Raw genomic sequence first — 72,089 nt, forward strand, 5'->3', positions numbered from 1 at the left:
CAAAGTTGAGAGACACCCTTCTGTGAAGTAGACAATGTGAACGCAGCTCTACACTTCATCTTCAACACTGAATATGCTTCAAAGTTGAGAGACACCCTGACATTTACTGAAAACTGTTTAATGTATTATAATGCCAAAACCAATATGCCACCCACAATGGCCAATTTTATTTTTATTAAATTAATGTATATGTATATAAATGCATGATATTTATTGTTGTTTATTTATGTGTTTGTTTGTAATACATATTTATGGATGATTTTTGTTTATTTATTTGTGGTTGTTGGTTTGTTTGTAATACATATTTATGTATTAAACAGTTTATGGACAATCATGGTGTTCTGTCTTTATAGTGAAATTGGATTAGTAATGTATAATAATAATAATACCAACAACAACAATAATACTAATGTTATTGCTATCTAGAAAAATGTTAAAAAAGGAACTGATGAGGGTCATTAATGCACCTTTAAGTGAAGGTTCCATTTAGAACCTTTTCAAATGCACCACAGTTGCAATGCCCAGGAACCTCAAAAGGTTCATTTTTGAACCTTTTCGTCTAAGAGTGTAGCGTTTACTGCACTTCGTTATTCTTCTAATGATTCAGTCGTTTTGCACATTAATTCCGTGTTGAGGAAAGTCAGCATTTATAGAATTCAATTTACATATTAGGCCTAGGCCTATATTTTTTTTTTTAAGTGATTTATTTATTGATCTTTATTTTAATTCTTACATTTAAAGAAATTTGATAAGCATGCAATATTAAATTGGTATTCATTTCTTTTAAACAACCATTATTTGTTTCCAGAATTCCATTATTTCAATTCTTCCTCCTCTTGCAGCATACATGTGTGGGCAATTGCGAAGGTCACAGCATATGGGTCACAGTTGGCGGCAGGACGGCGGTCCTCAAAGTAACCACATTTGTTCTTAGCCACCCGATAGGGGATACGAATGCTGGCCCCACGGTTAGCAACACCTGCTGAGAAATCATGGATGCTGGAGAACACCTGACAACCTACGAGTCGTCGCTTGTTGTCCTCGCCGCCGTTTGGGTCATAAACACGAATATGCTCTGCGTGACGCTTTCTCAGTTTCTCGATGGCTTTATCAATGTGCCTGATGTAGAGAGGAGGAGGATGCAGGTCAGATGACATGGCAAAACACAGCAACATAACTTCCTCTCTTTGACTAGTGTGTGTATGCAATTCAGTACATACTCAATTCCTCCTTGTCTCTCATTTGCACTGTGCTCACATTGATGTGGCAACCGGCTCCGTTCCAGTCTCCTGTCATGGGTTTTGGATCCAGAGTGGCCACCACTCCAAAATCTTCACACACCCTGTATAGCAGGAAACGTGCCATCCATAGATGATCTCCCATCTCAATTCCTTCACATGGACCCACCTGGAACTCCCACTGCAGAGAGAGCAAACTATCCAGACTGGCCTTTTTTTTTTACTTTTACCAATGGTACAATAATGTACTATTTGTATGGTCACTAATAACCCAATTAAGTAGAAAAGTGAATATTGGTTCACAAAAAATTACCTAATGATATCATAGTTACCTGAGAGGGCATGGCCTCTGGGTTAGTACCACTGATTTTGATGCCAGCATACAGACAGGCTTTATAATGACACTCCACAATGTCTCTGCCAAAGGCTCTGTCAGCACCAACACATTGGTAATATGGGCCTGAAAGAAGAAAGACACAAAATTAAATTTTTGGTTAAAAAATTGTTGTACTGAAATCTGACTCTCCGGACAAAATCACACTCCCCTTTACATGCAACACAGTTGAACGCAGCACTTGCAGTTAAACCTTCAGCGGTTTATTATTAGCCTTTTAGTGATCTTTTTTTCCACAGTTGGCACCAAGAACGAACATAGAAATGTTGTCTGATTAACAAGCAGCTAACGGATACAAAAACGCCGACTGGAGAAGGTCGTCAACGGAATTAAACCGCAATTCCAAAGTAAAAGTGCAACTTTTACACTGAAATTATTAACTGCGCCAACTTTATCATCTCGCAATGCTCTTCCCATAAAACCTGCTTTTCATTGTCAATTAAATATTTATTTAATCACATTTAGTTTGTTAATCTGGGATGAATTTAGTTCTCGTAAAACAGCTAATATTTATTAGCAATATTTAGGGTATTATTATTATTATCACGCAATATTGATTGTACGATCAGTATTTATTATTTGACAGTGCCTTTGCATTTGTGTACTGGTCTGTGTCTCATTTCACTGTTTTTTGTTGTGTTTTCTGCATTAATGTTTTTCTATCGTATTAGTCCTTTTATGTTCTAGTAAATTTTGTCTAATCTCCTTTTACTTTATGTTTAATTATGTTTGTTTTGTTGCCCCTTTGTCCTGGAAGAACGTTGTTTGATTTCACTGTGTACTGTACAAACTGTTTATGGTTGAAATGATTATTAAAACTACTTTGACCAAATTACCATGCAGTATGACTCCACTCTTTTTTGATAGATGATTGACACAGTTTTTACATAATTTTTTTTTTTTTTTTAATGTTACCCACAGCTTCACATAAACTTCACTAAACCTTACGCTCTTAAAAATAAAGGTTCTTTGCGATGCTATAGAAGAACCTTTTTGTCTAAATGGTTCCATAAAGAACCTTTAACATCTGAAGAACCTTTCTGTTTCACAAAAGGTTCTTTGTGATAAAATAAGGCTCTTCAGATTATAAAAAAGGTTAGAAAAAGATTGTTCTTTAAAGAACCTTTGACTGAATGGTTCTTTGTGGAACAAAAATTGGTTCTTCTATAGGCATTTCTTGCTACTTCCAGGTAATGTTTCTTCCACACTTTGGTCATCTAGAAAAAAAGTTTTTATGATGACACTAATGTAGGCTGCATAGTCTATGTTGTAAGTTAACATTGGTAATATTTTCATAAATAATTTGTTTTTGAATTTTTGGTTACAGCATATTATTCTGGAACCCTTTGCCTGATCTTTTATAAGCTCGAAAGAGGGCTCTGGAAACAAAACACAGAACTTCTTACAACATTCTGTCTGACAGTAGAACATGGTTTTACACTTTGCATGCAACTTTTTTTAGAACGGGTTGGCTACATATCAGTAGATATCAGTACATATCAGTAGCCATTAGTCATTATACAAAATCACACTCCCCCCGCCAAACCTGTCCTGTTGAAGTGACCCGCTGTAAAGGTGCTTCAGCTAAGTACTGAGATAAAGGTATGAATACTTATGCAATGTACTTATTTCAGTTTTGTTCTTTTTAATACATTTATGAAGTTGTGACAGTTCTGTTTTTTTGCTTTGTCATTATGGTGTATGGAGTGTAGATTGAAAAAAAAAAGTAATTCAAAGCAGTTTAACATAAGGCTGCAACATAAAAAACTTAAAAAAAAATGAAGGGGTATAAATATTTTTTATAGGCACTGTATATATATATATATATATATATATATATATATATATATATATATATATATATATATATATATATATATCTAATCAAGACTCATTCTTCCTCAAATCTGGCGAAGATTTTGTACTTTGCTTTATCAACCATTTCTGTGCAGAACACCTCATAATCTTTTTTTTTTTTTCGAAATACAAAAGTGAACCGTTCTACTTGAGAACTTTCTGCCCACACAGCTAATCCTTTTCAATTTCTGTTACCACACCAGTCTGCGGCAGTCCTGGTGTCTCTCAAAAAATGTTTTCCTGCTTAAAAATCCTTTTCAATTTCTGTTACCACACCAGTCTGCGGCAGTCCTGGTGTCTCTCAAAAAATGTTTTCCTGCTGTGAAAAGAAGAAAGTCAAAATGTTTGGTGTATATACTAATGTTACAATAAAGGTCTCAAACTTGTAGATCATTACAGGCCCTGCGACCTGCCGCTGCCAGGATTTGCGGTTGCTCTCTCTCAGGGAGAAGGTGAGATCTACAGGGAACAATCAAAGCGGTGCAAATATGTGCAAGTGTTTGTTCGTCCGTTTGACTAGAAGCGTCTCTGCTGATCAAAAAAGACACCAAAGTAGGTGCGAGAGCGATTCGAAATCATAAGGAGCCGTCTGGTCTTTATAGCTCTCACGATTGTCACACAATGATCGACCTGCACAGTGCAAACAGCCAAAACCTGGATATTTTAGGCAACATTAAAATTCTTGCCGGGACGTGTCCCATATGAACCAAGAGTAGAGTAGAGTAGAGTAACCAAAAACTGTACTCAAGTAAAAGTAAAAGTACTTATAGAAATATTTACTCAAGTAAAAGTAAAAGTACTAGTCTGTGGTGCGTTTCCCAAAACCATAGTTGCTAACTAAGTTAGCAACTTTGTTGGTTGCAATGCAATTTCCCATTGCCAACCAACTAAGTTGCTAACAGGTTAGCAACTATGGTTTTGGGAAATGCACCACTGGATAGTTAGGCTACCTGAGTAAGAGTAAAAAAGTATCTGAAATAAACTACTCAAGTAGTTAGTTACTAGTTACTTTGGGTCATATACTGAATTATCTAGAGTCTATTTTTATTTAGATATATAGATAAAATGTATGTTGTGTGTGTGTGTGTGTGTGTGTGTGTGTGTGTGTGTGTGTGTGGGTGAGTGTATTTCATCAGCCTTTACTCCAGTCTTCAGTGTCACATAATCCTTCAGAAATCATTCCAATATGTTGATCTACTATCAATGATGTTCTTTTTATCTTTCTATTCATCAAAGAATCCTAAACAAAATGTCACAGGTTACAAAAAATATTAAGCAGCAAAACTGTTTCCAGCACTGGTAATAAATCAGTATATTAGAATTATTTTTTGAAGGATCATGACTCTGAAAACTGGAGTAACAGCTGATGAAAAAACTGATTTGCTTCACTGAATTAAATTATATTTTAAAGTATGTATTATATATGTATAAAGCAGACAAAGAGAAGAGTGAAAACTTCTCACATGACGGCTAAGTTACCGAACATCTGAAAATAACGAACCAAATGCACATTGACAGATCTTCTTCTGTCTGTTCTGAAAAATGTAAACAAATGTATATTTCTGCAAGCATAAATATTGTGGAAATATGAATATTAATTGTGTCTAGGCAAAGGCATTCCTCCTGGAACAGAGCTAACACGGGTTTGGCGGGTATTTATTTCATACTCTGTGTCATCTTATTTAATGTAAAAATAATATATTTTTTTAATGTATAAGCAGGGGAGTCATGCACTCATTATTTTTTGAGGGGGCACGAGTTGGGGTTGGGGGGGGGTCATGTGACACACATATTGGCTAATTATTATTAAGCATTATTTATTTTTCATTTTTATTAGAAACATTCCCAGACGCATGAACTATATGATGAAATATATCGATACTCACCTTTATAGATTATGTTAGATCATATGCGATGGTCAAAGCAGCCTAATAATGTAATCTATTAACTATGCATAAAAACCTGTCTGTTTACTTAAGTAACCGATATGGATGTCATGCCATAACATTTTTAATACGACTGACTTTATATTAAATGTGAATTTAACATTGAAAGTTAATGTGATATAAAAACGGCTAGCCTACTAATCTTTCAGAAAGAGAGCAAATAACATTTACATTATCAAAGAACATTTTCACTGAGAGTCTAGAGTTCAATCACTCTCAAAACTCCCATTAAAATCACTGAAACTGTAAACACTGTGAAATCAATATCTTATTTGTAGATTCGTACACACAATCTGCACTTTGTTGTTTCTGACGAGAGAATTCGCCAGAAAAGAGGTATTCAGCCAGCAAGAGTGAAGGAAGCACCGGCATTTTAGTGATTACTCACCCGAACACCTCTGATTGGCCATTGCATTCATAAGCTCACCAGAATCTTGTGTGATTGGTTATAATGCGCAGTGCTGTAAAAACGAGTCTGTCTTATGGCTCAGCGCCAGCCAGCGAACACAGATCTGAATTTAGCAGCTGATGATACTCGCTGAATGTTCTCACGCAGGTGTGATTATCAAATATAGAAATTATTCATCGGCTATTTTTTGTCTTCTGGAAGCTGCATTCAACTTGGCTCCCCTCTTTTATAAGTTACACGTACAACAAACTATTGTCATAGTGTTATCGTGTACTGTAATCGAATGTAGCCTGAACCGTAGACAGCACACGCGGTGTTCATCTAATAAAGATCTTAATCACTAGCAAACAATAGCATTTGCAGATTTGCTTTCAATTGACTGCAGATCCAGAGCCAAGTCTTCAACGCTCTTGATGTTCTTAAACTTTCTGTTACAACTCTGAGTGAACCGCTTCAGACGCTCAGAGCGCGCGGCAGGGAACTGAACGAATCATTCAAATTGATTCACGAACCAATTTACTGGTTTGCCAACTGGTTTGATCAAGCCTTTGAACAGAATTGACTCAAAAGAATGAATCATTCGTGAATGGGCATCGCTCATTGCCCAGAGAAAAGTAGACGGCGCATTTGGAATAAACTGAAGCACATAAAAATAAAATAACAATAAGATAAACTAACAAAATAACCAACTAAAACAATAACGACGTAAAATTACAGACCCCCCCCCCCACCACCACCCAAATTTACTTAAGTAAGAGTAAAAGTACCCATCTTTAAATATACTCCAAAAGTATTAGTTACCCAAAAAAATGTACTCAAGTAAATGTAACGAAGTAAATGTAACTCATTACCTCTGTCTTTTAGAATGCAATATCATTGTCCACATATGTAGCCTACAGAGGACATTGTGTATTACTGTTTACTCTTTCGCACCCAAGACTGTGGATGTAACAACTGATGGTAACATTTAGATAACCTTGTGGCTTGGGAAAGCCAAGTCTGGGCCAGCCAAAAGGGTGTCCATCCACTCCTAGGAGAGTATATTCTTGCTCCATTCCAAACCAAGGGTGAAGCTCTTTGACCTTCTCCATGATTTTGTTACAGCTGTTACGGTGGTTAGATTCTAAGAGAAAATGTTTAGATAAGGATTTGGGTAAGTATGAGCAGTTTTTACAATGTTTACATATTTACCTTTACATATATTTACATTTATGCATACATACATCATGCTCTACCAGCTGAGCAACATTAACATTGGTGCAGAACATAAAGAACCCAATGTGAGTTTTATATACATTTTACCATCATTTCAGCCTTTCATACCTGCAGGCTCCCGGGTGTTCTTGAGCACCTCACAAAGGACCAGTTTGTTAGGGTCCAAAAGAAAGGGGTCCCTGAACATGCAGACAGGAGCCAGTAGCATCTCAGTGCTGAATCCTCCAGTTTGCCCAGTGATATCCCATTCAGGTATATCTACCAAAAAAAAAAAAAAAAAAAAAGGGATAAGTATAAAGCATAATAAACACAAGAAAACCGAAAACATATATTATGAAGAAATTTCTGTAGTACCATCTATGGTTTTTGGTGCAAAGTCCATGGTGCGAGTCTTGTAGCACAAGTCCATTCCACAATAAGCGATCCAGACGTAAGTAACTTGACAGAACTCTCCCTGGGGAAGATTGAGGTATCTCTCCCGCAAGAACTTGTTAAGACGTGAGCTGTCAGATACGTAAGACATACTGGAGCAGATAGGATGCAACAAAACCAAACAAAAATATTAATGGTATTACTTCTGTGGATGCCTTTTTCTCTCTCTGATTTTCCCAGGCTACACTGAGACTGGAGTAACAGCTGAAGAGATCCACATCAATCATATCTACTGTCACCTGAAGGAGGTCCTCTGGGTTGCAACTGCCAATAAAACTCATTCAAATGTTCAAACTCTATTTGAAACTAAAGAAGAAATAGTGAATAACCTGTTTTAGTGTGAATTATCTCTGTAAATCTGATCTTAGGTCAATAGTTTTCACATACTTTTTTTTTTTCACAAATGTGAGGTTGGGGCAGGTTTTTATTCATGCATTTCTGTTGAACAGTGCATCCTGGTGCCATCACAAATAGAACAATGTGTCCCTTAATGAAGGAGAGGGGGTCAGTATCAAATGTGGCAGTGAGTATCTTGTGTGGCCACCAGCTGCTTTAAGTATTAATGCATCTAATTCTCATGGACTACACCAGATTTGCCAGTTGCTATGAGCATGCCCACCCATTGCATCACCATACCTTCAGCACTAAAAACCAGACATAATTCATCAAAGCCAATCTGATTGGATAACAGGATAACTTTTGTTGCCCTTATGCATAGATGAGCCTGTCTGTGGCTACGCAGCCCTATACACAGCAGAGTGTGTTTCAATGGGTTACACATTTCTCCCATAACCATCATTAAATTTTGTGTGAATGTGCCACAGAAGAACTTCTGTTGGCTTGGACCAGACAGAATAACTTTTGTTGCCCTTATGCATAGATGAGCCTTGGGCACCCAACACCCCATTGCCAACCCACAAGCCTTGCTATTTCAGAGATACTCTGACGCAGTCACCTTGCCATAACAATTTGGCCCTTGTCAAAGTTGCTTAGATCTTTATTGCTACCCATTTCTCCTGCATCCAACACATTGATTATAAGAACTGACTGTTTGCTTACTACCTACCTATAAGATGATCAATGATATTTGCTTCACCTGTGACTGGTCATAATGTTTTGCCTCATCATATATGTGTGTGAATGTCTACATGTGCAAAATTTGTACACGTACACATACACACACACATATATACTGTGTGTACACACACACACACACACACACACACATATAAACAGTATTGAATTTATCTGTAAATAATTATATATATATATATACATTTATGCAAAATAAAAAAATTAAATCCATCTGTAAAAAACATGCTTAAAAATCAAAAAGTGAAAGCCTTCAGGTGTACTATCGTTATTAATGCTTAAAAAAAAAGTGAAAAGCATTTTTTTTGACACTACCGTACAAAAGTTTGGGGTCATTAAGAATTTTTTTTTATTTTCTTTTTTAAAAAATTAAAAAAATAATGTTACAAAAGATGTTTCACCAAATCAGCATATTACAATTATTTCTGAACTAAAGACTAAGACTCCATACTGGAATAATGGCAGCTGGAAATTCAGCTTCGCCATCACAAGATTAAATTAAATTCATAAAAAATGTTAAAATGATTTTTTTTTTAATTGCAATAATATTGCCAACATTTTCTTGCTTTTACTGTATTTTTAAATTAATGCATTATATTTTTTAAATAGCTTTTTTAGTTTTCACAAATAAATGGATTAAATTAATGCAGTCTTTGTGAGGATAAGAAACATCATCAACCTCATCAATCTTGAGCAGCACAGATATATTTGTAGTAAGAGCCAAAAATACATTGTATGGGTCAAAAATCATTAGGATATTAAATAAGATTATGTTCTGTGAAGATATTTTGTAAGTTTCCTACCATAAATATAAGATTTTCAAATAGTTTAATTTTTTTGCACCCTCAGATTCCAGATTTTCAAATAGTTGTATCTCAGCAAAATATTTTCCTATTTTCTAAACAAATAATAGTTTCCAAAAGTGTGTTATTCAGTTTCATGGGTATCTTCCTCCTCTTGCAGCATACATGTGCGGGCCATTGCGCAGGTCACAGCATATGGGTCACAGTTGGCAGAAGGACGACGGTCCTCAAAGTAACCGCATTTTTCCTGTCCCACCTGACGAGGAATACGGATGCTGGCCCCACGGTTAGCAACACCCGCTGAGAAATCATGGATGCTGGAGGTCTCGTGGCGACCCGTGAGGCGACGTTTGTTATCTTCTCCACCATGTGGGTCGTAAACACAAATATGATCTGCATGGCGCTTGCTCAGTTTCTCAATAGCTTTCTCAATGTGCCTGATGCAGAGAAAAGAATCATGGAAGTCAGATAACATGACCTAACACAGTTCGCTCCAAGGATGACTAAAATGGTAATCGAATGGAAGTTCACATCACAACTTTAATGATAACAACACAGAGGAATAATATCATTGGAATCACTATAAGAACAATTTATTTCCATCTCATGGACGATAAAATCAGTCAATCAGAGCCAATCAGACAATCAAGTCATCCTGCTTTTAAGAGCTTGAGCACTAAAACTGCAGCATGTGCTTATAATAAACAGATCGTTGTCATGCGCTGGTGTGGAAGCAAATATAATTATCATTCTTAGTGTGAATGGACTTTAACACAACTCTGTTTGTTTTTTAGGTGTCTTTAGTCTTTCTGTGACTTATGAGTGTGTGTATAACTCAGTACATACTCAATTCCTCCTTGTTCTCTCATTTGCACTGTGCTCACATTGATGTGGCAACCGGCTCCGTTCCAGTCTCCTGTCATGGGTTTTGGATCCAGAGTGGCCACCACTCCAAAATCTTCACACACCCTGTATAGCAGGAAACGTGCCATCCATAGATGATCTCCCATCTCAATTCCTTCACATGGACCCACCTGGAACTCCCACTGCAGAGAGAGCAAACTATCCAGACTGGCCATCCAGAACATGATACTTAGTAACTATAATTTAACAGTAGTTACCTGAGAGGGCATGACCTCTGCGTTAGTGCCACTGATTTTGATGCCAGCATACAGACAGGCTTTATAATGACACTCCACAACGTCTCTGCCAAAAGCTCTGTCAGCACCAACACTGCAATAATACGGACCTGACAGAAAAGAGACACAACATAAAAAACATTGCCATCTTTTAAATATTAAGATGTCACAGATGGCACTTTATTTGTACAATCAGACATGTAAAAATTCTAAAAATAAAAATGTCCAAGTTTTTCCCCCCATACAATTAAATTGAATGGTGACCTTGAGAGTTGGGAGATTTTTGATCTCTTTGAATTCTTCCATATGGCAGTATCATCTATCAATGTACCACTGGAATAAAGGTGCTGTAAGTGATTGTTTTCTTATATTCCACTGCTCTTCAACCACACATCTCACCAAAATCCTAAGCCCTGTCAGCCAACCAAAACATGCATTTTTTTTTTTTTTACAAACAGAAAGTGTTTTCCTTATTGAACATGGCCTGCTTCCAGATTCTTCTTCGGTGTTTACAAAGAACTGGTGTGGTTTCTCATTGCACAGATTTTAGGGTTATCTGCCAGGTAGGAGGGATATTTTACAATATGTCTGGCATTCAAAAATCCTTTTCAGCAGCTTGATACAGGATTTAACCTTGTGGTTTGGGGAATCCAAGCCTGGGCCAGCCATAAGGGTGTCCATCTACTCCAAAAAGAGTATATTCCTGCTCCATGCCAAACCAGGGGTGAAGGTCTTTGACCTTCTCCATGACCTTGTTACAGCAGTTACGGTGGTTTGATTCTAAACGAAAAAAATTTGTTCATGAGTTCTACACAAAATTAATTTGTATTATTGCTACGAGAAATTTTGGAACTCAAATGAATCGCTGTGCATTTTAACTGTACAAAATTTGGTGATTATAGAACTCTAGCAAAAAAGGTTTGTAGTTTCATCTTTTATTTTTCCAACTTTACATAATTTTTTTATAGTGGATAAACTCTACCTGCAGGTTCTCGGGTGTGCTTGAGCACCTCACATAGCACCAGTTTGTTCGGGTCCAAGAGGAATGGGTCCCTGAACATGCAGACAGGAATCAGTAGCATGTCACTGTTGTGTCCTTTAGACTGACCCGTGCTTGAGCCATCAAAATTCCATTCTGGTAGGTCTGTTAAAGAACAACAAGAACAAAAACAAAATAAGAAAAAATAAAACGTTCAAGATGAAAGTGAAACCAGTCAACACTTTGCTACCAGCTACGCTCTTTGGCTCTGAATCCATGGTTCGAGTCTTGTTACGCAGACCCTCTCCAGAGCCATCGATCCAGACGTAAGTGACCTGACAGAAGTTCCCCTGGGGCAGACTGAGATACTGCTGCCGCAGGGCCTTGTTGAGACTAGAGCTGTCTGATACATAAGACATACTGAATCAGATGTACAGTAACCAATGAACCTGGAGAGATAAAACAAGACAAAAACTTTGTGTTAAGGTAGTGCATTTAAAAAAAAGATGATCTTTTTGTATGATAAATAACAGCATGTTACTTGTTTAATAAAATAGCATGACAATTCATTTGAAAGAAATTACATCTGATTGTTATGCATTCCTCAAAATGAAAGTAAAGAGACAAGTCATAAATATTCTACTGTGTACTGATATTATGATATCATAAGATAATTTATTATTATTATTAAAATATTTTAAATAATTGTTACATTTTCATTGATTGCAATAGATAGCAAGCAACAAACAAAATGTCAGTGCTCATTAATGTACCATATTAATCGTACAAATCAAAGATGACTTACTCAGAGATGTATATTTTACTCCACTTCAAATGAAGACTGAAACCCTGTACACTGAAACAGGCAAATTTAAGGCAGCCTGTCATTGAGGTTATGTTGTATAGAGGTGTGACGTAGATAATATGGATGACCCCCCACCCTCCAGTGAGATGCATCACTTTGTTATAGTCTAATGTCTCTTCATACAATATTAGAGACTTGAGGATGACCAGTGCGTTCACTGACAAATAAACCAGCTCAACAGTTTTCTCACCTCAGCTCCCCTGAACACACAATTACACACTAGGCTTATTGAGAGTTTTTTTTTTCCACTGCAAAGAGACATCAGCACAAATAAAGCACTGAGGACCAGAAGTTTTTACAGTCCAATTAGCCTCTGATGTGCCATTAACAAACCTGCTGAAATGGTCATTGCTGTAAATAACCTGATTATTAAAGCTGATTAAATAAACACATACAGTCTTTTGCAAAAATGTAGATGAAGCAAAAACAGCCTCTATTATTTAAAAGGAAACTGCTCGTTTGCATCTTAGTACATAGAAGCACTAATTTTTATAGGCCACTAAAATGCTGTAGGGAAAACATCCTACAAACAAGCAAAACTGGCATAAGCAACATGTTGAAGATATTTGCAGATAAAAATAAAAACAAACCAAAACAAGTCAAACTAAATAGAAAGTCTAGTATCAGCTACAATCTTTGTCTCAGGATCAATGGTTCGAGCCTTTTCACACAGACCTTAGTTTTAGATATAAGAATAAGATATAAATAATTCTGCACTTCAAAAACAGTATTTTTTTGTTTGTTTGTTTGTTTGTTTTTTACTCAGTATTTTTGTCATGTTTTCCAGTGGAAATATCAAAAATAAATAAATTAAAAAATTAAACCAAGACACATTTACTTCAAAACAAAACCATCAAAATAAGTGATTTTATGCTTAAAAAATAATAATAAAGAAAACTGTGAGTGGGGAAAGAAAATGAATTCAAAGGGAAAACAGAATTATTTTTTCTAACCCCACTGATGGATATTTTTTCTTGCGAAATTCACTTCATTTTGATACATGTTTCAGAAAATAAGACTACAAAAAATATCTTAAGTTATTTTGCCTCTTAAGAAAATGTATCTTAATTTAAGAGTGTTATCTATACTGGAAAACAAGACAAAAAAAAAAAAAAAACGAAACACTTTTAGGATTAATTGGAGCAGCAATTGCAAGCCAACACCCAACTTGTGTTTGAATAGAAGCCATGTTCCAACATTCAATGGAAAAGCACCGTATCCAAACTTGTATCCAAAAGCAGAAGCTATGGTTTTAAGTTAAAAAGGTCTTAATGGTGGATTTGTTTTTGACAAAAATATGCAGCTTTTCACTTAAAAAAAAAACATTAATTGATGGAGCCGTGTGGATTATTGTGACGTTTCAGCTGTTTTGTACTCTGACGGCACCCCATTCACTGCAGAGGATCCATTGGTGAGCAAGTGATGTTCGATGAAGTAACAAACTTAATTTGTAAATTTCATTTTTGCATGAAGTATTCCTCAAACCTCATTGATGAGACTGATCAAAAATCAATATTTGAAAATGTTAAGTGGTTCGACATTGAAACATGAAAGTGCTTGCTAAGCACTATAATTCCCAAACCTACTGATACTGACACCTCAAAATATCACTACATTATAGTTGATGCTGAAATGCATATTTAATGAATCTCAATACACAGTCGGGTACAAAGGTTTTAGTGTGAACTTCCATCTACACTTGACTTATTACATCCAGAATTTGCAATTCATTTACAAAAATGTAATAAGGGCAGAAACAGCAAAATGAACAAGAAATATTCAAAGTGTGTTTCGGAAAACCCATTTAGCAGATGATTTTTATCAAAAGTGATATAATGTAGATTAATTGCTGCAATCTGGGATTAATTTCCATACTCAAGTGCACAGTGTCATTACATTGTAAATGTGATCAGAGATCTCAAATCACCTCTGCTTGCATGGGACTGAACTATACGTTTGGCAAAAACAACTCATATTAATCACACACAATATATTCAGTTTAGGTAAAAACAGCAGCTTTCAAATCACTAAGAAAAAACGTAGTTCTACAAACATACTTCAAGAATTAAATCACTCATGAATTAAAATTCTGATTTTCCAAACCTGTGACTTTTTTCTCAAAGCTATCACATGACTTCCGAAGACTTGGATCACTTTTATGGTGCTGTTTGTGTCCATTCTGAAGCATTGTAACTGCAGCGGAAAAAAAAATCACAGGAAGTATAGTTTTTAAAAGTTTTCATACATTTGCAACGACGATGAGGGTGAGTAAATAATGGCAGAATTTCAATTTCTAGGTGAACTATAGCTAAAAATGAACCTCTAAAGATGTCCACAATTACAGTGAATAGGAAAACTGTAAACTTTGAGCATCAAAGTTGAAATGATATAATCATGAACTGGCAGTGAACGGTCAGCATAGCTTCAGTGATTGATCACAGTGCAGGAAGGATGATTAAGAACCACATTTATGGATCGTAAGTCAACAGCTGCCCTCGTGTCACGCTTTCCTGACAATACGTCCAGTCTTCTTCAAGTCTCGTCTCCCCTGTCCGCACCGGCTGGCTACTGACTCTCCATGTTCCATGACAGACACGGGAACTGTGGTAAAAATAAAGAGGAAGATGGTACAGTTATTATTTCACAGACACATGCAAAATAATAATTTTTTGTAGAGTGTTGTACTGGAAAAATAAGAGATGGATTTCCCAGAAAAGTGAACCCTTTAAATACTATTAAGGAATAATTAAAGTTGCTTCAGTCATATTAAATATAATTACTTTACATGTTAGCAGAAGAATATTTAGATTACATTACAGAACATTTTAAGGCATAACGTTACAGAATAACTCTGTACGTTTGTGAGTGTCCCAAGAATGAGGTTGGTCAGAAAAAATAGTTAATATTTTTAGCGAGGTACATCTTACCTGGAGCACCACATTAGGCGTTTGTTAGGTTTGGCTGCTTGTCTCCTGTACTGCATCAATCCACACACAAGCTCGTGAGCTATTATGACGTAAAGTAAGAATATGAGCACACCAGGGTCCATCCTGCCGGTAAGTGAAAGTGTTCGCTATTTGTAGGGGTTTCTTTGCACAGCAATGCAGGCTGCACGGATAGATAATCGAATCACTAGTCACAGCATTACTGTCACTGCAGCTCTGTCACGCGCCTCAAAAAAACAATTCGCGATATTTTGCTCCTCTCCATTGGTTTTTATTATCCTTTAATTCTGTACACAGCAAAGCTTTATATATTTTACTGGTGACGTAGCGTGAGGATTTTATCCTGCTGAAGCTTTTCGACAGACGGATTGGGAGGATGTTGCCGTGGAGACGCCGTTTGCTAAGAGACGCCGTGATTCGGTTTCGGTTTAGCGTCTGTCTTCATTCCGCGATAAGGGCGGATCTATCTATCTATCTATCTATCTATCTATCTATCTATCTATCTTGTACAATTAGTTTATTTACACTTTAAGATATTATTTGACAGAACGTTTAAGTTGCATAATATTCCTGAGACACTTTTATGAGATACCTTTTAAAGAATTTTCAATTTAATGTGACATTTTTCGTATGCAGAATGGGAATACAATATTCATTTTAATTTATGGGACAGCACTAATGGACACTTAAAGACCTCCACAAAAAAAAAAAAAAAAAAAAAAAAAAAAAAAAATGTAGTGCATTCTTTTGGAACCTCTGTTATTCTGTAATAGAGAGAATCCGTTAAATTGAAAGACCATCCACTAGATCTTTCTCAGTGATGGAGAACCCAAAGCAGTTCTCCTGCTGTGATGTCGACTGTTTTGCTGAAAGGCTGCCAGTTGGTGGCGCAGTCACCACAATAACTGCTGTATTTTCATTCAGTTCCAGGGCCGGCCCGTGGAATAAGCGACATAAGCAGTTGCCTGTGGCGCAAAATGACTGGGGCGCAACAGGAAAGTTAGGCTATTTGTTTTTTTAATTCATTTTTTGGTCCTCTTGTGACCATCGTGCGCTCCTACACCCATATATTAAGCAACATAATTTCTGACAGTTAACATAATTTTAGTACCGATCGATCATCAAACTGATTAAAATAATGTTAGAATAAAATAAAATTGACATCAACGAAAAATCATAAGATCTGACAACATGTCATGTTGGACTAATTTAAACACTTTCTGCGTCATGACGCAGCCTAATTATAATACATCATCAAATACGCATGGCTACGCTTGGGCGCACCCAGTTAAAATAGTTTTTGCCATTTATGTGCTCTTAAAGTATCATTTCTAAAAATGAGTGGAAAAAGAAAATTATCAGGGGCACAAGGCAGGAAGCGAGCAAAGAATATAGAGATAAATATCAATATAGAGATAGAAATCACTGGTTAAGGAAGGACTGTATTAGCCAGTGATGTTTATGTAGTATTTTGAAATAGCCTTTTTAGAATATCTTAGCTGGAAACACTAACACTGTGGGACGTTTTTGCTTGAGTTAACTGCTTATTTAATTTTACTTTATTTTCTTTAAATATAAGCTTCTGTAATGTTGTTTTAAGATCAGTTACATTACTGCTTGCTTTTAATTCACCAAAAAGTGTCTAAATGACTTTTGAAAAAGACCATGACTAGGACTATAATCTAGCATTCATAAAATTAAATAATTAAGTTTAAGTATGCCATTTTCCACTGTAATGAATGCACAAAATTGAAATGAAAGGTATGGGAATGCTATTCATTTGTACTGGCAAACATGTACAAATGAGTTACAAATTTCAACAAATTTAGTCTTTTATTTTGTTGCCTTTGTTGTCTGTAGACTACTTTAGGCATTTCATATTGTACTTTAGGAATAGCCTAGTTGTGGGAGTAGCTCATGTCTGGTCACTTCAGTAGGCTATTTTAACAGATTCCTACACAAATACCTACAAGGCGCTTCAACATCTCCATTTATTTATTATCACAATTTATTTACTACTTATTTATGTAGTTATGTAGTTACTTATTTATGTTATGTTACATTATAGTAAAGTTTTGAAAAATCTGCATTTTCAGAATTTTTTTAGTTGGGGCCGGAAATCTAAAATCTCGCCTGGGCCAGCCCTGTCCATGCGTTCCTGTCAACAAGCAAACACACAAAAGGATATTTAAATATTATGGAGTAGTTTAGATTACTAGAGATAACAGTAAACCCTTATGTCTTTCTTTCACCTGTGGAACACAAATTGTGAAATTTTGAAGACTATACTGGTTGTTCTTTTCCATTCAATTGCAATAAATGGCGACTACAGCTTTCGAACTTCAGAAATGATGCTATATGACTTCTTAAAGGGATACTTCACCCCCAGAATGAAAATTTTGGCATTAATCACTTACCCCCATGTCATTCTAAACTCTTTAAAAAGCTTTGTCATCTTCGGAACACAATTTAATATATTTTGGATGAAAACCGGGAGGCTTGTGACTTGTCCCAACTGCCAAGTAAGTTTACACTGTCAAGGTCCAGAAAGTTGAAAGACATCGTCAGAATAGTCCATCTGCCATCAGTGGTTCAACCGTAACATTATGAAGCGATGAGAATACTTTTTAAAAAAACAAAAATAACAACTTTATTCAACAACAGTCTCCTCTGTGTCTCTTCATATCACTGTATGCCGCCACCATGCTGCGATGCTCTTCTGTATCAGCCGCGCCACAAGGATGTGCTGTTTTGCTTTCAAATCAAAGCTAAATACACGTAGAGAAACAGCGCATCATTGTGGCACGGCTGATACAGAAGAGCATGTTGTTACTTTCAATCTAATATAAATCATCTTTGCTAAATAAAACTGATAATTTCTCTCTCTCATTTTCTTTCTTATGAACTAAATAAATGAAATAAACAATAATAAATAAAATTATTTAATAAAAACTATAACAACCCTGTTGTGCTCCTGTAGCTCAAGTGGTTAGAGCATTGCATTACAAGCGCAAGGTTGGGGGTTCAATTCCCCGGGAACACATGATAGGTAAAAATTGATAGCCTGAATGCACTGTTAGTCGCTTTGGATAAAAGTGTCTGCTGAATGCATACATTTAATTTAATTTAATTGAAACATTATTTAGAGAGTAAAAAAATAAAAACTATAACAACCCTGCTCAGACTGGCCCGCACATACCTGCCACAGTATTAGTTGTGTGTTCTCTACCAGGTCATTTTAGAGGCTCAAAAAGTGATATATTCATCTGACTGGTCCTTGTCCATTTCAAGGATGATAATGTTCTTAGGTCCCATCCACAAAGGCCATTTTCAAAGTCACAGCTCTTGTTCTGCTCTGTATACAGTAAAGACACACCAACAGAACAAAAACATCAGTGATTATGACTCCAGACCAGCGATGCAACACAGGAATCAAATGCACTGAAGACTAAATGAATGAAAAGTCTCATTATTAACACATCACTGATTGCTCTTGCTAGTCTTTCACCACAGTTCTCTTCATCCCTTCCATAACAACAGTCATCCGTGCCGTCACACACTTTAATATCCTCCACACATCCCTCCCGCTTACATGTCACAAAACCAGGACCGCATGTTCCACTTTCAGGTGGAACTAAAACAAAAAGAGAGAATCAACACATCTTATTATCATTAAAACTGTGATCCATCTAATGCATTGATCCCTGAAGCACCATGCACATTCAAAATGAGGCAAAGTGGAATTTGAAATGCCACCCCCCAAAAATTAATTGTACCTTTGATAATTAAGTTGCACATATCCATGTAAAAAAAGAAAGAAATGAGAAGGGAGCAAGGATTGGTGTCCCCTAATGAAAAATAAAAAGAAATAGTTGAATGATGCTTTTTTCCAGTTTTCTTTACCTGGCAGGGTACAATCTAGGAATTCCATCTGATCGATGGATACATACCCCCGCTTCTCTTTACTGAGTCTCAAATGATGCTGGATAATGAAAGGGCCTAAGATACAGCCCAGGTAGATAGTGGCCTCCCTCCAGCCATAGACGCTGGAGCTTTGTCTGGTCTTCAGGTTAACTGATATATTTTTGATGCAGTTTTGAACATGTCAGTATGTGTGTGAACTTGATTCCCAGATGAAGCATCTGAGCCGAAGGCGACAGGTAGGAGAGGAATGTTTTATTGTAGGGGACACAAGCACAGTGGTTCTGGGAGTATCAGAAGTCACAGCTGTCACTTCCATGAACCAGCCCGAAGAACACAGAAACATTACAGGAAGAGAAACCTAAAATCACTTCAGTTTTTTTTTTTTTTTTTGCTGGGAGCTTACTACTGCACTAATAATAAAGAAGCTACTTAAGCACAGACATCATACCCTTCAAATGTGTAGGGGGTGGTTCGAGTTCTTAAAATGTTTGAAAAGAAGTCTCTTGGCTGCATTTATTTGATCAAAAATACTGTAAAAACTGTAATATGAACATTTTAAAACATAAACATTTAAAATAACATTTCTATTTTAATATATTTTAAAATGTACTTTATTCCAGTGATGGCAAAGGTGAATTTTCAGCCTCATTACGCCAGTCTTCAGTGTCACATGATCCTTCAGAAATCATTCTAATGCTGATTTGCTGCTCGCACACGCAGCACACAGTCAAAGGTCTCTGTTACACAAATGTCAGATATGAGGCTGCATTCCCAAATACAAGGATGATAATTCATTGAAACAATGCAGAAAAACACTAAGGTAAAATGCCAGAGAATGTATAAACGTATGATATAGTGTAGATGGTTCTGCATTTATGATGGGTTTAGCAGAAAATGGATTGCATTTACAGTAATACCGGTTTAGCAGATATAACTTAATGGAGCTTATTCATAAAAATATTAATAAGATCAATAGAAAAAATTTACAATTTAAAACACAAAAAACAAAAAATAAAAACAAAATAAATAAAAAATATGACTAATGTTCGATAGTACACATATGTCCCAAAGTGGCATTCAATACTTTAAAGCAATTGACCTGAAAACGTTAATGACAAATAAAAGAACAAAAACACCAGCTCTCACCCCTCTGACAGACATTCAGCATGAGACACACAAGGAGAATCCAATCTTTATTTTTGCCACCTGAAGACAGAACAAGATCTCTTCTGCAGCGTACAGTGAGCAAAAGCACCATCCTGCCACATACAAAGTTTTTAACTTCACCTGTGCCCCTCCTTCCTGATTCCACATAGAGATAATACCTGGACTTTACATTTTAACCCCCAGACGTATGTCAGATCCTTCCTTTAAAGCTGCTCAGCCCTTTTAAAAAATATTAAGCAAACTTTATTTTGGCCTCAACACCAGATACTTCACTTGACAATGTTACCATTTAGCTAAAACGAACAGCACATTCTGCTCTTACTAATAGTAGCAAACTGTAAACCATTTCTAAGGTTCGGCTTGCCAGTAAAGCTCGACAGACAAGCAAAGAAATAAGAAATAAAGGCAAAAAAACAAATATAGAAACACATATCAAATATTTTGTCACTAAATGTATTAAAATCAACTAATAAAAAAATAATTTAAATGCAACTAATACAAGAAGACCTCGATTTTAATTTTCAACAACAAGAAACAACAAGAAATACAGTTGTTTTAAATGTTGTAAATTCAAAATGTTAATAACATTCCCCGGATGTCGTTAGGTCGTAATATTCCGAGCCAAGAAAGTCACTGTACATCCTAATGGCATGTTCTATTAAAAATGCTGACAAATGGATGTGAGGTGGATGTTCAAGTTTATCAGGCAAGGTTTACAACCTCTGGATCAGGTCGGAGGGTCCAGATTTATTTTTATGGTGCTTTAAAAATCATTAAATCACAATTTATATTTTAATATTTTGTAGTTAAGCAGAGTAATCTACCTTACCAAGATATTTCCCATATTGTGATATAACTGCATCCAAACATTTCTTCAAACTTAAATAAATAACAAATAAGCGGTTCTGGGAATTTCAAAGAACACTTCTCTTGACTTTATTATCATTTCAGGATGTCAGCGTTGCACTATATAACTTTTTATGGTTTGGACAAAGTACTTAAAGGGATACTCCACCCCAAAATGAAAATTTTGTCATTAATCACTTACCCCCATGTCGTTCCAACCCGTAAAAGCTTTGTTCGTCTTTGGAACACAATTTAAGATATTTTGGATGAAAACCCCGGGAGGCCTGTGACTGTCCCATAGACGGCCAAGTAAATAATAACAGTGTCAAGGTCCATAAAAGGTGTGAAAGTCGTCATCAGAATAGTTCATCTGCCATCAGACGTGCAATCTGGGTTATATGAAGCGAGGGGAACACTTTTTGTAAGCAAAGAAAACAAAAATAACGACTCTCTTCATATCACCGTATGCTGCGTATGCTCTTCTGTATCATCCGTGCCACAAGGATGCGCTGTTTCTATGTGTATTCAGCTTTGATTTGAAAGAAAATGATACAAAAGAGCATACGGTGATATGGAGAGACACAGAGGTGACAAAGGAATTGTTGAATAAAGTCGTTATTTTTGTTTTCTTTGCTTACATAAAGTGTTCATGTCGCTTCATATAAACCAGATTGCACGTCTGATGGCAGATGGAGCATTCTGACGACGTCCTTATTACCTTTTATGGATCCTGACACTGTTATTTACTTGGCAGTCTATGGGACAGTCACAGGCCTCCCGGTTTTCATCCAAAATATCTTAAATTGTGTCCCGAAGATGAACAGAGCTTTTACGGGTTTGGAACGACATGGGGGTAAGTGATTAATAACAAAATGTTAATTTTGGAGTGGAGTATCCCTTTAACCTGTTTTATTTCATCATATTTAAAGACCAATGGAAATAAAGGTAATTGAATTCCTTTCTCTTTGTTGCCATGTGTTAATCTACACATTAAGTTAAAAACCAATCAAACATGAGGATGACCTGTCTAGTTTTGGAGTAAACGTCCCATCCACCCATCTCAGAAATGTATTAAAGTTCTGTACTTTCTCAGCCTTGGCACATCAAGACTTGAAAGCTATGTTAAGACACATATATTTTAAAAATAGTCCCCTTTCTCACATCTAAAATTTCCCACATAAAACACACAAAACACCCCACACCCCCACCACACCACCACATACTCTGTAATAATTTTTTTTTATCTTCTCTGTGGAAACTGAATGCTTTGCTTTCCCAAATCCCTGAAAAAAAAGAGTTACTGGTTCAACTAATGGAACTAATTCAAGGTGTGTATATCTTTAAACACTGGAACGTCATGTGTACCATGGAATAACCGTAGACGTGGATCTTTTTTGCAGCACTGTCATGTTTGATTCTTCCACCTCCGAGACATTCACAATCCAGTCCTCCACCTCTCTCCAGTTCTCCAGCCACACGGTCATAGATATCAGCTTGAGGAGATACAATGTTACGAAGGTTTTGTAGGTAGAAACAAAGAAACTTTTATTCTCCTATCAAATGTGTGGAGAAAGTTCCTAAAATCTGTAATACATATTTAGAAATATATGAAAATAAACACTTTTGTATTTAAACAAACTCAAGTGCTTTTCTGCAGTAATAAACTTTAGTAAAATGAAAGCTAGAAAAGCTGAAACACTAATACAAAGAAAAAAGAAAGAAAGAAAGAAAGAAAGAGAAATGAATAGCAATGCATGAAATGCAAACTAGATGATTAATTGTTGTAATAAATAAAAGACCAATCACAAAGCAATATAAAAAAGGAGACCAATCACAATTAAATATGCTAAACATTCTATTTCTCCGCGGTGACGCGAATCTTTTGAGTTCATTGAAAAAGATTCATTCACTGGCTGTTCCTGCAGATGAACTGTCTTGTGTTTTGAGTGAGTCACTTCAGTGAAAGAAAAATACGAGTCAACGCATATAAGTGAACAAGAACGATTCGTTCGCTTAAAAACAGTTAAAATCTAAGATTCTTTAAAGAAACAACATCATTCAATAATATTGGCAATGTAAGTCAACAGATCTCAACATTTAATCTTACATTTATATATATAAAAAAATAATAATAATCCAATAAAAAATAAAAACCAAGCGATTCGTCATTGCTTAAATATTCCCACTAAATAAAATATTTTAGGATATTAACAAAGTTCGCCTTGAAAGACTACAAGCCAAAACCAACATTTGGCAACTGCCGTTGAAGTAGTTTTAAAACTTGTATTTTCTGACATTCACATCCTATTGCACTCAATAAAGTTGCACTTTCCTCACACCTGTCATTCATTCAAACACTTAAATAAATCCCTACCATGATACTCGGCCCATGCGTATCCTCTCACAATATCAACATGTGAATCATCGTTTTGCTGTGCACCCGTATGAGGACGTATTTGAAGACGCCGTTGGGATCTAAATCAACCTCTGGGATTTTAGCGAGACATTCGGCAGACATAATTGCAAAAGCGGGACTCAAAAATCCTAAGACTACAGCGAAGTTCAGTACAACAACACAGAAGCACTTCATTTGACACCGCTGTGTTTTGAAGTACTGGAATGAACGTATTCACATTAGCGACACCTACTGGGGCGGAGCAGAACGACACGCAGCGGCAACAACAAAGAAAAGAATCGCCACACAGAAGGTTTATATCACATTAAGTATGGTGTGCTCATGCAAAACAAAGACATATCATTTCTTTGTCACTTAATGTATGCTGTTTAGATTTAATTGTTATTTGAAGAGGTTTAAGAAAAGGGAAAATGTATATAGTACTGAGATTACAGCAAATAAACTACAGTTATTGTCCATACAATAAAACTGTGATACAATTACATTAGCAATCAATGTGTTAAAAACTTTATACATGTTTTAGTATAACTTCTAAATGATACTACCATGTACCTGGTACCATGGTATTCTTTAAATTAAATCTTTGTACTGCTGTTTTACAGTCTGATCAGCATTCACTAGAGGCCACAGCACATGCTCATTTTGTGCAAATGTTTATTTCGTCACACTGGGGAACGGACTGTCACAGTTGATGCACAACCTTTTTTAATACAAAGAATACATTTTGGAAAGATCATATTTGCAAATAAGAGTGGTTACTCCAGAGAAAAGTGCACTCCGAGCACCTCTCTAGAGCTCTTCAGGAGCTCTATGGCTGTATCAAACTCGAGCGGTATCGTCTTCCTTACAGCTTTGAGTTCTCGCTCCATTAGCTGCCATACAAAATGTGGAGGGGATAATGATTAGTTTAACAATTTTATACTTGTAACACATGGCAAATATAACTAGAAAATAATCAAAATACCAAATCTCGCTAACTACCTCAAATGTAGAGAGCTCTAACAGCTCACTGATATCGTCCTCTTGTTCTGTAAGTGGCTCGTTGATCTTCATAGCAGCCTTGGCCACATCTGGGTGGTAATGCTTCTGCAAAGTCTAAGAGAAGATTGGCCTTTTTTAATGGACATCCTTTTAGATAGTCAAAGGTTAATTCTTTGTTGAGTTTGTGAATGGTGAGTGAAAGGACAACAATATGAAGAGTCTTACCTTGATCTCCCATAGGCTGCTCTCCAGAGCATGACACTGAGCCGGATCTTCCTCTTCCATTACATACGGGTCGTCACAAGGCTCTGATTAAAATCATTTACAATGACAATTTTTCATAATTAAGTGTTCCTGTATTCCACCTAATAAATTCTGGTTAAAATCAAGATAATAATAATAATAAAAATAATAAAATAAATAAAGGAATGCATTGTTAGAATAAACAGTATTTAACATTAAATAAAAAAGTACATAAATAAATAATAAAAATGATAAATAAATACTAATTAATACACGATAAATACATAACATATGTAAATATACATATTTGTAAATGTATATATAAATGTGTATATATCTTAAAGGTGCTGTATGTAAGATTTTGACTTTACTAAAGCATAAAAATACCATAATATGTTTGCAAATATTTAAGAACATGCTTAGTAAACATAGTTGTTTATCTGAAAAACAATGCTACAGTCCACAAAACACACCATAAAACATCTCGTTCCGGGCCGGAATGTCTGTTTTTTTTTTTTGGTTTGTGAAACCCGCCCACTGCCAGTTTACCCAATTGTATTTCAGCACCCCCGGTTGCCAGTTGCCACAAAACACAGCATATTTCATTTCATTCATCGTCAAGTGCACTCATTCCTGTTTTGTATCGTCCATCTGGCAACCTGCATGTGCCTCAAGTCTGAGGAGGAGGGGCCTGGGTGAAAAAAACCCTCTCCAATATTTTGAATTTGGACTGCGATACCTAGTCCAACCACTCTGTGTCAATCCTACATACAGCACCTTTAAATTATTAATAATTCGATCGTTCTATCAGTGACGTACCTTCTGCAGTGCTGGGTCTGTGGATGAGGACTCTACATGACGGGTGCCGGCGGATGAGATTACAGATGAATGGCAGAAGTATGAGGAGAGATGTAGGTGGCGCTGTGAGAGACAGCCCGAGCGAAACGCTTCACAACCGCTGCCACAAGGTAGGCTGGCAGATGTCTGTCAGAGCAAACGGGTTTCGACTATTCTACTGTTTTTTAAGAACAAAACACGACATTTATATTCTGATGCTCACATTGATCTTTAGGCCAAAATAAAAGTGTAAAGATTAAACCTACGTTGAAGATAGAAAGATGTTCACCAGGTGGAAGAAACGTGCTCTGTACTTCACATGGAGATAGAGGGATCCAGCAGACTGTAAAGCTTCTTATAAAAATCTGGGTATCCCTACACAACAAAGACAGAGAAGGCTTTTTAAAAGAAGAATCTTAAAATATTAAAATCGGGTCCTTTTGAAATGGTTAAATGCTTACAAATTATGTTTTATGGATGAGGATGAACAGCCATTCAGAGATAATAAACCTGATTCGCCCCCACCTGAGAAAAACACAGGACGAAAAGTGCATTACAGACAACAATAACAGATAATGTCCATGAATAATAATTTACACCCTGGACTCACCGATGTCATAGAGGCAGCGCTCAGGAAGTCAATCAAAAGTGTGGGATCACTCCGATCTGTGGCCTTATGGACTCATGAAGGATGACCAGGATCTTCTTGTACATGTTTGCTAGGTAAACTATGGCAACCCAAAGACGCGGTTAAGAACCTCAATATAGACAAGCATGATATATATGGTACTGTGACCATTATAGTTAGGGTTGTTTCACCTTGAACTTGGAGAAACACCAACCACATTTGCTCAAAACCTCGTTTATTGCTCCGAGTAATATTAGGGAAAGATTTATATATTTATAATGTGAGAATGAACTTTGGAAAAAATAAATGCAGAAATGTATAATAAAAAAGTATTTACCTTTAGTTTGGCTACTTTCCATTGTTGAAGTTTGTCTGTAAAGCAGAGAGAAATAGTATTTATGAAGGGCAATGTTTTATAGGGACAATACCCGCGGTAATTAAGCAAACTTACAATCTTTTCTGACAAGGAAATGTCTCATTTTTGATTGCTTCGCTGGGTACGTTGATGGTTGAGAGAGTGTGAAAAGCATTATTCTGATATACAGGAATCACAGCCTATGAACAGATTTGCGCATTACAAAAATAAGTCCTTGGTAAAACTGGTGATACAGAATAAATATGCAAAACTGAATATGCATAAATGTACAGAAGAAAACTGACTATAGTAAAACACAACCACACTCACCTTTTTGTTTCGGCCCATGACTCTGTAAATGTTGTCTCGGCACTGAACTCATGACGTAGTAGCGCACATCGTCCATCTCCAAAAACTCTTGAAACCTGGAGATGAGCAGTGACTGTCTTCTTTCTCTGAGAGAAGATGCTCCACCAGGGTCTGTGCACATGAGAGGGAATAAGCTTTATGTCCTACATGACTTCAGTGTGCGACACATGTCAGTATCTGTAGCTTGTAAAGAAAACCTACCTGTAAGAGCTCCTGGGAAAGTTGTAGTGCTCATCCAGATTTCTGGAGAGGGTGTTTGCCTTCTGCTGCAACAAACTTCACTCAGTGCACATAGGGACGTCTCCTGGAAAATATGAAAATAATGGACATAAATCACACACTGAAGTTTATCGGCATATGGGAGTGTCCCAAGTCTGTTACAGAGTTGTTATTGTTAACTAAAAGTAAACCTAGTTATCAGTAAACAGAAATGAAGCTGAAATAAAATTAAATGTAATTATTAGATTAAAACCTTAAACTTAAAACTAAAAAATTAGACGTTATCTTGGCAACTGAAAAAAAAAATCTTAACTTTAAATGCTAAAATTAAAAAAACACATAAAAAATATAAATAAAAACAAACTAAAATAAACAACTGAATGTTAATTTACTAAAATTTACCAAAAATACAAACTAAATAAACAACTGCAATTTAATTTTACTAAAAGATAAAAACAGAAAATCTAAAAATAAAATATACACATAAAAGTAAAAAAAAAAAAAAAAAAAAAAAAAAAAAAAAAAAAAAAAGTAAAACTGTATATGAATATGTATAAAAATTAACATAAAATTGATAAAAAAAGAAAAAAAAAGAAAATAGAAGTACAAAAAATACAACACAACATAAACAAGTTAAAAAAAAAAAAAAAAAACTAAAATATATATATATAAATATATAAATATGAGTGTTACAAATTTACAAATATTATTAGTATATAAATAATATTAAAACAACACTGGTCTGTTGGTTATTGAATATCTGATGACCCTTATAGTAGTATTATACATTTATTTATATTCCAATCTACCTTATATGTAAAGTACATAAAAGACCACGTTTATAAAAACCTAAAACCGATCATGTTACAAGAAATTAACACCACACTAATGGCACTCTACAAAATTCACTCTCACCTTCCTTGGAAAGCTTTATGGCCTATAGTTTCCACAGAAGTTCCACACAGTTGCTGTACCGATGTCTCATGAATATACGGTACTTCTCTTCAGCACTGCGGTCACCTGGAAATTTAACCGTTTAAGATTACTTTTTAGATTTGACTACAAAAATAATTATCAAAAACAAATATATAAAAAATTAATTATTAAACAAACAAACAAATAATAAATAAATGCGGTACATTTAAGCTCATAACTTGATAGCTGGTTTTTCATACACAATATGTAAAAACCACATATGCAATGTGCCCTATGTAAGAGTTCCTCTTGGTAAAATACAGATAAATTGGATCATTAACCTTGTTTATCCAATGATCTTAAGATGCGAGCAATTTACCATTCACGAGGTCTTCTTCTTCAGGCCGATCCACCACAATAAAGATCTCCTCTGTAGAAAAACAACTGACAGAAAACCTTACTGCAAGCATTGGTGGCGCAAAAATGGACTTCTTTATCCTTTTCGGACTGTAGGTAAGAAAAAAAAAGTGTATGTATTTATAACAGGAGATCATTTATCGACCAAACACGCAGGTGTGTAATTCATTAGCAGTTCACTATGAAACAAGAATCACATACCTGCAAAATATTCAATGACATCGAATATGTCGTTAGCATGTTTCTTTGCTTCTGAAAGTACCACGAATCTGTTCCTTAGTATTTATATAGTTCTTCTATGGAAACCTGACGGTTTGCTCCTTTCATCGATATGCTGTCCGTGGATCGATCGCATGATTGTTTCACTCAAAACGGGTCGCTGTGTTACATGGCACAAGGAGGAGGTCGGACTACCTTAGTGGACCAGCATGGGTGGTTTACCGCAGAAAACTTAATACTACGCACGGCATGAAGTCCCGGGGTCAGTTACGACGCGTCGAGACCAACAATTAATCAATTATACTTTTTCTCTCTGTAATTTCAAAAATTCATGTTCCAATTAAACTTTTCAATATCCATTATTAGGTGGGTCAAGAGCGCTGATTCCAAGCATTGTGGTAAGACCGTCCGTCCACGTGATATGAGTGTATACATTCACTGCGCCCATCGAGCTGGACAATCAGAACGGGTTGTGATTACCGAGTGAGTTCAGGTAATGAACCAACTTCTGCATGTATGGCATTAAAAAAAGGATGAAACTTGTCTAATGTCTCCCGTGAGACAAAAAACAACACCTTTATTGAGCCACTTGTCTAATGCACCAGATATTGATAATAACAGAAAAGTATAACCTCATTTAGTAAAACAGTACAACCTAAACAGTACACTTTCTTGCATATAGACATCAACACTGTTTAACAGAAAGGAAACTGTACAACTTTTTAACATAAAGGAAACGTGTTTTAAACGGGAAAACTGCAACGAGCCTTAATAAATCATCTTTTTATTTCAGATTCGATATTGGAAAAATGCGGTGGAAATTAATGTAAAGCACACAATTAAATACCAGAATAAAAGATTAAACACCAACCAGCCCGTCTGACTTCGTTAGTGACTCAGGTAGCTACATGTCGCATATTAATCTCCAAATCTGAAAAAAAGGCATTTATGGTAAATATTAACCACTAGTGGCCTATAAATTCAGGTTCAAATCATGCACAAACAGGGACACAGAAGGCAAAAAAAAATTGTTACAACATTTTGTAGATGAAAATACAATGTCGAAGTTTACACACACACACCAAACACACACACAAACACAGATAAGGATAGTGTGTGTGTGGTATGAGATATAAACATAATTACTTAACTATATCATGTAATCATATACTTAAGCAGAAAACAAATCAGCGCACACATTACCCACTTTGCAACGCTTGTTTTCCTGTGGCCGTGGCGCTTCAAAATCAATAAGGGATATACCAGTGTAGCCATCCCAGTTGTCACATGGACTTCTCATGGAGCTCAGCCTCTACAGATGCTGGGATACCGGTGCTTTGTCCTTAAAAGACAGTGATGGGCTTCTTTTTTCTTCCGTCTATTCCAGAGTCTCATGATTGCACATCTCCCTCCAAAGCGTTGTTTTTGGTAGCAGTTACCAAGTGCACCTTGTCTCCAGGCACCTACCCCGAAGGCCACAGGGCCCTTGGGACAACGTATCAAACTTTGTTCTCTACCCAGGCTCCTCCTCGATCAACCCCTTCATACACATTCCTCGTTAACCACCACAGCTATCATCCCAAGATCCCGATCAATCCTTCCGGATCTGGTGGCATCAATGAAGCATCTGGCCTCTTTACTGTGATGATGGCAAACTCCTCTTCCCGTCTCCACAAACGTCTCTCCGCAGGACATGTGGGGTGAAAAGAATGTAACGTTTGGCACTGGGGTCCCGTGGAACCTTTTTTTTTGCTAAGTGAATGTTTGTGGAAGTTGTGGGTTCCTTTAATAAAGGCCAAATAAATTGGTGGACCCTTCTGAAGGGGTTGTCTCTACTCAGACGGAATCGCCGTTGACCCTCCTGGTTATAGTCCTGGGGGAGAAAAAGAACCCGCATGGGACGGCCTGTAGGAATTACGTTCCTGGCGTCACAGTTGTTTTTGGAAATTGAAGCGCTGCCTGTGGATCTCTTTTTGTAACCTGCAAGTTTGGAAAAGATGTAAATGATCTTGTTATAGATTAACTTACACAATTCAGAAATCTTGTGTTTTTTAGTTAAATTGCACTTAAATCATGTTGTTAAACGGAAAATGAGCTAAAAAAATTTAGATCAAATCCAAACTCAAAAACCTAAATGGCCAACTAACTCAAATAAAAGAAGTTTAAGCGGTAAGGTATTAACATGACTAAAACCAGAAGGCTGAACTAAAAAATGAGTGAAAGCTAAATAGAAACTTTAATACAGATTTTTTGCAAAATTGACAAAAGCAATAAAAATGAACTACCACTAAAATTAAAAGATAACAATAACGCTGTTGCAAAATAGTAATTATATACAATAACACAGTATTATAAATAAAACTAATAATATTTGATTCATTACAAGTTAGAACTACTGTAACGCTGAACAGGAACATTAGTAGACAAAGTAAAAAAAACCTTAAGGTTGAACCCTAAAATTCTTAGTGTGGTGGCAAGAATGTTCAGATCATTTTGTCCAGAGAGATTGTCACTCCTCCACACCTTCAGAGGGACACAACCGTGACAACACGCGCCGAGAAACAACCCTGGTTAATGCCATGAGAGATGTTATCAAGCAGACTACACTCTTTTCTTAAATAATAATAATAATCATAATAATAATAATAATACTAATATATAACACTAATTAAATATACTGTTCATCGTCAATCTATTAGGTCAACTTGATATTAGGGAGGTTTTCGTTTCTTATTTTCTTTATTTGTTTGACCCAAGTGTTTTTGTTTTTTTTTCTAACAATGAATGAATAAAAAAAGGAAATACACATAAGTTTAGGTTGTTACATATATCTTATTTATGATTTCAACTACAATTACTATACAAGTAGTTGTTTTTTAAATAGTTTTTAGGTTGTACTTGTAGTTACTGGAATATAGCTCTCACTAGGTAAAGGCAGCTTGGTTTCTGAACGCTCATAGGAGAACATTGAACGTAATTGTTGTGCTCAGGTTGAAGGTCCTCAACCTTATCCGGTTCGTGCACTACAGCTGGAAAGGGAAATCATTACCTTCAGGTCATGCTCAGATGGCCCTTCTAGGAAATCCCATCCCTGTCTCTCACAAGAGCAGTGCGACCCGTTCATCCTCCAATGGTTCTAAGAACTGATGAGTTCTTTGCATTTCTCTGAAATGCACAGGACAAGTATTAATGCTTGGACTACACAGTAACATATAAATCACACGAAGCTGCATCATCGAAATCACCTGCATCCATAAGAACCCCTTTGCCTGAATATGCCATCAGCAGGGCCACACCTTTTATTGGGGTATCTTCCTTTCAAATTCCTGGTCTGTTTTAAGCTTCTTGTTTCGATGCGCGGTCTCAACGAGGGTATCAGTCTGGTGGCCTCTTCAGAGCTTTATTTGAGCGTGTTTTGGGACTCTTCATCATCTTGCAGACATTGCAAAATCCACGGCGCGATCGAATATCGGATTGCGCCACCCTGAGGAGCATTTTCAGTGAAACATTCAATGATCGTTCACCAGGTACTATTACAGGAGACCGCATTGTTTTAAGAACTCACCTTTGGCTTTGAGAATGGAGGAATAAAGTTGACGTGAGCAATATATGAATGATCCGAACCAAGCACCCTCAGAAGGTCCATCACACATCTTCAGTGAGGATATCACCAGTTTCCTTTAGATACAAAAACCAGCGTCGCCTGCTTTTACGTTATCTGACATTTTCCTACAAAGAGTGAAGTTAGATAGAAAAAACTAAATTAGGTGAGTAATCTTTTAACAGCAGTATGATCTAGCGTCACCGCAAAAACACTTATTTACTTCCCCTGTAAATGAATACCCCCAAACTGGAGTCGGCTAGAACTTTCAACGTCTCGCCGATATATTGCGTTTGACCTAAAATGGGTTGCCCAGGTTTTCAAAATAAAAAGGGACCATGAGGGGGTGCCAGTTTTTTTAACAATCCCCCTCAATTGTAGTATCATTGAGAATATTGATCTTATTATTTATATGTGAGATTTTTAATATTGTTAAATCTGATATATTGGAGTTTTTATTTTATATTTAACCCCATTTTTTCATTTTATGTTAAGTTTTTAGTAATTTTGTCAGGTTTTTTTATAGTTTGCATTCACTTTGATTTTAATTTAGTTGAAAAACTTTTGATGTTGTCAATTTCACAGGTAACTCATATTCATATATTCATTTTAGCAAAATCAATTACAAGTAACATTTATATGTTCTATCTTTATATCTTTAAATAATAATGTGATGATTTTATAATATACTTAATCGTTTTAAAATTTTAAATTGAGATTGTAATATATTTTCATGAGTCAAAATATAATATTTATCTTAGTTATTTATGTCAAGGGTCTAAAATGTATCATTTATATATATTATAACAAATACATCTTAATGAAAAACTGACCAAATGTAAACTTCTTATATAAACTGTTAATTTTTCTTAATATTTTTATTTTATTACATATTTATTCAGACGACCGAGCACAGTACCAGCTTCTCCTCTCCCAAAACCTCAAAGGTAAAGGGCTTTTAAAAAAACCAAACATTAGGCAAATTTATTTCAGTTTTCCTCCCCCCTCTTTTATTGGTGCTGTAATTGTTTAAGCAAAGAAGGAGGACATAGTTAAATAGACCTCGCAAGAGTGTGTGTACAGGGTCGTTTTTTTACACAACAAGAAACTGTAACTGTTTAGCTAGACCAGTCACATATAGCGGGACGTTCTTATCTTTGGTGGGGAGAGGATGATGGAAAAGCAAATCTCCATGCGTTTGTTAAATGTACAAGTTTTAAGTGATAATTAACAATCCAAATTTACAACGATTCGGAAGAGATCTAAGTAAACAGCTGTATGTCTTTATTAGGCGAGAACAAAAGGAGGACGGCAGACATCTGCTTAGAGCTTACATAATTCAAGTTTTATTGTCTGCGACTCAATGACAAGTGATGACTAAATAAGATGTCCCTACAAAACAATTCATGCAAGGGTACATAGGGAATGTGAATAGAGCAGTAGTATACGGACATGGCAATCTAGGGCGCGAGTAACATTTGATGGATTAAAGTTTTAATTTTATGCAGTTTAAAAGCACATCAAATCCACTTGGCTGGGGGGAAGATCTTAATACAGATAATCCTCTCAATTGTTCCGCGACAGAAAGAAAAAAAAAATCTATTAGGTCTTTAAAACACAGTTGCAATTTAGCCGGTATGTAGTAGCGGACAAAATGCATGTTACGCATCTGCTGGCAAACTGGCCGTTGGGAAGCTTTGAGCTTATGTCTCACTATCATGACACCCACACTGTCAGTTTAAATTCAAAGAAAACATGAGACTTAAAAAACACAATACATTTCACACCACAACAAAAGTGAAGCAAAAAATAATTCGCAATCCGCACCTGCTCTCAACCCAGTCAAATTCACGCAATCAAAACACAACACACTCCCCAGATTTGACAATGTACCAAAAAAAAGAAGGAAATTTCAAAAGAGCAAAATATTTGTTTCGGTGGTTTCAGTTTTTTGCTTTTTTTCTCTTAAAAGAGCACACGTTTTAAAAAAAATGTTTTTAATATCTATTATAAGTGACAAAGTGAACACATGGTTCAAATTACACGCCGCAATTGAACTACGGCTAACGAACGCACTGATGTGTATAACTCTACAAAGAATGTAAGGTAATGTGTTCACACCATAATGGTCCGCTTGATTTTGTAATGATCTTACCTAAAAAAAGAAAAGAGTCCTCAAACAGTGCAAGCTAGAATTGACTACTATCTTAAGAACTGTCCTTTATATACTTTCCTTCAGATTATACCACAGGCTCACATCAACACACAGGAACAACTATGACATGCCCAACACCAAAAGGAAGTACCATTCTGTCCTTAGAACACACATTTAAATGGGGCATTAAATTATCCAGTTTAATATCTAGATGGGGCAATCAGGAACAGTACTCTCGATATATCAGGGCACCACACATATGAGTTCCAATTAGAGATGTATAATCAAGAGTTCCTTATAAATTCTGGTCGTTTTTGATGCCAACAGCAATGCCAACACCTAATAGTGAGGGGCATGGCCAAACTTTATACCGCCACTTATCTAAACTAGGAAATGCACCTGGAACATCTTTTTTTTGGCATAATATTTGGGACCAAAATAACAGCTAAGAGTCTCTGTGGTGGCGCAGGAATTATGTGTATGTTCCTTGCCTAAAGGGACAAAACTGAAAAAAGCCAAACTACATTTCATAACAACATGATTGCCAAACACAATATTAGCCATTTAAAAAAGGCAGAAACTGCAACGAGGTCATAAAGAGATGTCTGGAAACACAACACACGCAATATTACACTTTTCCTAGACCATGTGTAATGAGGAAAAAGGATCCACATCTCTTTTTCCTTGGAAAACATTCACTACAGTTCTACATGTATCGCTGGGCTTTATAACAGTTGCTCTTCTGCGAAACCAGGAAGTTCTTTTTAATACTGCAAAATTTGGGTCATTGAATTTCAGATTAATATTTCCCCGTGAGGGAGTATTTGGGGGTTGGGCCTCTTACACATTTGACATGGGCACAACTCGCCATTATTGCTGGTCTTCAACACATTCAGAGATCATTCTCATTTCTTCTAACTGGACATTTGGAATTCAAACCCCCAACCAACCACCAAAATGACTTCATTCAACTTCAATCATGCAAAGCAGCCCAATGCCCTATTAATCACTAGTAATCATCTTAAAAGTGTTTCCTAACATCTCTCTGCTAGCTAACGTAGTGCATGGGCAGATCTCTGACTACAAACTAAGAAAAAAATAAGAAACTGATGTTCTGGGATGGATAAACCTCATCTAAGATTAATTCAGATTGCACAACCCATTTATAACGAGCAACCACATCCTATTTGAGCCAGCATGTGCACAGAGAAACATGTTTGTACTACACTTTAAACTCCGTGAGAGAATAATCGTGGAAACAGGTTTCATCTTGACTACAGACACAGGTATTATTCTGTCCTTCTGTGTCTGCGATGATGTAAAGTGGCAACACAACTTTACATCTTTCCACATCAGCTGTCAATAACTTGGTCCAATAAGAGGGCCGTTCTCTCCTCCACAGCAATTTGAAAGGTGGAAATGAAAAAAGATGGAGAAAGTTGCTCAAGGGAGAAACGGGAATCTTAACGGTGTAACGGCAGCGTGGTGGAGAGGCTTTTACACACAGAGACCCGACTGCAAGGCGCTGAGACGTCGTTCGATGCATTGCTTACCTGTAAGTAAACATCACACTGGTTATGTAAATGATCTCTTAAAGACATCTTAAATATTAAAAACAAGTGCTACTGTATTACTCACACTTAATTTAATGCTGGGAGGATGTTAGCCTGTTCTGTGAGGAGGAGACACAGACCTCCATGAGCAGTAAGGCCTTATGGTAGCGCTGGAACCGATACTTCCCCCTGATGAAACATCCCATCTAGAGCAGCCGCCTGCACCTCTAACACCAGGCCACTTCTTAAATACACTCCTTTTATAAGTTAAAATGTAAAATGGTATCTGCCATACGGAATAAGGTTGAAATAGAAAAAACAATCTGACAAAGAACTAGGTGATATACAAGTTTATACAAGGTGACAAATATTTTACAGCTGAGCTCTCTAAAAAAAAAAAAAAAAAAAAAATTCCATTAATTTTCCAGAGCCTGGAAGTCACAATTTCAATCATTCCTGATATTGCTAGGCTATTTACCATCTGTACAGAGTGGCTAAACAGGAGCCGCTCTGCGGTGATGCTGTTGATGTGGTCCATGAGTTTGTGTTTACGGGAAGAAGAATCGCTCCAGCTGAGCACTCAGAGAACGGCAGGACATCACACTGACTTATACAAGTCATTCAGCCTTCTGGTTGGACACTGAATCTCTAATATATCTTAGTCCCATAAATCACACACCATCTTTACTGATTTACATGAAAAGTACAGTTGGTCTCAATTATTTGCAGGTTGGACACTGAATCTCTAATATATCTTAGTCCCATAAAGCACTCTGGGTCAGTCTTTCTACACCAGGTTTTCCCAAACTCAGGTTCATAATTAAGTGAATCATAGTTATAATGTAAAAAATTTAATGATGTAAAATAATATGTATAATAATATAAAATTAAAATATAAACACATCAGATAAACACTTACTAAAAACAGATGAAATATTTTAATTGTTTACCTGCATATCTTGTGAACATTAACTGATGTCAGAGAACTGTTAACATGCAAATGTGCAGCAAATCTTTTTAAAATATTAACTAAAATATAAATATATACGTACACTTAAATATTTATGTACTTGTATTAAATGAATTATCATCAAGAGTTTTAAGATCAAAGATAAAATAAAACATGTTTTAATTTTGAATGTTTTTATAATATTTAAAAAAAATTATAATAATAAAATAAAAACAATAATAGTATAAATATACAAATAAATTAAATCTTATATATTTATTATATAAAAAATATTATAAATACTATATACTATATATATATATATATATATATATATATATATATATATATATATATATATATATATAAATTTGTTTTTTTAAATACTTTGAAACATTTTACAATTAATTTTTGATGCCTGTTGATTAAATAGATGGGTACTATGCTTAATAAGTGGATGGTAACTGTTGTGCTTTACTACTGTGGTGAGAAGAAAGTGTCTGAACTGCTGACCTTGTTTGACGGTGGTTGAGGTAGAGTTTTTCCCCTGCTTGAACTGCTTCCATGGCTGTGTTTAGTGCAGAGACAGAAGCTCTGGCAATCTTCATGTAAGCACCAATGCTCAGTCATAACTGGATACAAATCATGCAACAACGTGTATGTCCCACCACTCGCCCACAGAACCTACGACAGAACTTTTTAATTTCTGTTAAGAGTGGACTATAAAAGTACAGGTTATTATACAACAACACTAATGACACTGTCCCTGCTGTCAACTGTATAGTTTAAACAGCAACGTGATTCCTTTGCTCGAGAGATTAGCAATGCGCCAACGTCTCCTCACCTCCATCTCACTCAGAGAGCTGATCTGGTCGGCACCAGAGCTCTGCTGCTGGAGCAGGCTTGGTGAAAGAGGTCGGCTGGGCACCTCTTCCACCCCGGGCTCCTGCCACCTCCACCACACAGCGACAAGTCCGCATGAACCGGAGCCTGCGCAGAGTCCTCCCTTGTGTTCTTGCTGTGGTGGAGCGACAGCAAGTGTTAACATGATAGAGTCATGTTATCCCATGCTAACATGACTCTATCAAAAGGAAGGCAGCAGTTTGGTGCTTACCTCCATTAGGCGCACCTTCGGGTAGTTCAGGGGCTTCAAAAGTCACGTGCTGAGATGGGGTCAGTGCAACAATCGCGGGGACTTGAGGGACCCCTCGTACCCAGCATAGTGCCAAATGCCTGTTTGTGGGTCAGCGGGCTGGTGAGGGACCCTACTGGACTAATGGAGCTTGAAGAGCCTGCTTGTGAGACCCAGAGGGGTTCAGGTCAGTGCGACCTAGAAGCATCCATGTTAATAATACATACTACTCATAATAATAAATAATTCACCTGAGAACTTTCTTGAGCGAAGAACTCTGAGAGTTGTTCCTCCACTGTGAGGAGAACCCACGGTGAAAACCACTCGAGCAGGGCTTGAACTGCGCACACCACGAAGCCTCCACCACCAGATGGTGCCGGTGAGCAGAAAAACAAAAGTGTTGTTTATCTGAAAACTGTTATAACCTTATATTAAAATAACATGTTTTCACCTCAATAATAACTACGACTGGAGTTTAGGACGGCCAAAAAAATCAGCTTTTGAAATTTATTTCTGTGGATCACATTCTAAACATATAATTAAAATATATAATAAAAAAGTCACTTATATACATTGCAGCTGAAATTAATAGCACCTTGTCAAATGTACTCAAACCGTGTGATGTCCTATGGCCTCACTTCAGAATTGAGATTGTCCAATGCTCCGTCTTTTCTCCTCTCTGCCCCCCAAACGCCTCATGCCCATCAAGCAACACAGTCGGATAGGCGAGGCCTACACTACCGCGAAGACACCACTGCCCCGACAACGAACGAAAGGGTGTGAAGAAGGATTAGTAAAATAGAGCGGGGAAAGCAAAAGAGGCAGAAAAAAATTAAAAGCAAAGAAAGACAGGAATGCAAAGGACAGGTGGGCGGCTAGATCGGGAGCTTGTGGAATTCAAGGGGGTTTCTGTTTCAAAAAAGGAGTGAGAAAACATAATGAGAATGACAATCTTTATTGAAGAGCGTCGAAGTCATGCTAAACGTTCCAGAAGACCGGCTCATTCGCAAGTTTGTTCACAAAGACAACGGTCCAATTTTGTTGTCACAGGTGACTTGGCCGTTATACGATAGGGCAGCGCGAGAGAACGACCGAAAGTACTAGGCGTTTGGAAGAGGAGGCAAAAATCCGTGTATCAATACCGGATCCAAACGCACTTTGCTTTCTTCAGAATGGGAATGTAGCACTCATCCCTGAGCTTAGTCGTGACGGCCAGATGACGTGAGGAGGGCTCAGAAATGTGGCATATGTGATGGGCGGAACTCGGCGGGCGCGGGACTTAATACGGAGCAGAACAGGAAACTCGAGAAACAAATGGGTGGGCAGGTGGCCTTTAAGGAAGCTTGAGAAAGGAAGGAAGTAGTAATTTTTATTTGTTTGGCAATTTATCAGACAGAACTCAACCAGCGTTCAAAAAATTCTGGGGTCAAGAAGATTTTTTATTATTTCTTTTTAATCATAATCAAGGTAGCGTTTATCAAGCAAGCCCCACAAAAGAGAAATTGCCACAGCTACATGGTCAAAAACTGGAAGCTAAAGACAGTCTAAAATGTTTATCAGAGATTTTAATGTCAAAAGAAAAGGCAGTTATTTGAACTGTCATTGTTGCTCATCACAGGAGATGAAATGGCCAAATTTTTAAGAAAATGTATAGGCCCAGAAACTATTAAAACAAAAAAACAAGATAATATTTCACAATATTACTGTTTTATTATGTGTAGTTTGGATCAAAATATATGCAGGACCTGATAGGGACCTGATCAGACAGAAATGCGTGTTTCAGCGGCACTGCGCTGGTTTTTTTTATTTGTTGCCTTAGCAAGACCAAACGGAGACTACGAACCGATCAGCGACTGTCCTGATCAGAGTAGCACGAGCTCTCTTTGGGTTTACTGTTTAAACTGTCATATTAGAGGAAAGTTATTGGGTACAAGCCAAAGGATGCTTGCTCTGACCTGTGAATTACAGCACACAACTGTAGTTGTCTCCTCCATCACTGCCCAGTGTCCAAAGCAACAGGGGCCCGCCTGTTCCAATCATTTGTTTGGACAGGGGAAAAAACATGAATAATGCCTGGGCGACTTTCCTGCTCAGAGCTCCTTTTTTTTTTACTTCGGGCACTCAGAGCGCTCCTGCAAAAACATGAGGCGCAGCAGGTGGCTAAAACACGAAGCGCCCGGGGCACATAAACAGCATGCAAAACGCATACACATGCCAAGTAGCAAACAGATTTAAAACGGCACCTCTCACTGCAAAAAACGTTATTGTTCTGGGTTGCCTTAGTGCAGTAGCTAATAAGACAGCAACTTCTTTTAAAACACATTTAAAAAATCTTTACGAACCCCAAAAACTTTTAAACAGGAGTTTAGACTGAGAGCTCATGAACATACACAGCGACAGGATGAAATCTTACTTCTGGAAGGGGGAACCCAGGATGGTTGGTAGGGGGTTGCGTTGTCATACAGTTCACTGAGCTGGGTTGAGGTGGAGGAGTGCAGGGTCCTAAGGGCAATCACGTTTCCCTGAGGGGCCACCACCGGGTTCTCGAATGCTGGCCTTCTTCGGTATCTTCTGCCTGTCACCCACCAGCCGCCTCCCAGACAAACATGGGGCACTGTTGAGCACGCGGACTGTGCCCATAACCGTGCTGCTGTGGCCCAAGCCTCGGGTTTCTAAGCAGATCACAGACAGGAAGAGTGGCAATGGCATCTAAAATAGACAACATAATGCCTCCACATTCACAATCGGGAAAGAGGAAACGCTATTGATTTTCCTCCCACGTCTTGACATGCAACATTTACATCGTCGGCAAGCCTTGGGGCTATGAAATACTGAGGTACCCCATAAAAAACCACCATAACAAATAATAAAATAAACATCCAAAAAAAACGAATGGAACAAGGAAGAATGAGTTTTACCACCTCCACCCCTAGAGCCCCTGTGCTCATTTCTTTCTGCACTCGCTGGCGCAAACTGGCCCTGGCAGCTCAGGCCTTGGTGCCCGCCACTTTGCGACAAAGCAACGCAGAGACGGAAGAGCGGTCAGAGGCTTCCTTTAGAAACACAAGGCGTTCTTCAATCATCTTTAGCTACTATTGCCTGACTGGGCTTTGGGCACACGGAACGCGGCCCTCCACCTGGTTTGGAGAGCGCTGGAAGGTTTTTCACCGCCCCTGTAGCCCAGCCTTCGCGGAAGTGCGAGCAGAATTCCAGTGCCTGAGGAGGAGAAGGCGCCTGTCCTTCCACAGGCCAAAAACTCCGCTCACCAACCAAAAGAAAAAAAGACAGAAGGAAGGAAAGAAAGAAAAGAAAGAGAACAAGAAAATTAAATTAATCCGAGTAGTAAGCCGAAAAACAGAAGCGAGGGGGAAAACGAAAATTAAATTCATAAATGCCCTTTTAATTCCAATTAAACTGGACTAAAAACTGTAGATACAAAAAACAATTCAAATTTGAATTTAGTAAATTGAAATTTAAAGAAATTCATGTACTGTTTTATTTGTAATTTTTAATAATACCTTTATTTTTTTCTGTATAAATTACTCCTAAACATGTTATTATACAAAAAAAACCTTCCACTTCCCACTTTCCCTAGTTATGTCCCATTGGCCCACACCTCTCACCTGATCCCCGTGTGCCCCCGTGACAATCACTGACCAGCTCTCCAGTCTGATCGGTGCCCATAGCATAAAAGTGGAGAGTAAACGCCACTCACAGTTGGGATGCAAAATGTCAACTTATGTGTGCAAAAATTGTTACAAACTCATTTTTTATATGGTAATGTAATTAAGTGACCATTTTATTAAAATTAGTCACTGGTCTTCGATAGTAGCATACATTTAAATCTTGATAACCACAGTTAAAACCACACATCTAGCACCTCAATACCATGGTAAAAATGTAGTTCTATGAACATGTATAGTCTAAATACATTTCTTATAAACGCTATAGCTTACTCACAAAAAATACAGTAATTATATTCCATTACTCATTTAATACGTCTACATTAATAATATAATAAAATTCTATATGAATATCCCACATTTTTGCCACATTACCATGGTACAGTTAGTGTTACTACAGTAAATCCATGGTAAATGATGGAGCATTGTAGATTGAAATGTCTTCTGACTGTATCGTTGATCACAGTGTTTCTCCTGTTTGTCAGCACTATTTTATACGCCTTAAAACTAGTTTAAATCACAGAGTCACTTGTGTTCTTCACGGAATTCAAGCACTTCACACTGGATCTCACAGCACTGTTTAGACTGACACTTATCAGCGAGTAAATGCATCTGCTCTAATGAGCTTGCGCTGTGCTGCTGTTTGAACTTTGAGCGGATAAATGCTCCGTGTGGCTTGGTTCAAATGAGTAGCACTGTTTCGTTCAGCTTTTGCCGCATGAACATTATAACAAACTCCTGTTATCGTTTTGAGGAAAATTATGTACGGATAGTTGGGTTGGGTTGGCTCTAATAGGGCTGGGTGATCATTTATCACCCAACCCTGTGAAAGCATAATTAATGATGCAGTTATTTAGGTTTTGCTGTTGTTTAAATGTGTTGTCCTTCTTTGAATTAAAATTCAGTAAATGTCCCTTCTTGCCATTCCAAATCAAATTCATATTCAAATTCCTGTGGAGCATGGGCAAGTGAATTAAAATGCCAATTCTTGAATTTCAAGGAGGAATATTAAGAATGTGCTTTCACTCACTGTGGAGAGCCCTCTTGACCTGGGAACTGGAGGTTTTGCTCCATGCGCTGGTAGTTGTGAATCTGTGTGGGGACTGGAATGGGTACAGACTGCCCATAGTTGCCATAGTTACTCCCAGAAAACTCACTCGGCCTGCTGAGAATGAGGCGGAAATAAAAAGTAGAGGGAGAGTCAAAGATATGGAGCGATTGAACAAACAGAGAGAGACAGACGGGCATAAAACATAAAAAAGGCACAAACATCAGTATCTTTCAGCACCCGATCAATAAAATAAAAACATTTCAAATCTCACAGGACATTTCTGGATAGGAACTATGAAACATGCAGAGGCTGAGAGTGCTCTATGACTGCCTGTTGTGTGTGGCTGTGGGTTTCATGTGCCGTATTTAATAATTAAGGAGAACAGGACAATCTGTGCCCATCAAAGATGCAATCCTCATGCCAATCTAGGACTCATATCCCACGTGGCAAAGGCCCTGAACTTCAATGACCCAGAAACCGAAGAGTGAAAAGATTAGCCTTTGCTAGACAGGAAAAATAATTTTCTGCCTTGTTGCTACATGTAAAAAATTGTGACCTGAAAATGGCCCATGGTTTATACTCATAACTACTTGTGCAAAACTACATATTTTTGAAACGCACCGGCAGGTTCTCTGAATCTTTCAACACACTAAATCAAGCACCAGCACAAAAATAAACAAACAAATAAAAAAGTATATATTTATAAAAATGGATAAAAATAAATGTAAATTAAAATTAAATATAAAAAAATTATATATATATATATATATATATATATATATACACATTTAAAATAAAGTAAAATAAATAATTCCATGACTTGTCAACTATCATGACTCATCTCTATCTGCTTGCAAGAAAACAGCTGAAATGTCCTGACATGAAAAGGTCATTTTGTAGTCATTTTTTTAGTGCCGTACTTTCTTCCGTCTGTGTTCTTACCCGCTGGGTCCTGGAGAACTGCTGTAGGAGGGAGAGCGTGGCGGGGTTTTTCCTTGACTGCACTGACCTCCAGACACCAGAAGAGAACTCCTAAAGCAGGACAGAGATGGATTATAGCAGTGGATTCATGCCAAACGATACTCTGGCATATGTTAGAACGGTTAATTAGTGAGGGAAATTTACCCCATTTAACCATATCAAACAGAAATTGTAATTATCCAAGCTGTAAAGAGCATACAGCCTTTACAATTTTTATTTATTTTATTTAAAATAAATACTGTTCTTTTGAACTTTCTATTAATCAAAGAATCCTGAAAAAAATGTGGTTTCCACAAAAATATTAATCAGCACAGCTGTTTTCAGCATCAATAATAATGTTTTTGAGAACCAAATAAATTTATAAAAATGATATCTACAAAAGCATTAAAATTCAAACTTCATCAGCTACATGAGCACCACAGCATCAGTGCAATTTGTAGGCATTATTAGAGTTAACATCTACATTTATGAAATTGACCTTTGTATTAAAATGTCTGTCTATAAATGTCTGTCTATAAACGATTAACTTTTATAGTAAAGCAGGAAACAGATTTTTTATTGTCTATAAACAGTTCAGATTTTTTTTTCTTTTTTCTTCTGTAAACATTTAAAGTGAGCTCTTACCCACTATACATCAAACTGTCTTGGAGAACCTTTCTGTTGGCATGTCACAAGTAAGCTCACCTAAAAAGACAGACGAGGGAAAAAAGATGACAAATACCCAGCTTTCCACTTTAACAGGACAGTCACAATGTTTTTAAATGAGGAGATGGAAAGGCAATAAAATAAGCCGGCAGGACAAAGTTCTTGCAGGCTTACTGGGGAAATGAGCTGGAACCATGACAAAATCATCAGTGTCACAGGACGAGTTCTTGCTTACTGCTGCCACCTCCGCCACCTCCCGAGTCCTTCAGCAGGTATCCTGGAGAATCCTGGGTAGGGGAGGCTAATGCCTTTGCACGGACCTGCTGGATCTCTGCAAGGGATTGCTACAAACATAAAAGAGGATGAGTCCTGAGAGTTACATAATCCTGAATCATTAATATCCAGTCCTGCTAAAACATTTATATTATTTTTAAAAGAATAAAAGATCGTAAAAAAAGTGCCCCGATAAAGCATTTGACACAACAGATTTTTACAAAAAAATTAATATTACACTATATTTAATGGAATATACTTTAATATCATATATTCTATGTATATCATGTATGGATTTTTTTTTTTTTTTAGAAAAACTACAAAAATGTTTTGAACGCAATTAATACTTAATTGATAATAACTGAAATGAACACTTTTAAATTGTTACCAATAAAATAAACCTAAAATAAAAAAAATTAAATAAATAAATAAAAATTAGAACAGCATTATCAAAAAATTCTGAAAAAAAAAAGTATCATGGTTTCTACAAAAATTTAAGCTAAAAAGTTGAAATTGTAATAATAGTTCACAATATTATTGTTTTACTGTAGTTTTGATCAAATAAATGCAGCCTTGGTGAATATAAAAAACAACAACACAACAACATTAAAAATCTTTCCTCACCCTAAACTTTTGAACAGTAGTAACATAATTCTAAAACAATAATACCCATAAAAACAAAAAAACAAACATCATACAAAAATCTGACACCAACAAACCAATAAAAACAACAAAATACAGAGCTGATTAACATGTGGCTCCTACCACTGATTAGTGTTACAAGCCGCTATAAAATGTTAAGAAAGTGCATCTTTGTTCGAGAAGGCAGCTGGCTGCTGTTCTTATTTATCTTCATGTCTGTGACAAACTCCTGACACTCCAACACATATCTGTGCAACTGACACAATGAGCCATCATATATTTTACAAAAGAAATACTTGGACATGAAGAGACACACACTTACAGGAGGAGAGGCCAGGTGTGAAGTAGATGAACTGCTGCATGAGCTTGCAGAGGCTGAGTTGGGAAAGCAAGTCACAGTCACTGGAGCAGCTGTGAAAAAAATACACAGACACGCACACATATAAATACACACTATGATGTCCAATGACTTTTAGTGGATCTTTTCAACTCTATCCTACAATTACAATCATATAAAGTCATCATTTCGATGTCTACTTAGTATATATTCAAATCATTGTAGTAAAAACTAACATGACCTAATTTTAATTAAATTAATTAATTAAAAAAATGTATATTTAGCTTGTCCCAATTTTTTGTAACCCAATAAATAAAATAAACAATAACCAAAACACCATTTGGACCCTTTTACAGCATGGTGGGAAACAAGCAAGTGATCTCATTTCATTTTCTCAACAGTTACACAAATTGTAAAAGTTGTGTTTTCCTCTGTCATTCAATCGTGTTATAACAGATACTGTAAGAAAATACAGCTGCAGAAGCAATTTGGGGCCAAGCACTGAAGGTGCAGCAATCAAAGCAAGCCACTGCAAGCAATTACATGCACATCACACGAATGGTCAAAAGCTCCACAATGTGCATCTCAAAAGCACAAAACACTCTTACATATTTTGTATACAAGTGGGTCACATGTTATGTGCCACACTGGATTCAAACCCACAACCTGGAAGGTTCGGGGCCTGCAGCTCAGAAGAGTACGCCACTCAGTCGGTGGACACTCATCAGGCCTGCTGAGGAGAGCTTTCAGTGCGAGTATGATCACGTAAAAGCACTTACCTTGGCATGTCGACCAGATTAGCATGCTAAACTACGTTATTATACTAACATATTTTACAGTTAATCTGACACTAAAAATTTTCTGAAGATTAAGCATTACTGACTTAAGTGGCAATGTAAAAACTCACACTTCTTCATAGAGGAGCTTGCCTCCAAGAAAGGGTGTCTGAAGAATTCATCTACCACAAACCAAATATTTCACAATCAGCTTAAGAAGATTACACAATCAATTAATGAAAGTCATTGCCAAATCTAAACTTATAAATAACAAACATTGCCTCATCATCTAGTGGGCACAGACACTCAGGATACTGACCAAAGTCCATACGGTCCTTATGGTTTCTCTGCAGGAGGCCAAGCAGCAGGTGTCTGAGATGGCTGGAAGTTTCTCTAGGAATGCTGTAGAGAGAGAGCAGGAAAGAGGGGGACTTTTACACATGTAGCAGAATAGTATCCTTAGCTATTAGAGTCAATAAGAGATGCACTTACTTGGGCTAAGAGTTTTTATTTTTCCTCATAAAACAATCGGAGGTCCTGGGGACTGCTGGCCTGATGGATGAACAAACAAAAAAAAACAAACAAAAAAAAAAAAAAAAAAAAATATATATATATAATTATATATATAATTAATATATATATTTTTTCTTATGCCAGGACAAAGTTCCTAATCATATCTCGCACTTGAGAATGACAACTATATAATTAACTTGAAGTGCATCTCTGCTCACAGAATGGTACGCACCTGAAATGGAGCTTTCCCTGTCAGGCACTGAAACACAATGGTCCCTATACTCCACAGGTCAGCCTTGGCATCATAGTTCTGTGACATGATAACCTCAGGTGCCTGGTGAACCCATTTCAGAGTAATAATCACAATGATGCATATGTATGCGTAAATTCTGAGAAGAAAATGTACAATTCATACCATGTACATGGGTGACCCACAGAGTGTGGCGGCCATCATGTTGTTCTGGAGGTACCGTGCGAAGCCAAAGTCAGCTGAGGAGATCAAAATAAGATCTTAGAATCTGTTCTGGTGAAGCAATGCACTCTGGGTTATGGCAAATCAGTGTTAGATAAAAGAGAACTGAGTAAATCATTAAATAGATTTCATAAAGAGTGGTTTTAGAAGTCAATATATTGTTTTATTACAGTGATATATTTTCATATCACTGAACATACTTTAATCACTGGCCTAAAGCTATTTAATTTGCAGTCAAGTCTGTCAATCTGAGATAGAGTAAAATTTAAAGTAAAGTCCTCAAGCACAACACAAACAAAAGGTTAAAAACAAGGCTTGATCTGCAAACGCCAGACCTCCTTGAGTATATGGATGTGGAATCTAGAGTTTCTAATGCTTTGGACAGATGCAAAAACACTGGCACACACACCTATCTTGATGCAGGTGTTGTTGGAGTGGGACTTTCGGCCTGCAGGAAGGGACAATAGGATGTTCTGGGGTTTCAGGTCTCTGTGGATGATCCCTTTGGCCTGAAGGACCCTCATGGCCCCCTGCGATCTGCTGCAGGAATACTCGGATGGTGTCTTCACTTAAAGTGCCCTTAGCTAAAACAGCATTAGAGCAAAGATGATTTTACTGGGGCTGGGCAATATATACTATCAAATGTTTAAAATATATTTATAAAGATTTTGCTGGTGATCTAAACAATTAACATATAAATATAAATACCATAAAATAATTTCCATTAACTGTGGAAATGTTTAGCGTTTAGCGAAAACTGTGAGAAATAAAACTGCTATTCAAACTTTTTTTTTAAAATGTTTTTAAGATTCTTATGCTCACCAAGGCATTTATTTGTTAAAAAATAGTCAAATTTTTACTATAACTCTAAAATTTAAAATAACTCTTTTCTATTTTAATATATTTTAAAAAGTAATTTATTTTTGTACTAATTAAACTGAATTTTCAGCAGCCATTACTCCAGTCTTCAGTGTCATGTAATACTTCAGAAATCATTCTGATATGCTGATTTGATGCTCAAAAAACATTTCTTGTTATTATTAAATGCTGAAAACAATTTTTTGGGAGAACTGTGATACTTTTTTTTCTATCAATGGTATGAACAGAAAGTTCAAAATGACAGCATTTTGAAATACATACATACATATTTTGTAACATTATAAAATGTCTTTACTGTATCTTTTGATCAATTTAATTGAATGTATCCTTGCTGAATAAAAGCATTAATTTATTGTAAAAATCTTACTGACCCCAGACTTCTGAATGGCAGTGCATCTTAAACATTTAACTAGATTGTTAATGATTGTCTTGCATTGAAAAGTCAATCTCATTTACAAAAATCCATTAACATTTAAGTCATTTCAGATCAAATTCACAAATAGCATACCATCAAAAAACTAAAAAATACTGAGATAATGATCACCTGGCCATAACCTGGCTTGACTCTGCACCGTTTAATGCTATATACAGTCAATGTAACATTTGTAACCAGTTTTACAGGCAAATTAAAATGCTAATTCAAATGCAATCCTTCCAAAGTGCAATGCATATCAACAAAGACAGCACCACATAGTAATTGTATATAAATTCAAATGGGGAGTTACTATACATTACATATACAGGCAAAGCAATATGCTGTAGTGATTCACCTATTTATTTCATCTCATGTTAAGATTCATACAAAAATTCTTGTGTTTGGACTTTTCAGAGCAGCTACTTCTTCTGAAAACAAGCTCAAACTCTAAAGTCAACAGTTAGAGCTTCCTTAGACCCGCTTTAACCAAAACATACTTACACAAAACAAACACCCTTACCCCTTCTGGCCTAACTTCCTGAGTTTGGCTTTGCATGCTTATGAAATAAAACTGATATCACTTTTTTCATCACGGTCACCCTACACAACCCTACTCTGTCCAAAGCAGAATTTATTTCAATCAAACACAACGTTATGTATTATTTAGAGTGAACACAATTTAACAAAGGATGCTGGAATGCTGAGAATCTACAGCAAAAAAAAAAAAAAAAAAAAAAAAAAGTCACGCTTGATAAATGAAATGTCCCACTTACAGTGCAAGTGGTCAGCCAGATCTCCCCCATTGCAGTACTGCAGTTTAAAGAAAGAACATTGATCTTTTTATTATGAATAACAGCAGCACACAATGCTGTATGACAAAACCTGCATCTGAATGGGGCTTAGTTCACTGCACAGAGAGAGACAATTCAGATGCATATTAAAAACGAGTCACTCAGAAAGATGGGCCTTTATTTCCTTTGTGCACCACTGATGGGCTTCCCAGTGGCCCCATTGCTTTTCCATGGAGCTTTTCTGAAAACTGACATGGTGGAGTGGCATCTGCAGGAAGTTGAGGTTCATAGCAACTGGAAAAAAACGTTACAAATGCTCACTGTGTCACACAAAACAACCTGAATTCAGGTCTGTTTCTGTCTAAGGACGTTGTGCAGCTGTCTTCTATTGGCCCCCAAGACCATGGCTAATTGCAGGAATTACCCAGGTACAAGACAGACAAGATCAACAACAAAAGACACTGGGAAAACAGGCCCACTTACCTCCATCACTAGGTACACAGAGCTTGCTGTTTCCTAGAAAAAACACATGAGTAATTAGATTTAGCACTGGGACAGAAAGGTGGCCGAGACAGTAAATGAATTCATTTTCTTTTATATATATTCAAAATATCTGTGCTTAACATATCATGCTGAGACTTGTGTGGGAACATGTTTTACACTGGACGTAGTGTTAACAGCTTATTTGTTGGTGTGTATTGTAAACGCGGTGGGGCTGACACTAATTCCAATGGCATGAGTGTGTTTTTCTGCACTGGGTCATAATAGGCTAATAAAGGCCAGTGGGAGGGCAAAGGTCACAGGCTTTATTAGCATTGTACGTTGTCAAAGTTCAGTGGTGCGATAGATTTCTATTCAAGGCAGCCACAGCGTACACCATTGAACCTCAATCAAACACAAAAGAGTACAGATACTGCTGATGAAATGAAATGTGAGAAATGCTAACCACGGTGCTAGCGTGTTTTAGTGCATGCTGTGTGGTCGCTAGTGTTAAAAGAAGTTTTCTGCTAAAATTTAACACTGAGTTGAGTAGAGGTTAACCAATACAACATTATAATTCTATGCTATTATGCTATTTTGCTAGCATTTTTTTAAAAATAAGACAAAACTAAAATGAATAGTTTTGGCAAATTTAATTTGCTACAAATTAATTTAGTCATCACAATATCATGATGTACATTATGAAAATTCATATCCATTTTTGAGATTTGGTCTCTTTAAGATTTCATATTTCTGTTATGAAAAAATTTGAAAGATTAGATCAAAGATTAACTAGACTGAGTGTTAGATGACAAGCAAAGGTAATCTGAAGGAAAAAAGAAATAAGCATGCAATTTTATTTATGTATAATTCATTTTAAGTTATTTTATTTTTTTGTTTTAGATAATGGTTTTGAAACTGTTGCTCCTTATACAGACAGCTACCCAAGCAGCAATGTCAGTCAATAGGCTTTATGGAAATGATTAACATATATAACACACACACTAGATATTAGAACAGAAACTGTCCTGAATACATATGCACTGATCAAAAAAAAAAAAATGCATGATATCTTCTTAAACCCATGCCAAATGGCCAAAGCACTAAAATATTCAACTATCCAGACGAATCAGAGAGGACAGGTTGCGTTTGCTATCACGTCAGCTTTTATGGCCCAATAATCCTGTTAGGAGGCCTATAGAAAAAAAAAACAGAGTAGCCCACTTAAAATGACCTTATCACTTAGCAACAGATGACCTCCCCCTTTCTGGTGTCCACCTCAACTAATCAGCCGAATCGACTGATCCGTGACTGGCATATGCTGCTGACTCAGCTGTGCCGAAGTTTCACTTTCTGCCACTGAAGACAGACTCTCGTCGGCTGGTGCAGTCAGACTGAAACTACGCCTAACATCGCTGTTAAATGACAACTAGCACTTGAACGAGCTTGGCTATTAAGTTGGGAAAATCCAACAGGCTCCACATCACTCACAGACAACCTTGGAGCCTAGATGATTGATGTTCATGTGGGTGATAAAGTGAGCTTTGCTTATGAACACAGCAGACCGTGAGATCTGCTATGTTGAATTTAACCACAGAGGCAGTGGAGACCCTACTAAACTGGTTCTGGAGAGGACTTTTTGTTATTTTTACACGATTGCTTTGTTGCTCAGCCCATTTCAAACGCAACCCTTATATTTTGAGCTTGATAGTTGACCTAAAATGTTACTGAACCTGTTGAGAACCCATTTTTACACACAGTTATCTATACATTTTTAAAAAAAAAATAAAGGTTGCAAAAGGAGGTTTTAGAACCATTTTTGGTTCCACAAAGAACCTTTCAGTGAACAGTTCTTAAAAGAACCAGCTTTGTTCTTAGTGTGAAGAACATTTTAAAAATCTAAAGAACCTTTTCAGTAAGAAGTTTCCATGGATGTTAAAGTTTTCTTTATGGAACCATAGATGCCAATAAAGAACTTTAATTTTTAAGAGTAATTATGTTTCTAACTAAATGGCCCTGATGCACTAAAAAAGCTCTGCTCAAAAGCTTGTTTCTGTGTCTGAAAGGAAAAGATGACCAGATTAATTCTTGCAAGGTTCATCCTGCACAAACAAGCACAAGTTTGTCACGTGTGGCAAGGAGCCAAGCAGCTCACAGACTCTTTCCTTCAGGGTAGTGCAAGAACTACTTGAACTTTAATGCCATTCAATTCACAGACAGTCAACACCACAGCAGAAAGTGATGTGACTATCAAGGAGATGTGAGAAGAGGTCAGATCACAGAGGAAATGTGCCAAGACACTTGAGCTGTACCTCTTGAAAGCAACCTAACCCTATTTTTTTTTTTAATCTTCAGCTTATTAAATAATACATTTTATTATTTTTAACATGTCTATTGTACTCCCACTTTTTTTGCCTTTACTTGCAAAAGCAAAACACGCCTGACCTCCAACCAAGAACTCCAATACCCACAATGCTCTGCAACAGAGCTATTAAAAACAAGTGCACATGTCATGTCAACAGAAGAACATGTGACTGTTTTTAACCAATCAATGCAAAGGAAGCCATGATACAGCCTTGGGGATGGTAAAACATAAATTTGAACCTTTTTTAGCCCATAATACCTAGTAAAATATTGTATTTAATACTTATTGAAGGAGTAAACTTTCACTAGATGATTGCATTGAAAACTGTCCATCCACATATCTGCAGAGTAATTTCATGGACAAATCAACCTACCTGGAAGTCATGCAATGCAACAATGTTCTCATGTTTCAGTTCCTAAAGAAAACAAATGAGAATTCATTTGCACACAAATGTTTTATTATTATGTTCTTGAAATGCAATGAACTGCCAATACAACCAAAAACGTACCTTTAATATCTTGATCTCTTTCCCAGAAGAGTCTGAGATTTAGCCAAATTCTTCTTGTTTATGCATTTGACTGCAACTTACCAGTCATGCTTCTGAAAAGTTTAATGACTTTAGTTGTTAACCATAATCATCTTGTAGTCTATATTGTATTAAACATATATGACCATAGACATGCCCGTGCATGCCTATTGTTTCACGATCTCTGATTACTGTCATCTCTAAAAATGAAAATGACACATTTAAAGCTTGAGAATGTATTATGTAATGGGTTTTTAATGCATTCCATATCGCCCTATAATACTACTGGACATTTTAATCTCTTATTCTAGCCTCCATCTGTTGTGCTCGAGGCCTTTAAGGTGGTATGTCAGTTCTGCAACCCAGTATATTTATATAATACAAAATGACACCAGTGCATTCAGAGGAAAAACAATGCATTATACATTTTAAATGATATTTTCCTCACCTCTCGATGCCTGCCTTTGAATACCACAGCGAAGGCACCGTGTCCTATAAGGTCCTTCCTACTGAACTCGAATTTCCCGACAGTCTCCATCTCCCACCTGATCCCAAATATTTCAGCTTGACTATTTATGTGAAATAAACCTGGCCCACAAATATCCTCTTCCTGCTTCCCTCTTCTCCTCTGTCTGGACGAGGCTGTTGGAAAGTTGAACCCCACTTCTGCGTGCCATGGGCAGCCTTTCCATATAAATACTCCTCTCCTCTTTCATGATATCCTGGAGGTCAAGAGATCTACTCCTTTTAACTATGACAGTTTCCCCATTGTCGGCAAACCGCTTGTCGTAACTGGTGAATAAATAAAATCGAGCTACGCTAAAAAAATATACTACCTTAAAACGCTAGCGATGGGTTTGTTTGTTTGTGTACATCCGATGTTGTCAGCTTTGCTGTTATCCTCGCGTTCGTGTTCGGGGTTACATCAGGCTCGCGATTGTATGTAACACAGTTGTCTTTTCACCAAATATCCATGAGATATCTGAAAAGCTCGAGCAAGATTTGTCTAATGTATGTATATTGGTCTCAACAAAGACCTCAAATTTAGTCGAGGTCTGCAGCGCTGCGCATGCGCGCTACCGTTTCACCCAGGCTCGGTGTTGACGTCAAGGAAGCGCTGTCACGGTCGCGTTGTACTAACACAAAAAATAAACAAAGCAAACTAACCTGAAATCAAGTATCATTGAATGAGATGGAAATTTCGGAGATAATTTTGTATTTGTATTAATATTAATACTTAGACTGCGAGACAGCAGGATTGTTCTGTCAATGGGTTTACTGTGAAATTAGGACTTCGAAATTATACGTATTCACTTCAACAGTAAATTAGTAACCCTGTAGCAGTTTTAAATATTTTTTTACTGAAAACAACACACAAGACTGAAAAACAATTCAAATTGACAGGAACACTGTAAAGAGTTCCTACAGAAAAAACACAGCAAAGATACTGTGACTCAAGATGTCAAGATTTTTATTTGTCACATACACGTTTATATGAGAGCATATGACCAGCAGTGAAATGTAAGTGCAGCAAAAACTGCAAAGAAAACAAGCAAATAGCAGTTCAGCTTGTGTTTATATATTTTTAAAATACTTAATTCGAAACTTTGGAGATATTTTAATAACCATCTTTTCGAAGTGTATGTATTCTGTAGAACATAGTACTTCAGGAGCCATCATGTGGAGTAGGTTGGAATAGCAAAATAAAAATGACAAATAAAAGTAAAAAAAACGTAGAAAGAAATAGCTGTTGCTGCTTTATTTAGATTTTAAACTTTTTGGTGTATAAAATGTAAAGTGGAGACAAAGTTTAAAATAATTTTATTAATCAATACTTTTGTCTAATTTTCAATTATATCTATATATATATCTATATATATATATATATATATATATAATATATAAATGAAATAAATGAACATAAAAAATAGGAGGAGTCTGATAAAAAATGCTTGTTTTAGATGAAAATTTCAGATAGAACTTATAAGCCTCTAAATTCTGTCTGAAATTTTAATCTAAAATTAGCATTTTTTTATCAGACTCCTATATTTATGTTCATTTATTTTTCACTTTAATGGCAAAAAAGACCTATACATTGTCATTAAAGTAAAAATCATTGAAACTAAACATAGGAGCCATAGCACTATCTTTTGCATATGAACTCTTCACACACACACACACACACACACACCACACACACACACACACACACACAACCACATATATATATATATATATCGTATAAAAAACAAAATGAATAAAATAGGTTTTTTAAAATGTTTGCGAAAACTTGTCCTATCCGTTCATTTTCTAAGCCACAAACTGACTTTTTAAGACAGCTTATATACTCATAAAAGTGTCCGTTTTGATCTTCACATAAATTCCAGGGGGTGGGCAGTGTTTCTCTGTGAATCTGAAATTTGGTGAAACAGTCTGGGAATTTCATACAGACTGTTTACTGAATACTTTTGGAAAAATTTAGGAAAAAAGATAGCCTCTGAAAAAAACAAGCAGTTGAAAGAAATTACCTTCCTCTTTTTTTTTTTTTACCAGCATAGCAAGAAAGCTGTGCATTCACACCAAATAACACAGAGATGGAAACTGAATACACAGGATACGTTTTTGCTTTATTATAAAGTAAATGTCTCATAAGTATACAATACGGCATGAAAGCAAAGTGCAATATTATCTTCAGGGTTTGTTAATGAAAACAAAACGAAACATTATACAGTTAAATGCATTATGTACCATGTATTTGGACACAGTACCATAATGCAATGTTTGTTTGGACATTTAGCATGGTACTACCTTGGTATTCTTTGATGCACCCTAGATTACCATGTAAATACCATAGTATACACTACCATTCAAAATTTTAAAGAATTTAATACTTTTATTCAGCATAGATAGCACAGTCAGAACGTGTGGGTTAAAGTGTTTTAAATTCTACCACAAGAGGGCGCTGCAGGCTTGCAGAAGACTCTGAGCCTCGGGGACAACAGCATTTTCAAAGCACAAGCACAGTTTGGCAGCTAGAATTGGTCTGGGGACATTTAGCATCATGCATTGTGACCATAGACTGTATAAAAACATGGACGTGTCCGTGACATCACCCGCAGATTTCTGAAGAGCGCATTTGAAGCACATAGTGGGCGGAACGGGCCGTCGCCATCTTGGCAGCGCGTCACTCCCAGATAATCGAAAATGGGCAAAAAGGCGGGAGTTGGTCGCTGAAGCCACACCCACCTAGCTCGACGGCAGTGTCAGCAGCGGCAATCCACCTGTCACTCAAGTGGCCATGTCCTAATTATGCAGAACTTTAAGGCTTAATATAATTTAAAAACGGATGAGGTATAAAACTAATTCACCCCCCCTCACAGTTGTCATGAAGGGCAAAATTAGCTATATAGACCAAAATCATTTTTTGAACCAGGCCGTGTTGGCTTCACGAGAGAGAGCGGGAGGTTGCCACTCTATTGTGACCCATTACAACAAGGTTACTAATAATTCTTCCATGTTTGCATCTGTTATGCTTGGCTCTTGCTCTGCATGGAGTGCAAAGGCAGGTGCTGGCAGTACACAAGATAGTGAAAACCATCAAATTGCAAATTTCACTCTTGTTGCTCCTAATCTCAACAACTGCACTGTTTGTTCACATTTAGGGATCCAGTCCAGTCAAATTGTTTGTACTCAAAGGTCTTTGATCATGATCAGTCACTTTGCACCAGAGAAATGGCTTCAATGAACAGTTTGGGAGAAAATTTGATGTTATAGATGCCAGATCTTCCTGTGTCAATGAGGCTAGCAGGCAGAGCTGTAGCAAAGTATGTCAGATGTACTGTGCAGATCAAAGTGCTGCCGCTCCAAATGAAAGACCTCTGAGCAAATCCATAGTGTTCACATGAGTCACTGCCAGCTTATCAAATGGAACTGTGGAGGAGCTAACTCGTGACAAACAAACCATCAGACAGCCCCAGATCTCTCCTGTGTCAATGAGGCTAGGGCAGGCAGATAGCTGTAGCAACAGTAAATTGAACACCTCAAATGGCCATGCTGAGTACAGAAGAATGCAAATGAGGTTTACAACAGTATTAAGGGTGCAACATGTCTAGCTATAGCAAGCTCCAAAATTGATAAGACCTCTTGAGATCAAAACAACTGTAAAAACTTTGAGCAAAAAAAAAAAAAAAAAAAAAAACAGATGTTGCTATATAGGTTTCATCTCGTGTCCTATTATGTCAGTCTTCATGCCATGCGGGGCGTATTGGAATCAAATCAAAATTGTTTGGGCTTCCACGGAGAGAGCGAGTGTGGGCGGGAGGTCCCACTATCTGAACACCAAATCGGGCTTATAGAATTGTGCTGTTACAGAGTAAATGGAAAATACTTAAACATACTGACTCATGGTGGCCAGCAGGTGACAAGTGTCCGTTATGCTTGAGTTGAATGCCCAAATGTAAAAAGCTGATTCACAGCAAACGACTACTTGGAGCATTTACTGGTCGTAACCGTGAGCAACAAGATGTTATTTTCCTTTATGTGACTTCAAAGTTGAGTTTAAAACAGATCATCAGGACTGGTGTGTGATCTCCTAAATCATGATAGCTATGTTATAAAAACGAAACTCTTAAATGTAAAATGACACATACTTCCCCACTAAATGCAGTAAGACAAGAAAGAGCGCTCAAACCTCAGGATGATCAGCATTAGTGCAAATTAAGATATTAATTATAAAATCATCCTGAACATGAGGTGTGACATTTTGAGAAGATTATGATTATCTTTATAAATGTGTGCTCTTCTGGGTCTAAAAATCTTAATGGAGCTGACTGGGATAACAAACCAATTTGATGCAAACGCGATCAGTCCTTCATGTGTAAATGTCAGTTTATGAATCCAGTTATGCTGTTTTGATGCTTGAAGGTCAGTTGGAGTTAGACAACTGTAGTAGCCTCAGCTTGCCCAGAATGGTTGCCAGGTTTTCACGATGCCCACTGGTACACCTAACTAACCAATCTTTCGAGGGGTCCCCCTGGTAAAATCGCATTTTAGGGAATAAATATCCGTGTGGATCGCTTAAAAACCCGCGGACACTGAAAATCAACCCGCAGAAACAGTGGTAAAGTAGCCAATTCCGCGGGGGAAACAGCTGACTTGGACACAGCTCCCTGCGCAGTGGAAATGGTGTTAATAATTTTGAATATGAATTCTGAAATAGGTATAATAATGAACAAATCAAACACAAACATAACGGGCAAAGGGGCTCCAAGGTGGGGCCCATGGGCTGCAGCCCACTCAAGCCCAATGGTAAGTCCGGCCCAGTTATCAGAAACTGTCAGTTGAGAACTGTGACCGCCTACTCAAACGGTCCTCACAACTATCAATACCAGCACAGACCACTGAGGTCGGTTGTACACTTGCCATAAACGGTGGCTTCGTGAATTGCCAGCGGCCCAGAAAGGAATGGATTGGTTCTGCCTGAACCATCTGGTGAATTCCCCTACTGTGTCTCTGTCCAAAATCCTACAGCACCAGTGAGGAACGAGCGACACTCTTACAGCTCGTAATTGTCATCAGTGTGTTCAAAACACCCCGAGTCTATGCCTACAACCACTGGAGGAATGAGTAAGAGGGGGCTGGTGTTGCTTTGGCAGAGAGATTTATATTTTATTGTGTAAAAAGTGGATGATACATGCTTCGACATCAGGGTTGTGCGCCATTCAGAACTGAATTAGAAATGCCTTTTAAATTGAACTGAAGCAGAATTCAAATGAAGAACCTTTTTGTTAGAGAGATATATAAATAGAAAGCAGATATATTTAGATATTTAGATAGATAGATAGATAGATAGATAGATAGATAGATAAAACCCATATGAAAGCAATTGAGATTAATTCATCATCGCTGAAGAAATTCATTTAATTACAACTCAGTAAATTTGTGGAGAGTGTCCAATTCAATTCAAATTCACACTAACAAATTGAAATGGAGGCCGTTTTTTTCTCATTTTTTAAATTTTTTTGTCCAACTCTGGTCGACACGATAAACCAGCTAACGTTAACGGTTATAAGTTTGCTATAGGACTACATCCGCCCACTTGATTTCACTCACGCACGTGCGTAGACTCAGACTGACCGTGTTTTTTCACCTTTAAAGAAAGCGGTAAACCTATTGAAATTTCTGTCGGTATTTCAGAGGATCCCAGCACATAGTCCCTGAGCTGAATAAATGTAGTTTCAGTCACTGGAACATGACCACTCTCCTTACCGGGCACTGACGGTCTCCAGGCAGCCGGGTAATTAGCAGCGCTGGAACCTTTGATGAAACATTTTACATGTGTTATCGCCATCGGAAGGTAACCAGCAGCACATTATTCAGAGTCATTGGTTTTACTTTCAGCACTTTTTAAAACATCTTCGTATCGGCACCCACACACAGATAGCCTCCACACACATGCACACTCAAACAACGTCTACAGCTTTTCCCATACATGGCGCGGAGTGGGCTCGTTACCAAGGCGACGGTTAGTTTCCATACACACTGTGAAATATATATGCGCTGTCCTTGATTTACAGTAAGGCAGGCACAAAATAACAAAGATAAAGCAGAATACATGCAGGATGTCTGCACATAAATATACAGGGATATCATACCAACAGAGCTCTGGGTGCTAATACAATTGTGATTGGTGGCGTGATGTTATTTTGGCATCGCTGGGTGAATGTGGTGCACGAAACAGCGGCGCGAATGCGGCTCCCGCCATTGTGTGACAGCAGCTGTCATGTCTGTGGGGGGAAAGCAGCGTGGAGCTCGCTTTTAGTCTCAGTGTGACATGAAATTACAGCACTCATCACGCAAGTTTGCTCATTCTTCTTTATTTTTCTACAAAAATATTTCACCTTATAAAAGACAGCTCAGAATGTACATTGATTTCGCAACTGCTGTAGAAGTTTATTATTATTTTTTTACCTTAAATATATATGTATATGTATTTATATATAGTATATAAGCATTTCTTTACATATATAATCATAGTGCACTTTCAGTAGCCCAGGATATGAGTTAAACATCCTCCCAGTCTGTTGAATTATTTCTCATAACCCTCTCTGACTGTGGAAACCGTTGGAAAGACTGTAACAAAACAAAAATAACTGTATAACTAAATGTTCAAGTTCTGGTGATCCAGGCATTGTGAATCCAGTTTCATGCATCACCTTGATAAACTAAACAGCAGTGTTTTTTTATGTCCAAAAAATACAGATGATTGCTATCATAAGTTACTGTCATTGCCTTAGAGTGATGATTTTGTGGTGGTTTTACTAAAACAGTCAGTACTGAAGATGAGATTAAATATAATTGCTTAGAACAATGCAGACTAATAAGAAAGAAAAAGGGACACTGGGAATAGGTGGATCAGAGAGGACGAGGAGGAGACGGTTACAATAAGGAACCCGTAGAATTAGTAAAGGATTACATTTTTAGTAAGAGACAAGTCAAAAAGGTGCCAATAAAGATGAGTGACAGGATTCTTAAAGCACTTGGATCGCGGGAAGGATATTAGGTTGTGGCTCATGGTATCCCATGATGCCTATGAACTGCAGCCAGCCGGAAGCCCTATTCGTGAGATTTCTGCTGCCTTCCCGATATCAGCATTATTATTACTATCGCTATCATTATTATCATTATCTACTATTACTGGCTCTGCCTGGATACACCTCAGAAAGCTGGTTACTGTAATCTCTTGATATCGACATATTCTGTAGCATAAAATAATTAAATGAATCTGCTAAAGAATATTCTCATGTTTTGAATAATAATAATAATACATTTTTACGTTTTATAATAAAAATATTGATGCTTGTTTGTGCAAAACACACTGGCACGATGGGTTTGCAAGGGTTACTTATGGATGCATTCTAAGACTTTTTACAAGTCTCTATGATAGTTTTTGGATCCTAAATATGCCTCATAACCCTCCTGCAGGATTTTTTCGGTTGTTTTATTGTCTGTCAGGTGAAGTCGTAGGTCTGATAAATTAACAGCACACTTCGACGAGCGGCATGATTTTATAAATCATGTCTGTAGCACAAACGGTGTGAGATAAATTATGCGTTCAATTAAAATAAATACTTTTAAATAAAAAAAAAACCCAAAAAAAAAATGAGAATTTGCTGAAGATTTACTCACCCTCAAGCCAGCCAAGATGTAAATAAGCTTGTTTCTTCATCAGAACAGATTTGTAGAAATGTAACATTACATCACTTGCTCACCACTGGATCCTGGTGTCCCACCCCCACCCCATCAGAATGAGAGTCCCACCCATCATTTAATGTCTTTGTTTCATACAAACACACAGATTTACACTTTACAAGATGTTAATTCAATGACTGGAATCATGTAGATTAATTGTGGATGATTCTAATGTTTTTTTTTTCAGCAGTTTGGACTCTCATTCTGATGCCACCCATTGACTGCAGAGGATCCACTGGTGAGCAAGTTATGTAACGCTTAAGTTATGCAAATCTGTTCAAATGAAGAAACAAACTTATCTACATTTTGGATAGCCTGATGGTTAATCTGCAGCAATTTTTCATTTTTCACCCTTTGTTCAGATAAGCAATAGCAATCCCCACTAATAATAATAATAGTAATAATAATAAAATAATAATAGAATTTCCATTTTCTAGAAAAAAAACAACAAAAAGCATCACCCACCCCCCCCCCCAAAACACACCACCACAAAAAAAAGAAATGTGAATGTGAATGTGATCCAATCCCTCTCTTGACTGAAGGGCTGAGGCCTTTCCATCAGTCTGGTGCTGTCAAAAGGCTTTTCCAGATCTTTTTAACACTCTTTACCCACAGGCTGCTGTAAGTTCTGCTCCTGGAGTCTTTTTGACTACAGGCCTGTGGCTCTGCCCTTATCAGAGAGGAGCAGAGGAGAGAACGAGTGTGAGTGTCCAGAACGGCGCTAACACCCAGGCGGGCGAGAAGGTCAGTCGCGTCCCCAATGGGGAGGCTGAGTCCGAAGTGCAGGAACACACCTCGTAGCCATTTTCTGCATGGTCTGCATGGTGCTGCCCATGAAGCCTGGTGTTTGAGTTGTTCTGCATCTCCGGGGAGTCCGACTGCATTTCTGTGCACATCAGCCAGTCCTTGCCGATGGGACGCGGATAACCCGCTTCAACCTCCATATCACTGCCTGCCACACGCCAGTACTCCTTTCCCTTGAAGAAATATGACGCTCCAAAAAAGAGAGAAAGTGAAAAATTCAAGGAAATAAAATGCAGGTTGATGCGTAGAATGGATTTTTCAGACTTGCTTTCATCTGGCATACACATTATTATGGTTTCACTTTTCCCTCTGCAGCTTTTGTCAACTCTATTTCCTGTTTTGAGACCACCCTGGGCAATACTAGAATTTAAACCTTGGGGGGCTTGACCCCCAGTAATACTGTAGTAGAATATGATGAGCTTTGAGCATTGCTTCTCAGGTCTGTAGTCTGTGGATACAGGTGGTCTGTTTACATTCAAAGTTGTTTGAGAATTGATTGGCTGACAAAAAAGATAGTTTTGTTCAAAGGACCTTGATCATTGTATTTTGTTTGTTGTGTGGATTCCTTTTTTCTTTTAATTTTTTTTCCCTCCATTGATTGAATCTATGCACCCAATTATATTTCCTATTTTACTCAATTGGCACAGAAGTTTTTCATATTTATTGATTTATTGGATTTCTGTTTTTCTGCTGCCATCTGTTTATCCTTTTTACTTTTTTTGGATTATGTCCAATTTTCCCTACAATAATAAACTGACTTATAATCAAGCAATTACCAGTTCATTTTCCCTTCAAGATAGTAAGGCAATTTTTTTTCAAGGATCCTGAGAACCTTGGCTCAGAATTAGAGACTAAAGATCATGTATTTGAAGAATCTCCTCGCTTTGGAAAAGAGCCTGTGCTTTGCATGAGATTTGGAAAATCAAGCTAAAGACACACTGGATTACCGAGATGGATGGATATATCCGTGGCTATACAACATCCAACATCCATAACCAAGAGATTTCATTCTTCATAATGTTCCACCTCTGGCTCCAGTGCCTCTGAGATGATCACCTATTAAGATTCAGATTTTTTTAAGAGGCCGTCCATTCATTCATTCATTCATTTCATCTTTAATCTTAATTAATTGTTTTACTGAGGATAAGACACAAGACAATAGCCCCTCTAGATTGCGACTTGATGAAAGCCTATTCCTCTGGTTCAGCCTAATGCTTGCATTTGTCCCATCTGAACAAGAGCTTTACTATCTCTCTCTGCCTCACTCTGCAGGTGAAATTGGCCTTCACTGCTGTCTATTTGAAGAGTATACTGTTACCAGCACCTCCTCAGGCTGATACCCTTTCCCTCCCTTGGAGGCCAGGGACTGTCACTGTGGCCCTGCTCTCACTCCTCGTTCAGAGCTCTTTCTGTGGGGTTGGCACAGCCTCAGAGGACAACACCTGATGAGACACCTTCTCTGCCCCTCACTATGCTTACAGAGGAACCACAGGGGAAAAGATCTAATGTGTCAACTGGAGCCTAAAACTTAATGCTTGTGTGTGAATGAACAATGTGCATAAACTGCAAAGATGTTTTCTCAGGGTGGATAAAACAACGCAAACAAAAATTAATTGTGTCCTAAAACTTGCCATTTGTAAAAAAAATTGACATGCAATACTAAGGAAACAACAGCGAGACATGACACAGTGACCAAAGTTGTTTAATCTGCATGTCTTTATAGGTTAACATTATGCATAATATGCAAAATAACTGACCTTCACATTCGCACAAATGATGGTAAGTTTCGCTCGTGGGTGACATTTCAAAAATATTCAAAATGCTTCGAGGGTGCTGGAAGCAATATATTTTTTTTTAAATACCGATCATAACATAATAGATATCACTGAAATGTATTTTGAGAAATAATACTAATCTATGTGATGGTCCTAAGCTCTGTGAAAAGCAATAGAAAAAGATAGAGTGGCCTGCATTCCCCCCCCCCCATCATAAATAAACTTTCTTCCTGTCAATCATTTTGCATAATTGGAATATGCTGACAATGGGTTGGTCAAATTTAATACATGGGATAACAGTGTTAACCTTTTGAATTATTGCATGCATCAACTCAGTTCTGACAGTATTAATGTAATAGACAACATAGAAAGAAGCAAAATAAAAGAAGCTGTATGTGTATTTTTACATGAAAGTACTTGGGCTATGTGCTTTGCAAGCTTTGCCTTTTATTTAACACAGGCTTGATTCGTTCCACCACAGAATTTCAAATGTCTGTTCTTCATTTTAGAGGACACAAGGAGCTCACTGTGCATTAGACACAATGCCGTGCATTAGGCATGACAGGGCATTATGCCACTTTCTCCATTCTGCTCACATAGACCGCAAAACTGCTGCTATGACAACCACACAATCAAACACCTGCCCGGCTAACATCCTCTCCACCTAAATACAATCATATCTTCCAAGGCGAATCAGGGTCGTAAAACTATGCACAATTCCTTTAAATGACATATACAGCATTAAAGAGCCATTTTTGTGATGTTACTGGATATGTACTGAACATGATAGAAGATAATATGAATTAATTTTAATTAATTTTAAGAGGACAGTGGCTAATATAAGGATTTTTATTTAAGCCTAGCTTCTTTTCCTGTGTTTTCAATTGAATCTGGAAGCTGAGAGTATGCTGAACAGTGTTGTTATTATTAAAAAACTTTTGTTAATTAAAAATATCTGAAATAAACATACTAGATGAAAAAAAAAAAAAGAAAATTAGAAATCTTGCCACGTCAACAAACTGAAGTAATAGTTAAAGTTAAAGAAAAAAAGACTTAAAATTACTAAAAATAAAACTGAAATAAAATAAAGCTAAATAAAAATATTACAAAACCCAAAAACTCATTTAAAAGGATAAAAGAACATAAAATTACTAAATAAAAATGAAACAAATGAAAACTGAAAAATAAAAATAAAATCTGATTAATAAAACCACTATAAATAATAGTATAAATCATACTAAAATAACACATGCTGAGGTGCTCAGTTTTTAAAATCACCTTCTAAAAAACCAAACATGATTTGCTACTTGCTATTGCTATTTTGAGACATTTATACACAGTATTAATTATTTAGGTGGCGGGATGTTTTCATTTCAGAGACCATTTTATTGGACATCTGCGTGTACAAAATGAGACATCAACATTTTTGTTCCATTTTCCAAAATGTTACTACATAAAGCTGATTTTGTCAACTTTTGAGAACATATCGAAAGTCTTAAAGCTAACAGACATGCTCTAAACTACAATTTCATTATGTCTTTAATGTTTTGTGTCGTTAGGTTTTTTTTTTTTCTGGAGACAAAACGTTTTGTTTTTGGCTATGCTGTCCTCCACCTAGTTCAAAGGCAAACCGGTATGAAACAGCCTAGACAAGCACGGAAATTCATGTCAGCTTTTTCATCCGGGAAGGAAAACTTTAAAAGATAACATCAAGGAGAGTTGCTTAAAATTCAAGAGACATTGTACGATTCACAATACTTACTGTCTGACCACCGCATGGCATCATCCAGTTGAGGTGGGATCCCTTTCCACAGCGCCGTATCTTTTGGGTAGCCGAGGTCCATGTGTCGCAGATGGTCATCATAGCGCCAGTAACGGTTGTCCTTGAAGAAGTAGGTCTTCTCATTGTGCAGCCAGACAAAAACTGCATCCACTCCTTCCGCAGGCAGTCCGAAGTCAGTGACAGCCCGTGGGTAGCCCTCTTCAACATTATTGTCCTTGAACACCCAATATTTCCCACCTAAAGAATTTTGAATGACTTACTGTGAGGTGGGAAAACTGTAGGCTACCAGCAGACCAGATTAGAAAACACAGACCTGCTGTGAAATACATTTAAATGCTCTAAATATACATAACATGTTCTTTTTACCTCCTTGCTTTTGAGCTGAAATTGGATTTGAGGTACGACTTCAAAACACTCTCGCATTATATCTCTGAAGGACATTGTTTGCTTTATAGTCTAGCTCTTATCAAAAATGAAATTTACATAACTTGAGATTGTTAAATTCCAATCATTTAGAGAATTTTTCTTAGAGTGAGTGTTTACGCCCTAAGGAGCATTTTGCTTAAATGTTTGGATTTAACTACATTATCAGGGCGTCTTTTTGAAATATTGCACAAAATAATTTTAAAGAGCTTTTGATTGATGTTCTTGATCTCTTTAACTGTGGAATTACCTCGGATTACTGACTGCCAACAGCAAAAATTACAGTGTTAAATTAGATTTGGACATTTTCTGAAGTAAATGTGTTGTGCAAAACTCGACACCACAATGCAAAGGTGTTGCACAGTTCAGGATGAGTTATGTGCCAAAGTTTTATACTTAAGGTGAGAAATTCTGACAAACCAGTCAATATGTATAAGTAATAATTAAAGTAAAGTTTACATTTAAGGGTTACATTAAATATTAACTTTATAAAAGATTAAATCCAGGTATTTACCTTTAAAGAACACTATCTTGTGGTCTCCAGGTCTCTCGTATACAGCATCCACGCTGTCCAGGTTGACAGGCAACCCCCTCCAGAAACGATGGATCTGAGCTGGCCTTAATGACACCAGGTGCTTCTCACGCGTCAGACGCCAAAAATACTTCCCTGACGAGAGGTTTGACAATAAGAATGTGTGGTCATTTGTGTGTTTATGCAAACTTATGGTGTAATTATGTGCTATCATATGATGTATAAGGGACAGTGATTAATAAAGCATGGAATGTGTGCATGCCCGGGTGCAGTGGGGAGGACGGTGCCCAGCTGGCAGAACCAGCCAAGCAAATACAGTGTCAAATGATAATATATCAAAATGCAGACAGCGGTTGTCTGCAGACAGCACATTCATGACTAAACAGGAAACCAAAACAATTTCACAGCAGTCCAAGATCAAGAAATGAGTATTGATTAAGAATATATATATATATATATTTGTTATATAATATATATTTTAATATTATTTTTATTTTATTAAAATTTTCATGTTTAAACTTTTAACTTTAATAATTCAAATGGTATAAGAAAATTAAACAGGTTTGAAAAATAAACTCAAATTCAATATATATTGTATCTTAATATCAGTTATTAATATCTGAATATCATCTTAATATCAGATTTAGTCACATCACATGCAATTTTGCTTTTTTATTACATTCATTTTATTTTAACAATGCAAGATATTTACTTTATACTTGGTCTATTGCTATGGCTATTGATTTCACTGTGGAATTCAGGGTGCTCTTACCTTTGAAAAAGAAGGCCTCCCCTCGAATCTGGGCTACAGCATCAAAGTAACTAGTGCATCTGTCAGGGGCATCATGGGCAGGTCTGTGAAAAAATTACAAGAGAAAAGAAAGGAAATGGGTAAACATAAAACAAGTTGCTTTACAAGGCGTGTGAAGGTGGAGCACAAGACTTTCACTAGTAGAAGTGTTTGTGTCTCTTCATGAGTAAATCATTGATTATGAAGGAATAATTGACAACAGACCACTGAATTATTTAAAATTTATGCACACCTCGAGGTGGTCATGCAGCCTCAATGCAATACAGAATAAGTTCAATGCTGCATAATTTTGAATAATTACATGATCCAGAGTCAACGATTTTGAAAATAGCCGAAGAGTCAAGGTTTAGTTGGTTTACATTGCCTACAGGTAGATGTCTTAACTACACCTTCTGGCTAAATATAAAAAATAAATATAAAAAAATAAATAATATAACAATAAAATAAAGTTATTTAAAACAAATAAAAGCAAAAGGAAAAAAGTACAAATAAAATAAAAAATAAATAAAAAATAAATAAATAAATAAAAAATTAAATGATAAGAAAGTAAAGAAAGTAAATGTAATTGAAAATACAATAAATTAAAAAATATATAAATTATAAAATATAAAAATATAAAATAAAATAGTGTATACTACAGCTGACACATGTACATTTATTTATCTCAAGACATTTTTCTGTTTTTCTAAAATATGCACTACTTACCATAGTTACCGTAAGTCTGTATATTAATATTTTTGGCTAGCTATGGCTATGTGCAACCAGTCCTTATTATGTGCTTGGTTTAAGATTGGGCAAATCAATGAAGATGTTATTACCAGCTTTCAACAGAATCTCTGAATGCGTTATCCCCTCGGCTAATGACTTACTTAACACTTTGACGTGACTGGGATGCTAATGATGGAGCAATTACGGTCACAGAGCTGCTTTTGTGAGCTGGAACTCATCTGACACTTTATTAACAAAGATCTTCATTCACAGCTTATTAGATGAGCTCTCTGAGAGGAATAGTATATTTATTACTGACCTTTATCAAACAAAATCTACCTGTCTCACGCATCTGCCATCAAGATGGAGAGAGAGGAAACAGAGAGGTGCACTCTGCTCTCAGAGCAGCTAAATGCTTGCTTACTAGGAGTCAGGAATTGAGTCTGTATTGAGTTTGTGTCATTCTGGCATTTGCTTCAGGAAGGTTGAGTGCAGCTGCATGCGCATTATGAAGTCCATACATACTCTCTTTCTATATGATAGACTGCTACCTCTGCGATTCAAAATATTCAAGACACGCTTGCCAGAGGAGTGTGGGTTTAGTGGGTGAATGCTTGTTGACTCACGGTATCGTGGATCTGTTTTTGGGGAGGTCAAGCAGGACGGGAGGTTCGGCCGTTTGAGAGGGGTCATCTGGCTGCGTCGTGTGCGATACGGACTCCCGAACACCTGACAAAACACAAGGCTAGTTCAACTTGCACAAAAGCATAAAACCGCCTCATTTCTGAGAGGAGCACATACTTAGTGCAGTCTTTACTTTTTGACAAACTTTATTACACTCAAATAATCACTCAAAGTTAGAGAAAACAACCAGACTCAGAAAAACGAGTTTTGCAAAACTATTGCATTGCCACATATAGCACAAAAACATATAATATATATACAGTACAGGTCAAAAGTTTGGAAACATTACTATTTTTAATGTTTTTGAAAGAAGTTTCTTCTGCTCATCAAGCCTGCATTTATTTGATCAAAAATACAGAAAAAAATGTAATATTGTGATATATTATTACAATTTAAAATAATTGTTTTTAAATTTATTATACTTTAAATTATCATTTATTTCTGTGATGCAAAGCTGAATTTTTAGGATCATTATCACATGATCCTTTAGAAATCATTCTAATATGATGATTCATTATCAAAGTTAGAAACATTCTGTTGCTTAATATTTTTTTAGAAAATGTGATACTTTTTTAGGATACTTTGATGAATAAAAAAGTAAAAAAAAAAAAAAAAAAAAAAAAAAGAAGCTATGTTTTTAAAATATTAATATGTTTTGTAATAACAATATACACTACTGGCCAGTAATTTGGGGTCAGTAATTTTTTTTTTTTCTTTCTTTTTTGTTTTTTAAATAAAATCAAAACTTTTATTCAGCAAGGATGTGTTAAAAAGTGATAGTAAAGAAAATTATTATTAGAATATATATTATTAGATTTTTTTTTTTGAATAAATGCAGTTCTTTTTAACCTTTTATTCATCAAATATATTAGACAGCAGAACTGTTTCCAACACTCATAATAAATCAGAATATTAGAATGATTTCTAAATGATCATGTGATAGACTGGATGTTACATGTGACACTGAAGGCTGGAGTAATGATGCTGAAAATTCAGCTTTGCATCACAGGAATAAATTTTTTTTTTTTTTAAAGTATATTCAAATAGAAAACTATTATTTTAAGTTGTAATAATATTTCACAATATTACTGTTTTTTCTGTATTTTTGATCAAATAAATGCAGGCTTGATGAGCAGAAGAGACTTCTTTCAAAAACATTAAAAATAGTAATGTTTCCAAACTTTTGACCTGTACTGTATATAGTCACTTAGAGACTCATGTTTGGGGTCCCATCAAGTGACCCGAGGTAAGAAAAATGACTAAACGAAAAAAAAAAATAATAATAATAATAATATCGTGGTTAATTATGAAACTGACTTTTTCTTAGTTCTCAGGTCTTTTTTTTTTTTTTTACTTAACTTTGTATCAGATATTCCTCTTAAAAAAAGGAGACACAAATGAGACTGTTACCGTATATCAACTGCTTATATATAATACAGTAAGAAAATTGAGCTATAAAATCAGTGTGGATAGCATGGCTGAGATAATTTGTTCTTTGGAGACTGTTTAGTTCAGTTCATACTGAAATGTCAGAGCACAACTTGAGGCATTATTGAGATGAATCACACAAGAAGACACCTGAGATTACTGGGATCTTTTTCTCAAGAGAACAATCTGAGAAGCAGAGTTAACTATGGAATACAATTATTAAAATAAAGGCAGTAAAGTCAATCTCAGCAGCACATAAGAGTTAATTAATTGGACAAAAAGCAGTGGTATTGAACTCAGAGTATGTGCACACTCATTAAACTGCAGAAACTATACATGGATATATTAAACACTTGGCCAGCGTCTCACCTACAGTTCTACTCTGAGTTCCCATCTTGATCCTTCTATTCCTATCCATAACCATCACCATCACTCTATCTCTTTGCGTCCCACCATGTGTGTTTGCAGTACCGTTTGGCATTCTGCATGTTGATTAGCAGGTTCCAAATCATGGTTACGAGTCCAATTTAATCCCTGTGCTCCTATCCTGGCTCAACACTGCCATGTAATTAAATCAATAGTGCCCCCCTATACAAACCAAATCACTTCTGCTCTCTGCGCCCCTCGTTTGGGGCCTGTTATTTGCCTGGTGGGATCACAGAAAAGGTCAGCCTGCAGAGGGGGCATGCAGTGCCAATCACTCCAAATTACAATGTGCACTTCAGTTAAAAACAAGGTAGTGTGAATGGGAAGGGATGGAGGAGAAACTATTGAACCACTTTTATGAGCCAGTCAGAATGTGCAAGTAACATGGATGCACTCTTTCCATAACAACTCACTAAAACAAACTAAAAAAACAAATTAACTAATTAAATAAACTAATAACTAAATAACTAAAGCACATAGGGAATTAACAACATTATATTACAATAGTACACTACACATATTGTTATTTCAGCAACACATTTTCTAATGTTGACACCAGGGGGTTATTATAGTTAAACTAGAACTAAAAAACATTAAAACATTGTCAGTACTCTTCGGTACTATTTGTTAACTGAAATAAAATAAAATAAAAAAAGTAAAAAAAAATTCAGCTAGTTGCCAAGGCAGCATTTCTCATACAAATAAATTTGAATGGAATTTGAATATTAAAATAATAATAATAATAATAATAATAATAATAATTACAAAAAATACAATTTACTAAAACGTTAACAAAAATTTAAATAAAATTAAATATAAAAATAAAAACGAATTCATAATAATAATAAAATCTATAGTAGTATCTCAATGATATTAAAATAACAGTGGTTGGCACATGTATGAATGAATATAATGATAATAATAATAATAATAATAATAATAATAATGTCTGAATATAATTAATATATTAAAATAATAATTTAAATATAATATTATATATTATTGTATTCATTAATATACAATATAATAAATAAAAGAAAATATTAAACCTAATAAATACATTAAAATAACAAAATACAATATAATGGCATATAATACATATATTAAAATAATAAAATATAATAATAATGTTTAAAAAACTGGGTTTAATTTTGCACTCTTGACAACTAAAAATGCTATTTCCATTGATTCTACTAAGTACATTTAATACAATGGCTGCTTTATTCATATCCGTGCACTCCGAATAGATGCACAAGATAAGAAATTACAAAACTGTGTTTTGAGGAGTTTGCTGGCCTATTTGTGGCACCTGATTCCAGTTCTTTTAGTGAATATGGCAATAAAACGACGCAGACAGTGCATGTAACTGCACTATCAGCAGGCACAACTCATTCTT

General features: G+C 36.5%; 2 protein-coding genes and 4 pseudogenes across 2 annotated transcripts in view; all 6 read right to left on the minus strand.

The window, feature by feature from the left end:
- Positions 1-815: 815 nt before the first annotated feature.
- LOC122134745 lies at positions 816-7,582 on the minus strand (annotated as a pseudogene).
- Positions 7,583-9,510: 1,928 nt separating this feature from the next.
- On the minus strand, positions 9,511-12,700 carry LOC122149284 (glutamine synthetase-like). Its single transcript, XM_042778834.1, has 6 exons — positions 11,755-12,700; positions 11,508-11,669; positions 11,159-11,305; positions 10,508-10,635; positions 10,233-10,432; positions 9,511-9,823 (listed from the first exon to the last, which is right to left on the minus strand). The coding sequence occupies exons 1-6, from the start codon at positions 11,921-11,923 to the stop codon at positions 9,511-9,513; spliced, it is 1,119 nt and encodes a 372-aa protein (XP_042634768.1). The 5' UTR covers positions 11,924-12,700.
- A 6,209-nt stretch (positions 12,701-18,909) lies between these two features.
- Positions 18,910-24,150, minus strand: LOC122134746 (annotated as a pseudogene).
- A 154-nt stretch (positions 24,151-24,304) lies between these two features.
- LOC122134747 lies at positions 24,305-30,545 on the minus strand (annotated as a pseudogene).
- Positions 30,546-35,616: 5,071 nt separating this feature from the next.
- On the minus strand, positions 35,617-54,105 carry LOC109073112 (annotated as a pseudogene).
- A 7,695-nt stretch (positions 54,106-61,800) lies between these two features.
- Positions 61,801-72,089, minus strand: part of LOC109070833 (matrix metalloproteinase-17-like) — a 10,778-nt gene continuing 489 nt past the window's right edge. The window contains exons 2-6 of the mRNA XM_042778826.1: positions 68,782-68,884; positions 67,409-67,491; positions 66,619-66,771; positions 65,661-65,918; positions 61,801-62,316 (exon numbers count right to left, since the gene is read on the minus strand). Coding sequence (XP_042634760.1) covers positions 61,994-62,316; positions 65,661-65,918; positions 66,619-66,771; positions 67,409-67,491; positions 68,782-68,884 — 920 coding nt within the window. The 3' untranslated portion in view covers positions 61,801-61,993. The remainder of the gene's footprint in view (positions 62,317-65,660; positions 65,919-66,618; positions 66,772-67,408; positions 67,492-68,781; positions 68,885-72,089) is intronic.

Source organism: Cyprinus carpio, chromosome A21, assembly GCF_018340385.1.
Source record: "Cyprinus carpio isolate SPL01 chromosome A21, ASM1834038v1, whole genome shotgun sequence".
Classification (NCBI taxonomy): domain Eukaryota; kingdom Metazoa; phylum Chordata; class Actinopteri; order Cypriniformes; family Cyprinidae; genus Cyprinus; species Cyprinus carpio.

Excerpts from the sequence above, each read along its gene's own strand:
- LOC122149284 (XM_042778834.1), bottom strand. The coding sequence starts at position 11,923 with ATGTCTTATGTATCAGACAGCTCTAGTCTCAACAAGGCCCTGCGGCAG. Across the intron at positions 11,306-11,507 it reads GCACACCCGAGAACCTGCAG|AATCAAACCACCGTAACTGC; the intron begins GTAGAGTTTATC and ends TTTTTCGTTTAG. Across the intron at positions 10,636-11,158 it reads TGGATTCCCCAAACCACAAG|GTCCGTATTATTGCAGTGTT; the intron begins GTTAAATCCTGT and ends CTTTTCTGTCAG.